This window comes from Gordionus sp. m RMFG-2023, chromosome 3 (assembly GCF_954871325.1).
Source record: "Gordionus sp. m RMFG-2023 chromosome 3, tfGorSpeb1-WG-v2, whole genome shotgun sequence".
NCBI lineage: Eukaryota > Metazoa > Nematomorpha > Gordioida > Chordodea > Parachordodidae > Gordionus > Gordionus sp. m RMFG-2023.
This window is the reverse complement of record NC_088777.1, coordinates 32751541-32806707: the sequence shown is the minus strand read 5'-3', so window position 1 is coordinate 32806707 and position 55167 is coordinate 32751541. Positions and strand designations below refer to the sequence as shown.

The following is a 55167-nucleotide window of genomic DNA, read 5'->3' as shown; positions in this document are numbered from 1 at the left end:
AAAATGAAAAAATTATGAGAGGTTTAGGTAGTTCGATTTAATTTTTAGTAATTTCTTTATAGATTTTTTGTTTTTATTTAGCCTTAAGAACTGCTTCAAATTTAAGTTTAGATCCATTATGTCCTTCAAGGCTCTGTAGAACCATAATGTCTTATATTTGCAATATGTTTTCCCATTAAAGGAGTATAACCAATTAATGGCATCGATAACGAGGCTATTGTTACTATGGTTTCTCAAAATATGGGCAAAGAAAGTAAGACGCTTCTTTTTTAAAGACACGTGAACTTGGGTATGGTTAGACATCTTCCAAAGGTTTTCATTTAGATAATATTAGGGTAGAAAATTCCATTTATTATTCTTAGGCATTTATTTACAAACGTTTGTAATTACCTAGTTTCGGTCTTCGTAATCTCCCATGTATCACCACCTTAAAAGAGAATCATGGTTGAGTTGAAAATACGGAGTCTTGTGAAAACGGATATCTCTCTAGCTTTCCACAGTTTAAAAAATTTATAAAAAGCCGCCCTAGCATTTTGTATACGAATTTTTAGTTCCTCTTTGCAACTACCTTTATTGTCAATGGTTACACCTAGATATTTAAAGGATTTCACCACCTTAACCAACTTTCCCCCAACCACCAAATTATTCAGAAGAGGCGCCTGAGACGAGGGCATTTTCACAATTTTATCAAAGTTAATAACCAAGCCAACCTTAAAACTAAAGGAGTTCAATATAAAGATCAAATTTTGGGTTTCTTCCAAACTTTTTGTTATCAATACTATGTCATCAGCCTAACATATCACCATATTTTCCAAGAAGAACGACTGACTGGACCTTAATTCTAAGAGATTCGCAGTAGCCAGCGTATCTACTATGATTTTATTCATAAGTATATTAAACAATAGCGGGGAAAGAACACACCCTTGTTTTACTCCTTTTTTTGTCCTAAAAGATGGAGAAACCTTATTATTGATTTTTAAGGAGGCAAAAAGACTACTATAATGTGTTTTAAGGATCCTTATAATATTAGAGTCAATGCCACATTCGGTTAAAATCTTCCAAAGCGCATCATGGTAACATTATAAAAACACGTTTTCGATAAAAATAAAGTAAAAAGGTAATTTATACTTCTCACATTTCTGCATTATAATCTTCAAAGCTAATATTGGTTCGTTTATATTTCTACGCGGACGATAAGCACAAATGTATTTAGAAAAAAGGTTTGGTGTAGAAGAAAGAATGCGGTTTTTTAAAATAACCATAAAAACTTTTGATGCAATAGACGTGAGAGCGATGGCTCTATAATCCTTGAATTTAGATAGATTTGGAATTTTCGGGAAGTTGCAAAAGATAGTCCTATTCCAATCCGCTGGCATCATCCCAATAAACCATATCTTGTTAAACAAAGGCAGTAAGAACCGAGAGATCGCTAAGGGAGCTGCTTTCAGATGTTCTCCTTAATGTTATCCGTACCCGGAGATTTATTATTCCTAAGCTTCTTAATAGCGGCCACAATTTCAGCCAATGAAAAGTTTGCGTCCAATTGTCCAACACTTTGACTAGTGGATGGGATTAAAGTAGGCCTCCTAGAATCAAAGACTCCCATATAGTGATCCAGCCATAACGCCATCTGTTCGTCGGGGTCAGTAATTAACTTATTATTATCCAGCCTTATATGGAAGTGTCTTGAACACTTTGGCTTTACAAAAGTAATTTAGTTTCTTGTAGGCGTCGAAAGTTCTATTCTCCCTCATATCCCTGTCTATCTCAAAAGCCTTTTTAGCAATAAAAATCCTTCTATCTCTCCTTAGGAGTCTATGAATTGAGGTCCATAAATGACCATCGCGCTCTCCTTGTAGCTTGAGTCTATTATGCGAATGGTGTCATCGGATAGCCATTCCTGTCTTGGTGGAGAATTGTTGATGTTAGGGAGATGATTGCAGGCATCAAACAAGTTGTTTTTGAAAGACGCCCAACATTCTTCAACAGACTGAGACTCCGATGAAGATAAGAAAGTTGCCTCCCTATCATTTAAGATTAGATCGAGCTGTAGTTTAACTGCAGGACGTTGCAGGTGTGTTGCATTCCTTTTCCAGGAAAGGTATCTAGGCTGGGGTTGAAGAGAAGGACGCCCGAGAGTTTCCCCATAAATTTCTCACAGTAATATTGGCTCTGATTAAGTTATGATCAGAAATATTAATATTAGGCATTGCTTTTACATCGATGAACCAGCTATGAATGTTTGAGATGATAAAATCGATCTGAGATTTAGTATTATTTCTTCTGAAGGTTAGGGTGTTAGATTCGCTGTGTGAAAAGAAAGTATTTTCAACCTTGAGGTTTATACTCCTTCACATCTCCAATTACTTCCTACTGTCATCACTGTTTAATTGAGAGAGAGCTGCATTCCCAATTACCCCATCTCTAATAAAGGAGTCATCTTTTCCGATCCTAGTATTTAAGTCCCCAAGGATTATCAAAATACGACTTCTTGGAAGAGAGTTAACAATGTTTTCGAGGTCATCAAGGAATGCGAGCCGTTCGTTTCTTCTATGCGGAGCATAGACATTAACTAAGATTGTTTGTCTGAAGCAGGTATTCAGGTATAGTAAACAGCATCTCTCCGAAATGGGCTCAAATTTATCCACGTATTTGCATAATCTTTTGCTGATAAAGAAAGCAACCCCCGACCAATGATTGGAAGTGGTGCCAGAACTATACATTTCAAAGTTATTAAAGGTAGCCATATTATTATCTTTTGAGTGGGTCTCCTGTATCGCTATCACATCCATTTTTTCGTCGACCATGAGTCTTAGAAAAATCGTTAATTTACTCATTAAACCATTAATATTAAGCGAGGATATGATAAAATTTCCTTTCAAACCACTCGGGCGCTCCAAAATTAACATTTGTCAGACGAATGTATGTATGATTTATCATGTATTAAATTTTTGATATTTATGTGCATGAACAGGGTTGCCAAGTCAAAATTTTCAAATTGCGGGAGAAATTTAGTATTATGCGGGAGAAATATGAAAATTGCGGTAGAAATATAAAAATTGCTAAAAAAAAATTTTTGCCGGCCAAAGGCCCGCAAAGTGCCCGCCTTCGGCCGAGATTTTGAATTTACTTAATTATCCACCTATTATCTTTTAAAATTAGTTTATATAAATACAAAGTCGGTAATTATTTTTCAAAATAAAATAACATCTTGATTTATTAAAATATATTAATTTATAAAAAAACCAACGATCTTTTTTAAATATAAAAGAATGTAAACAAGATAAAATTTTATAAAAAAAACGATTTTAATTTTACAATTAAAAATATATTTTATGCGAATGTCCCGCAAAACGACGGCAATTGGAAATCTACCGTGTGTGTGTATAACATTATAGGGATAGGCGCTTAATTATCACGTATCACGTTTAAATAGGTAGTACTCCATAAATAAGAAATAATACAGATACAACTACTGCGGCAATTATAATCACTTATCTTGTAGTACAATATTCACAGAGATACTTATCAACACAGTGTTGGTAGAATCTATTTCCCATAATATTTAACGACTCTAATATGAAAAAAATGAGCAAGGCTATAATCAATGTTTTAGGACCTAAATCCAGGAGGTCAATTGACGATTTGAAAGATGGGCATACATATGCAATTCTAACAGATGCATCTAATAAGAAAAATATTCTCCGCTATTTCAACAAAATTAAGGTCGTTTCAATAAAATTATTAAATTTTTTCCCCTCAAATAATGAAAAATCCCAAGACAATTGCAGATTCGAGATTATCAATAAATTGCATGTCAACTTTCTGATCTGATAATGCCTCAGTGAATTTGGTAAAAGCAGAGTGTATTTACAGAATTGAGTCAGCGCAATGTTTGTTGCGATATGTTCCTAATACCCGCCATAGATAGAATTTTAAAATTTTATAAACCTTTAAATAAATATTTCTTAAATAAAGATTATAAAAGCTGTCCTAACATTTGGAAAATTTTTTCCAATAATGTATGGCAGAGGTATATTTAGGAATGATTTCACATGTAGGAAATCTACTACATGCTGTTAATGTGTAGTTGCAATCAGAAGAACTTAACAAAGATTCACAAAATTATGCTGCAGATGTATTCATCTTTACAGTTAAAAATTGACAATAAATTTTATGGCGCCATTGCTAAAACTTTATTATATTTTATTTGAGATTTAAATAATAGAACTAAATGTTTAGCGTCGCTTATGAGATATTTATAAAATTCCTGGCATGACATATTATATATTTGTTTAACCATTAGCTCGGCCTCTAATGTTGTTAAAGCATTCCGATTTCTCTCCTTTTTCCAGACAGTCCTCATCAAGCTAAAAATGCGCTCGGATGAGGCATTAGAATTAAGTAAGGAGAAGACATACTCGCATATTTTTCCCAAGCATGGAGATTTATCGTTATTACGAAAAAATTCTACCCATTTCTCCTCTGCTTTTAGACCATCTAACTTTAAGTATTTTGGCGAATCATAAAAATAGAGACAATTACAATCTCCTCAAACACGACATCAATGTCTTTCAGTATTTTTAATATATTTATTAAATTATAAATACCATCAATTGATGGTTTCTGTTCCAAGGTCATAATATCTATACATTTGTAAATAGAGTTATGTAAATATTCTAAAATTGTCTTAATAAAAATATCTGCTACATTTAAAAATGTATTAATTATAGTATTATTTGAACATTTTAATATAATATTTTTAGCAATAGCGCCATAAAATTTATTATCAATTTTTAACTGTAGAGATGAATAGAGCTGTAGCATGATTTTGTGAATTTTTTTTAATAAAGAATATTCTGATTGCAACATTACCAAATATTGTAAGCTTGAACCTAGATTGGGATTTTTGATGTTAAATGTTAGTCTTATGTTAATATTTTTATAAATAAATATATTTTACCCGTAGACTAATTGGTAAATCAGAGATTTCTCCTTCATTAATTATAAATTTAATATCTCTGGGCTTGGTTAATATTGACCCATCTACTGGATTACATTATTTTCATGTTGGTTAATTTCAACAATAGTTTATTTATATTTTTGCCTGATTTCTTTATTTGTCTAGACTAACCCAACCTTAATCCCTCACATTGCTACAAAACATGATGAATCTATTAAAGATAAGCAAAGAAAATAATGACGAATTAACAAACGCCTTGCCCGTTCTAGAGTTACTGGTAGTTAAAATAATAAAGATCTACGCTTGAAATTAACTCCTCTGAAGGTTTATTGTTTTTTTTATCTTATGTTTTATATTTATATGTTTATTTTATTTTCACCCAGTTGCCTCCAAATGATATTTCTATCACCACTACCACAATCCCTATGCCACCTCTGCTTATTTTTTAACAAATATAAGCATTCAATTCCATACTATCATTCACTTTACTAGGAGTTATTATAAATATTACTTTATCCGATTCTCTGAGAAACTTTCATGAATATTTAGAGGAATGTTCAAACTGGAATGTGCAGTACGGCCATTTTCATCAACTTTATTAATGGAAAAATATGCAGTAGTTCTGTCGTGGCCTTTATAACAATTCTTACTACCTTTTTATGGTTGAGTTAACATTGTCGTTCATGATTCTATTTTAGAGGGGGCTACCAATGCTGACATTGACAGAAATATCATTTTGCATTCTTCTTTTACCAGTATCCCAACCCCAAGGCATAGGCATATGCCTCATCTTTATCAGGACGTAATGTGTTTTGTACACTGCTTTGGTAATCCGTCATTACTTTCATCTACAACCCTAAATGATATGAAATTGTACATTTATTATTTCCTCTCCAGACGACCGCCCAGATTTATTTTGTCGCTTTTTCCAACAAAAATAAAAATGTCAACAAGGCTTTGCTCTTAATTTTATAAAATACACAACATAATAATTATTCCTCATTATTTTTTAAAAAAATTACCCTAAATTTAAATGTCAATAAAAAATATATAAATAATTTGCATATAAGTTTCGTTAGTGTTTAATGGCATTTTTGTAATTTAAATAGATAGCATTTTTTTTTACTTAACATAAAAATATAGACAAATAATTTGGGAAATGCAAGACATACCTTAAATTTATCCGAAAAGCTACAAGAACCCTATATAATGAACAACAATTTTTTTATATATAATTTTATTTAATCATATTACCAAAAAGTATAAGAGTCGGTTATTTTTATTTTATTTGTCATGATTCTCTAATAAGTGGTTTGCCCAGGCCTTCCCAGTTTCCCTTAATAGGGAATTCACATGTTTTTTTACATCTTAAACTAATTGGTAAATCAGATATTTCCCCTTCATGTGATGATAAATCAATTAATAATTTAACTATCTCCGAGGTGGGAAAAAATTTTCAAAATTATATTGGATACGACTGGGCTTGGAACCTCAAAATTAATATTAGCTTGCACCTGACATGGGAATATCTTTTACAAATTATTAAGGGTTGAGCTGGGTTTGATAAACTTTTTTATAATTATATGCTTCCTAATATTGTAAGCTTGGACCTGGCATGACATCTATCGTAAAAATGAATAAAAATCTCATTCCCCATCATTTTTGACGGGCTTTCTACTAGTTTTTATATTAAAAACGTTAAAATACTATTGAAAAAATGCATGAAAAATTAAAAAATTGCGGGAGATTTTTGCGGAAGATTTCCAATTGCTGTAGTTTTGCGGGAGTCAAATGTCTGCGTGTAAGCTAAAAAATTGCCGGAGTCTCCCGCTGATGGAGGGAGACAGGGCAACCCTGTGCATGAATGTAGACAAATAAAACTATGGGAGGTTGTTAAAATGGTATCACCCCCTATAACATTATGTCATTGGCATCAAAACGGATATTTTTTATAAAATAAATAAATGTAAGTTTCTTCTAACATTACTTACCTTTAAAATCAAAGACTGCATTAGTTGCAGAGCATATATATGTCCTAAAAAACCATGCAATGAAAGATTATGTATGATTATCCTCTTCTAACATTATTTACCTTTAAAATTAAATACTACATTAGTTGAACAACATATATAGTCCTAACAGACCATGCAATGAAAGATAAGGTATGATATTTTTCTTCTAACATTATTTACCTTTAAAATCAAAGATTACACTAGTTGCAGAGTATATATATATATGTCCTAACAAATATGTATTTAGTGTTGTTAATTTGCTTTGTCTTAAAATTTACGACCCAATTTGGTGCTCAGGCCTGCTCTGAGCCCGAACCTGGAGCATAGACCCGGGGTTCAGACCTGTGATTTAGACCCGTGTTACAGACCCTTGGTTCAGACTCAGAGTTGAGGTGAATGTTATTCCAAATGGTTCAAATAAAAATTATTTACCAAAAATATTGAAACAGCAAAATGCAATAAAATTTTCTGGGGTTAGATAGTAAAGCCCTGCGAACAACTCAGTTTAGGGTTTAAAAAAATTTTAAACGGGACCACCTAGGGCTTATAAATACTAAAAATATAGAATTAAAATGAGTTATTATGTTGGTTAACCGACAGATTTTAGATACGAACTTTCTGACCGGATTTGTTTAATTTTATCGTTATTTTTCAAACACGTATTAATTTTTTTAGACAAGTATATTTGATAACATTAGTTCTTAAATTCGGCAAAATTGAGCTTGAATGGAATAATTAGACTACTTGTGAATCGTTTTATTTATGGGGGCAGTGGGGTTATAAACAAACGTCTTTTTGTTCTGCCTATTCTGAAGTCAAAATATATAAAATCTTTAATTTACACTTTTTATATAGTTTGTGTAAATGCTATAATTGGGTAATGGCTAAATAGATTAACTCGACTCAATCTTTAGGTGCTTTCCGAAGAAAATCCGTTAACATTAAGGCGTTTTAATTTATATTAATTTTTTCCATTGAGCCTCTATCTTTTTTGAAAAAAACCGAAAAGCCAGAGTGATAGTTTTCGTCTAAAAAACTTGGTCTAGTCGATTTTTTAGCCGGCTAAAATTTTATCTGGGTAGTTTAAAATTAAAATTGTCGTAAAATTAAAAAATAATTATTTTAAGTTTTAATTTAAGTTTAATTTTAATTTTTTTTTAAATAATAATGTTTTTCTCAACATTTTCTTTCAAGTTTTTAAAAGTAAATTTAATTATTTTTGTAAACAAATTTTTTTTATCTGAATGGGTTTTATTTTTAATTGAATCTTCAACATGTTTCATTAAATCATCTCAAAACTGAATAATAATAATTAATATACACATAACTTCAAAAATATTAAAAAAACGGAAATTTTATTTTTAAAAATTCATTTTTAAAATTATAGTGAAAGTTAAATTTTATAAAAAAAAAAGCATGCTGATTGTTGTGGTATGGCAAAGTTTAAAAACAATGTGTTCAATAGATATTTATCGATATTATAACTATGAAATTTTGTAAAGTTATAGTAGATATCCTATAAATCCCACAAAAGTTAGAGTAAACTATCTATAAACTAATAATTATATATGTGAATTTAACATAGTTTGGAAGAGAAAAAATGTCTAAATCAAATTGACTCCAATCAATTTAAACAAATATTTAAATGGTTAGAGAATGAGATTAATGTAGAATGAAATAATAAGCAAAGCTTTAGAAGGAAGGAAGGAAGGATATTAACTGATAAAAATAGATGGACAAGTTGTAGATAATGTTAATATGATTTTAAAAATAATTCTATTCAATTTAAGAAAACAAAATTTAGATATGCAACTCAATCAATAAGCAGTATGGAAGTTGAACAATAAGCCATGAATTCTATATAGTGAAATCAATTATGATATTTACAAGACAATTCTAAATGCAAGTAAGAAGAAAAGTTATTATAACCATTCTGAAATAAAGTCATAACTTTTAGCATAAATAAATTATAACTTAAATATTAATTAATCATCACATAAAATACCTTGAAAAATCTATTGAAGAGTACTATAATTATGAATCATCCTTATTTCAATTATATAATCATTATAAAAATCATAATGTTGACTTGTATTTCTACTAAATTATAAATCAATGTGTCTTATTATAAAATTTAATAAACATTATGTTATATATCAATAACGGGTGTTGTATGGACAAGAAAAAATGTTTTATTTATTATAAATTTATCTAAAACTAAAAATGATACAAAAAATAAATATAAAATAAGGTATATATATATATGTATTATAAAAAAACAATTTAACGAAATACATGGTTAAAGGCTAACATGTTTAAAATAAAAGCAATTTAAGTTAAACAAATTTAAAAAGTCAATCTCGATTAACACATTAATTAATTGTTTTATGGATTAAAACTTAAAAGCAATGTCAATTATGACTTTTATAGGAATTGTAATAAATATGTCACATACGAATTACCATATTGATATATATATATTAAAGAAAAGGGAAATTTTAGTTATTAAAATAATAATAATTATAACAATTTTAAGTACAGAGATAATAGTAACAATAATGATATGGGTAAAAACAATGACTGCTCACGATGTGGAAGAACTCACCCCTCTTTTCAATGTTTTGCAACAGGGGTAAAATGTTACAATTGCCAAAAGGTAGGGCACTATGCAAAATACTGTAAGGGACGTAAGCTACATGCTATGCATCAAGATGACAATAAATTAGTAGAAACAGTGCTAAGATAACTGTAAGGATAAATGGAGTACCTATTGAATTTGATTATCATACGGGCGTACAGGTATCGGTAATTGGGAAACAATATTGGGATGAAATTGGCAGACCCAAGCTTGAACCAAAAAAACCTTTGTGAGTTTACGGTAACCAACCGCTGGACTTACTTGGTGAGAATATGGTAAGGGTGCGACTTGAAAAGATAAACAGATCCTTACCGATTGTGGTTACCCGTTTAAATGACATACCATTATTTGGACTACCATGGATACTGGCATTTAATATGTTTATCCCACGAAAAGTTACCATACGAAGTATCACAAGTAAAGATGTTATAACAATCGATAAACAAATTGCTGGTATGACGGCAGAATTTCAGTGTTTTTGATGACAAGCCAGGACGAGTGAAGGATATGGAAGTTAGCATATATTTCAATGAGGCAGCAAGGCCGAAATCATGGCCAGCGCGTAGAGTACCTTTTCCATTACGAAAACCAATTGAAATGGAACTCGATAGATTGGTTAAATCAGGAATATTGAAGGAGATTGAACCAACAAAAACGCGTATGATGTGGGCTACTCCAACAATAAACGTACGCAAAACAAATGGAGAAATCAGGATTTGTGCGGATTTTAAGGTGACATTAAACCCATTTATTTTATACGACTATCATATAATACCAACGGCTGATAATCTTTTGACCAAATTACAAGATGGTTTGAAATTTACGGTAATAGATTTGAAAGATGCTTATTTGCAATTACCAATAAAAGAGAGTTCAAAAGAATACTTAACCATATCAACCCATATTAGTTACTTCTAATATCAATGTATGCGTTTCGGGCTTTTTAGTGCGCCGACCATTTTTCAACGATATATGGACAATTTATTACAGGACTGCCGAATGACTGGAGTATACCTTGACGATATTATCAAAACGGAAAATGATGTAATTTGAATAACGTAAAAAAAGTATTAATGAAATTAAAACAGGTTAGTATGAAGGCAAAATGAGCCAAAATACGTTTTTAAAAAGAATCAGTTTCTTTTCTAGGTTTTGTAATAGATAAAAATGGCATACACCCAGCGAAAAAAAAAATAGATGCTATTCGAAGGATACCAACTCCTAAGAATATACACCAATTACGTTTTAGAACTTGTGAATTATCACGAGTGATTTTTGCCACATCTGCATGGTATCGCCTCTCCACTGCATAAATTAACAAGCATTAAAAGTTCCTGGGGTTGGTCTGACAGGGAATAAGAGGTATTTGATAAAATAAAACAGTTTTCGTCAACAAATAAAACGCTAATTCCGTATTCGCCAAACTTGCCAATTATATTGGAATGTGACGCTTCCAATACTGGTTTTGGAGCTGTGCTGTGTCATTTAGTAAAAAAAGGTGTTAGCAGACCTATCGCTTTTGCTTCGCGAACATTATTGGAGTCAGAGAAAAATTATCCACCAATAGAAAAAGAGGCACGAGCATTTCGGTTTGGAATGGAAAAATTTCATACTTTCATTTTTGAACGAAAATTTATATTGCGAACAGATCAAAAACCCTTGGAAAAATATTTGGTGATAAACGGGAATTACCTAAAATATCCAATAGTCGATTAACGCGCTGGGCATGATAAATGTCCGCATATGATTTTGATATTAAATATCGTCCAGGAAAAGAAAATATAGTAGTTGATACATTATCTAGACTGCCAGTAGAAGGTATAGAGTCAAATAACGATCAAAAACATGCATTAAAAATCAGAGCTATAAATTTGCACGATATAAATATTGGTCAAGTTGAACTTCAGAAAGAAACAAGGAATGATAGATTGCTTAATAAAGTAATTAAAAACATTGAGCGAGGATGAATTACCATATTAATATATATATATATATATATGTAATAAATGAAATAAATGAAATTTATAACTTTCAGTAAAAATTTCCTATATTATAAGGGAACATCAAGGACATATACATTGACATATTGACCCAATTTTTCTTTAAAACAATATTGTCGGATTCGGTTAAGATAAATATACTCCTGAGCAATTTACCAGGCGATTTGTATGAGAGATCTATATGCTCCGACATTGAAATTTTGGACTGTAACTTAATAATGAAAAGACTTAGATATTTGATACCTAGGCAAGATATAAATAATTTAATTAATAATTTAAATCATCCAGGTTTATTATAAGGATGATTAATATAAAAATTATATATAATTATTACAACAATAAAGATCATAATCATAATTATGGCATTAGTAAAATTCATAATCAGAAGAAATTCTATAATAATCATAATTATAATGATGAAAATTTTAGTAATAAAAATTATAATTAGTTTATTATTACAATAATAAAAATCATAATCATAAAAATTGCCATAATAAAAATAAAACTTGTAATAAAATTATTGAAATAAAAGATATTGATTTAGAAAATATTCCTGATTTATTTATCGATGATCATTTTGATCTTTATCAAAAATTTAAAAATGCTAATTTTATAAATATGCAAATTTTTAATGAACTTAAAATACCAAAGGCTATGAATATAAACCGTACTAAACTGATTAAAAATTTATAAATTTTTACTAAAAATTTTAAAATAATTTCAAGACAATTTTTATATCAAAATGTAATAGAAACTTATAAATTAAAAGATATAAATCATGTGATGAAATTTAAAGAAATACTAGTAATTGTAGAAATTAAGGATACAAATAATATTAAAAGTGATAAAATATTTAGGATACATAACACTTTGAATATAATATAACTTAAATCGTACTTAAAGGATGATACTTTTAAGAATAAAAGTATTATGAGAGGTAATGTCAAAACTAAACATCTTAATTTCAGAAAAATTTTTAAGGTGCTATAAGGAGATCATTTTCTAAAAATTTGAGGCTTAAGAAATTATATTTTACAAAAAGCAATCTGAAGAAGAATTATTAACATGGGTGTGAAATTCAACTTTTTTTTGAGGGAAATGTGCATAATAATATTTTATTTGCATATATTAACCTCATGGATTCAAATTATTATTAACATAAACATAAATAAAAATCGATGTATAAAAAAAATGTTTTAACACTAAAACGCGAAAAATAAATTAAACATTAAAAATAATATATAAATATCTTATGATTTATCGTTCCAATATTTATTCAATTTATTCAAATTAATTCTATTCTATATATTATTCCAAATTCCATATATTATTCCAATAATTCAATTATTCTAATATCCAATTTGATCAATTATTATTCCTAATTATTCACGACTTATTGATGATGATAATAATTATGAAAATTGATAATAATAATAACGGATAAACAAGAACGATTTGGACAAACCAACGTACAAACTTAACGATTTAGACAACCATAAAAACTTAAAACATGATTTAGACAAACCAACGTGTGAAATCAAAGGCGATGCAGACAAGCCAACAATAACAATGACTTATGCAACAACGTGAACAGCCAAAACGATAAATTATTTGGACGACAAGCTCTCGATGACAACTTACATTAGACTATGGAGAAAGCTTATAGAAGAGGGAGAATGTTATATAACAGGAATATTAATAAATTAAAATATAGATTAATTATATATTTGGTCATTAAATATTAATAAGTTGAAAATTTATATCACGCACTCATTAAATTATCTTTACTCATTAATATTATTTGTGTATTCTAAAACTATTTTTATATTTTATTCAGGGGTGTCGCTAGCCTTTACAATATCAGGGGGATCAACTAAAAAACCCCTCTAATTTGCGGTCCTTTGGCATGGTTTTATATTAATATATAATACATTTTTAAGATTTACTAACTTGGAACAATTATTCTGAATTTCATATTTTGTCATTTATCATATTTTATTATTTATCATATTATAAATACAAAATAAACTAGCATATAAGTAATTAAAACAATTCAAGACATTTCTAAATTCTATATTTTTTAATATAAAATCTATTTATTACAGTATAAAATAATATTTTCGCTGATAAAGAATTACAAGTGATAAAAAGGTTAATTAATTCATACATATGCCTAAATTGTTATTGGTTTTTTAAAATCGCATAAGGCAATATAATTCTTAGTTACATTGACAAAAGGGCATGAAACTAATATAACTCTCTATTACCATTTTATACAATGTTTATAGAATGGATCAATAAGGAAAAATTTATAGACCTAACCAAATTAACAATTATTAAGAGAATATAAACGACCCACCCAAATCATAGTTAAAGCTTCCTCTTCGATGACACGATGGAAGCTAGATAAGTAATCGAGGAAATTACTGTGAGATATCATATTTCTAAAAGATTATCTTCCATTTTTAATGATATATAAACGACTACACAGTTGATCATTATTGCTTATCAAAAATATGCTCACAACAGCTAGAGTGATAATCTTAAATTACATAGCCACACAAATAATAAATGATGGTTAATTTGCAGTCATAGTCATGACACCCATGATGTTAACATTTATTATGTTAGATAAATTGATAAAACAAAAACACTAAAAATAATTAGAAGAAATTATGCAAATATATTGAAGCCTTGAGTTATTTACATGGCAAGGATGCAATATTAAAAATGAAACATTTTTTAACTATAAAATAAGAACCAGAGATATAATGAAAGCAATTAAGATTTTATATATTATTGTCACACCACCTCTAGTTGGTATATTATATCTTAAAATAATAGTAGTTTGTAATAATATCAAAAATATACTCGTATTAAAAATTTAACTCAACACTGTTTTTCAAAGAAGAAAAAAATAGCTTTCCTAAAAACAAGAAAAAAAAGAAAAGAAAAGATATCGAATTTATTACATCCATTGTGGGATGAATAATAAAATGTTTAATTTTTAATAATATTTTTATATAAATAAATGGCGTTAAAGAATTGAATGTAAATTGTTACTTATATTTATTATCAAAAGCATTTATTAGTAAAATTTATTAAAATATTAACTGTAATATGTTATATAACTGTCAAATATATCTTGGCATTTTACCTAATATTTTAATTAAATATAATATAGAAGATTATAAACTATATGTCTACTTACTTTTTATAAAGAAATCTCTTATACTTATTTGGACCTTGAAAATATTTTAGGAAGAGGCATGATAATTAAATTTAAAAATGAATAATATAGTTGATTAGTAATTTTGAACTCGGCTAATTACTGTTGTAATTGTTGAAAAAGAAGAAATAAATTTAATATAATGCATAAAATGTCAGTTATTTTCTGACAGGGGAATTAAGTTTTTCCTTGGGGGGAAGAAGAGGAGATGATGAGGACATGATGGGTTGAAGGGGAAGGATTCTTTTGTTATCCATTTTGGGATGAAGAGTTTGGATTAATTCGAGAAGATGTCAGCGAGGAACTAATAATGGACCTTTGGGAAATGAAGAATTAGATAATTAGATATTTATGATTTGTAATTTTTTTGATAATGTATAGAGATTGTTGTTGGTGTTTTTTAATAAAGAAAGTTGAGTCGTATTCTTATTCTTATTATTATGAAAGGATGGCTTGTAATAATTACAATATTAAATTTGTTAATTTTCAATTAATAAATGATTATATTGATTTAATTAAGGTTATATAATAATTTAAATATTAAAAGTAGCTTCAACTGTTAATGCTAAATTAATATTTAGTGAGTGATATTAATATTCTATTTTTAACACATAATTTGCTTGCAAGCTGACATAGTGAAAATATAATTTAAATGTATTAATCTAATATAATAATTAAAATAATATTCATTTAATAAAAAATTAGATAGTCTTATTAATTTTTAAATAATACAATTAAATCTATATTACTTAATAGAATTATAAAAGAAATCGTTCAGGGAGCAATCAAAAAAATTTATTTTTAGTTTAAGGTGATATTAAGGAGCCATTAAAAAAAAATTGCTTCAAGGGGCTATTCAAATTTTTCAGGAGGCTCTAGCCCATGTGCCCCCTACTAGTGACGCCATTGATTTTATTACCTTTTTGTTAACTTATTCATTCAAATTATACATGATATATATAGATGCAAAACACTTTTAACTTTTAGACTTATAATTTTTAATTATTTAAAAATAAACAGTTTTACACTTTGTACACTATTTTACAAAATGAGAATTATTTTTCTTAGTTTTCGTAAATCTGAACCCGAGGTCTAAACCACGGGTTTGAACACCGGGTCTGTGTTCTGGGTACGTGCTCAGAGCTAGTTTAGCCGATTTTTAGACCCAAACCCCGGGTCTGCGTTTTCCACAACCAACCAATTAACAACAATACTATTTTTATTTCTTATTTTACAAAGCTATCTTTCAAGATTATGTAATTACTCAGGTTAATGTTTACTACTAATTAAAATAATATTAACACAATCAGTGGTGGCCCCTACACTTTCTGAGGGATGGAAGCAGAATACCCCCTTGAAAAGTACCCCCCCCCCTCGAAAAAATGGCTACTTATCTTTTGACACCCATAAGTTTTAATAATAATTTTTATTGCATCAATCTTTAATATATAATATAAATAATGTAAAAAAATATTATTTTTAAATTAATTATTTAGATAAATTGGGGGGAGGAAAGAATTTATAATTTCATCAATATTTAATTGTTTAAATATTTTTTTCATTGATAAAATTAGATTCCTCTCCTTCATAAAATCTTTTGCCTTTGAAAAAACATCCAAAAATATAGTGTTATTATCTATTAGGATTAAAAAAAATAATTAAAGACAATAAATTAAATTATATTTCTCAAATTAATCAGGCTATCTTTTTCCAAATGAATTTGATTTATTGCGAACCCTATACCCTTCGAAATGGTCTGCAATTTTATATAAGTCAACTTGTTATCAACAATATTTTATACAAAGCACAAAGTGATAAAATAAAATTTTTCTATTCTAAAGACTATATCACTACTCATATTGGAAGTGGCAGGATCTTCAGAATTATTTAAATTTGTTAAAGCTGGCCTCAAGGCATCATATAGTAGAAAAAACTTACAATAGCTTTATATGATGATAGACAGCTTCTATCTAAACAAATAAGATAATATTACCCAGTGGTATTCTTGATCCGTGGAAATCGTTGCGATTTTGTCAGTGCATTACTCTAGCATGCTTTGAACACCTCATATCTTTTAACACCATTAAAATACATATAAATCTCGTTTAATATTCCTAAAACATTTCTCAGTTCTTTTATTGATTGACATAATTGAACAATGATTAAATTTAATCGATGACAATACCATCAAATAAAAGCTGCCTTTGGCGCCTCCTCTCTTATCAAAGCCTGTACTCCATTAATTCTTCCACTCATGTTTGAGACGCTATCATAGCTTTCATTTAGGAATTCAAGGGGTAAATTCATGGAGCCAAGTTTGTAAAATATATGTCTATCAGTCTTTCAACGGGCTTAGGCGTCTCACTATTTTCAACATATATTACTATCAAAGCTATTGCTTCTGATTTCGAAACATCATATGTGCCATCAACTATGATTGAAAAGCACCTGTTAAATTCAATCTCATTTTGAATTTTTTTATAACAATATTTTTCATGGTTTTAATGAGAATATCTATGTTATTATATGATAATAGATTTGAATATAATTTCGTTTTAAATCCATTATTTTTTTTCTCCCTTCTTCTTTCTTTATTTTGTTGTATATACATTTTGAGTACAGGAGAATCTGCGATAAGTTTAATAAGGCCCATCATATTGTCTTCTTGTTGCCTGTTCGCCCATAAGGCATGGTTACGAGATATAATAACCTAAACATCTATTCTTATGATAGAACGGTTATTATTCACACATTCTTTCTGGGATATTATAAATTGTAATATGGAATTTTTATTGTGTGAAAGCCTTTCATAATCGGTCATAATATGTGCCTGTGAAGATTCATCTATATTATAATTTTCCGATGTCCTCACTCGTCATCGCTACGTCATGTCATCATTACGTCATGTCATTGGTACGTATTTTTATTTTTTTTATTTTTTTTATTTGTTGATTTTATTTATTTATTTTATACAAACAGATGATCCAATAACTTAAGTTTTCTATGCTACTGTAGGAGCATATTAAAACCAATTGTCAAATTAATACATTATTTATTAAATATTACAAATTATTAATATTTTAAATAGAAATTCAACTAGGAGTTAACTCATAGATTAATTGGTAAATCAGAGATTTCTCATTCATAAATTATAAATTTAATATTTTCAAACGGTATTTATATATTATTTAAATTATTCTATACTTATTCACAAGGATCCTATTTTTTTTAAAGTTTGCCAATTGATCTCTCCGAACGGTATTTTATTTTATTCCTACCTTATAAAATTAACTTGAGAATTATTTTTTTTTTACTTTAATTGTTCAAATATTGATATATCAGCCATTAATAATGAACAAATGCAAAATACCTTTAGAATATCGTAATAAACTTGATAAGTCCCCCCCCCCATACCAAAAAAAAATTTTTTTTTGATGATATCCCTCTAACTACTAGATATATGCATCTAATATTGACCCATCTACTGGTTTACAGTATTTTAATGTTTGTTTTATTTCAATAATAATGTTTATTTATCTTTATTTGTCTAGGCTAACCCAACCTTAATCCCTCACATTGCTACAAAACATGATGAATCTATTAAAGATAAGCAAATAAAATAATGACGAATAAACAAACGCCTTGCCCGTTCTAGAATGACTGGTAGCCAAAATAATAAAGAACTACGCTTGAAATTAACTCCTCTGGAGGTTTATTTCGTTTTTTTATCTTATGTTTTATATTTATATGTTTATTTTATTTTCACCCAGTTGCCTCCAAATGATATTTCTATCACCACTACCACAATCCCTATGCCACCTCTGCTTATTTTTTAACAAATATAAGCATTCAATTCCATACTATCATTCACTTTACTAGGAGTTATTATAAATATTACTTTATCCGATTCTCTGAGAAACTTTCATGAATATTTAGAGGAATGTTCAAACTGGAATGTGCAGTACGGCCATTTTCATCAACTTTATTAATGGAAAAATATGCAGTAGTTCTGTCGTGGCCTTTATAACAATTCTTACTACCTTTTTATGGTTGAGTTAACATTGTCGTTCATGATTATATTTTAGAGGGGGCTACACAGAAATATCATTTTCCGTTCTTCTTTTACCAGTATCCCAAGGCATAGGCATATGCCTCATCGTTATCAGGACGTAATGTGTTTTGTACACTGCTTTGGTAATCCGTCATTACTTTCATCTACAACCCTAAATGATATGAAATTGTACATTAATTATTTCCTCTCCAGACGACCTTCCAGATTTATTTTGTCGCTTTTTCCATCAAAAATAAAAATGTCAACAAGGATTTGCTCCTAATTTTATCAAATACACAACATAATAATCATTCCTCGTTATTTTTTTAAAAAATTAGCCTAAATTTATATGTCAATAAATAATATTTTCTTAAAAAATATATATATATAATTTGCATGTAAGTTTCATTAGTGTTTAATGGTATTTTTGTAATTTAAATAGATAGAATTTTTTTTACTTAACATAAAAATATAGACAAATAATTTCGGAAATGCAAAACATAATACATTAAATTTATCTGAAAAGCAACAATAACCCTATAGAATAAACAACAATAATTCTGATGGTAAGCGTCCCGATGGCTCTACCATGATCCCTTGGAAGAGGGGGGAATTCCTAACCTGGGATTTCTCATGCACCGATCCCCTTGCCTTTTCCAATATAAATAGAGATGCTCTAGTAGACGCCGAGACGAATAAACTCGCTAAGTATTCGCCATCGCTTCCGGCCAATTACACATTCCTACCACTAATCGCCACGACTCTAACGTCGTTCGGCTCTCATGCCCTGGCCTTCTTTAAAGAGGTGGGGAAACGGATCTCTACTAGGACCGAAGATCCCAACGAGGGTTACTACCTACGCCAAAGATTAGCCCTCAATATAATAAAATCCAATTATCTCAGCTTCATATTCTCAATGACTGATACCCCTTAATCACAGAATCGGCGATGAGAAGAGCAATTAAGAACAAGAGAGGGATATTCAGATGGAAGTCAACAAAAGAACCAAACCCTAATCACAGAATCGGCGATGAGAAAAACAATTAAGAACAAGAGAGGAATATTCAGATGGAAGAAGAAAAACTGAAGGGCAAACTATGAAAACTCATAATTCTTTTAAATCATATGCTCAATTTATTATATTAATTTACTATATATTTATTTATATTATTTAAATAATTTATTATATTAATTTACTATATATTTATTTATATTATTTAAATATATTATTATTTATCCTTAAAAGATATACTAACAAATGTGATTATTTTTTAAATTGACATATTAATGAAATTTACTATTATATTAATCGTTATTATATCATACATTTTAATAATAAATTTATAAAGATATGATTTTTAGTTAATATAATTTCTTAATATATATATATTCTTTAAATTTTGTGATTATTTGAAAAAAAATAATAAAGTTAACAAAATAAAAAATTTATTTTTTAGATATAATTTTAATTGATCATATTACCAAAAAGTATAAGAGTCGGTTATTTTTATTTTATTTATCATGATTCTCTAATAAGTGGTTTGCCCAGGCTTTCTCAGTTTCCCTTAATACGGGATTCACATGTTTTTTTTACATCTTAAACTAATTGGTAAATCAGATATTTTCTCTTGATAAATCAATTAAAAATTTAACTATTTCCGAGGTGGGAAAAAATTTTCAAAATTATATTGGATACGACTGGGCTTGGAACCTCAAAATTAATATTAGCTTGCAACTGACTTGGGAATATCTTTTACAAATTATTAAGGGTTGAGCTGGGCTTGATAAACTTTTTTATAATTATAAGATTTTGGATGCTTCCTAATATTGTGAGCTTGGACCTGGCATGACATCTATCGTAAAAAAAAGAATAAAAATCTCATTCCCTGTCATTTTTGACAGGCTTTCTCCTAGACGATTAAATTTCATGATCATTATCAGAGTCGGATATTATATTTTAACACATTTTCATTATACACTTTTAAAAAATAATTATATTAATAAAAATATTTATTATACCAACAGCATTGAATTTCCACTTTTTATTTCTTTTTCTTAAATTGCGATGTAATCAATGACATATATAAAACCTAGACTGACGATTCATTCATTAAAATGCATTTTTAAGGGTCGAAAGAAAATCAGCTGGACCCGCCATTTTGCTAACACATATAGTATAAAAACTACTATTAAATTGATAACTTGCTTTTTATCTCGATAAACCGGTAATTCTTTAATAAAGTTTGCATCAGATATAGGAATGAATTAGGCTTTCGTTTAAAATTTTAATAATGATTAGTGTAACAAAGATGGCGTCTCCAGCTGATTTGCATTGATGTACACTTTTAATGAATGAATCGTCAGTCTAGGTATTATATATGTCATTGGATGTAATACCTTTTATAAGATAAGTATAAACAATTAAATATTTCATAAAAAAATTACTTTGCTATTTGTCCAATTTTTTTTTTAAAAAGTACCGTTGCCTCGGATCCCCCCCCTCCCTGTTGTAGGGCTACTGATCACAATTCAATAAAAGAAATAATAATACTACATGTAATGACATATTGAAATTATTTTTATATCTATATTATAATTTTCCGATGTCCTCACTACGTCATCGTGACGTCATGTCATCGGTACGTATTTATTTTTATATTTTTTATTTGTTGATTTTATTTATTTATTTTATACAAACAGATGATCCTACCAACAGTGTTAATTTATTTTTAAATAGATAATATTTTTTATTATTTTTAGCGATTATTACTTTTAGCGATTTATCACATTTGATTTTGCAAAAATGGGTAGATATTTATAAACAATACTGCTTGGACGATGGTTCAACAAGTTAATCATTTTCATTGAATTCCTGAAATCGGAGTGCCAGTAATTTAAAAAAAATTCTCTAAATAAGAGGCACTCTAGGATTTTCATGTGAAACAGGCTGAAGGCTATGGATCATACAAGTATATTGTAAATCTTCAGGCAACTAATCCTTATAATTGCTTTATTCACTTATATCTGTTTGTTTTCTGAAGTTTAAATATTTAAATAAGAATATTAAATTAAGTTAATTATACTAAATGTTTTATCTACTTTATAAATTTAGAATAAGAATCTTTAATTAGGTTAAAGCGTTGTGTAAATTTAATCAAGAAAGTGTTAATTAAAAAATAGAAAATTTAAATGCAGGTTGATCTTATGTGGTTCAAAAACATTATGACCAATGTAAACTTGGTTACTCTTTAACACTTACTTTCACTAAGTATCACTAAATATCACAAAATTTCAAGCAACTACTTGATATAAATTGCCTTATTCAATCACATTTCTCTGTTTTGAAAATTTTAAATATTTGAATAAGTCTATTAAATTGTGTTAAATCAAACTGAATTTCTCATCACATTTTCCTGGTTTGAAAATTTTAAATATTTGAATAAGTTTATTAAATTGTGTTAAACTAGACTGAATGTCTCATCTATCTCACAAATTAGATTATGATTTATTAAAATTAAGCCAAACTGTTGTGTAACTAAAATTAATAAATTGATGACTAATAATGATACAATTTAGGATGCTGTATGGTTTTAATTAACACAATGGATTCATTTTAATATAACGGCTACATAGACTTTTATACTACTGAGGAATTTAAGTAATAAATGTTGCTTTTGCTCAACCTTATCTTCTAATATAATCTCCGGAGGAAATCGGAGGAAATGAATAACGAGTGCACTCTTATCTTAAAATAGTAAATTATAAACTTAATAAGGAAATACTTATCGTTAAAATATTATATCTGAAAACAGATAAATTTAAACGTAACGTAGGAATGTAAATAGTTTTATTCTTCCTTTTCCTCCAATTTAAGTCATTTATTTTTGGGTCTATTTCTATAAATGTTCACAAAATAAATCACCCTTATCTTATTTTGTTTCATTCGCATGACTTTTGCGCACAAATAAATATAAAATAATATTTAAGAATATATCTATAAACAAACATAAAATAATTCTGGAAAATGTAAATGAATAGTGAATAATACAAAAGTATCACTTTTTATCTCCTGATAAGACTTAATAATTTAGGCAAGTAATTTTTTAACTTTTTAATTAAATTTATATTATTTTAATCATCCTACCTATTTTTAAGGCTATCCATTTTGTCAGGCTGCACAATATGTCCTTTTAACTCTTATGAATATTTTACCTAACTAACTGAAAAATATATAAAGTACATTTTTAATAAACTAAATTAATATAACAATTTTTAAGGATCCTACTTTTTTAAAAGCTTACCATTTTATAGGATCCAGAGATTTACCTATCTCCAGGTTTGGGAAAAAATTTTGAAAATTACTATGGGTTGGCCAGGCTTGAGAAAAATTTTTATAAAATTATTATGAGTTGGGCTGGGCTTGGGGAAAATTATGAGCTTGGACGTTTGATAATTTTTTTATTATTAACTATGGGTCAGACATTGGCCTAAAACAAGTTATTTTGCAGGCCTGGGCTTGACCTGATCAAAAAACCAAGGCTCATGAAAATCTGATTTTTATTGTATTTTTAAATTCATTATGATTATTTAAATGTTTTATTTCAGTTCTCAACTACCAAAATTATTATGATCTTTCATTCAGCTTGGATGAATTTTTCAAAATTATTATGACTTTGTACTTTACCTGGGATTTTTTTTTAATATTAAATATTATGTATAAATGATCAGTAAATTTGACATATTGGTATTATCAAGTAAAAGCTTTAAATTTATAATTTATTCTTACTCAAACTATAGTATTTAGTCTTAATTTTAATGGATTGAACGTGGCCTGAAGAGGGGAGGGGGTAAAAAGAATAAAATTGGATATAATTTTCAAATAACAGGTAACATCTAGCATAAATATAAGAAGAAAATTCTTATTCCCCGTCATTTTAGACTGGCTATCTACTAGTTTATAATAAATAATACACATAATCATTTACAAAATTTTGACATAAATAATTTTTTTGTGAAATAAATATTGTGGTAATTTAGTAAGATACAGAAATATATACATCCTTAATACCTAAAAATGTGTCTTTTACAGTCCCAAAAATGACAATAATCTATTAATTTGGACCTTCTCTTTTTACTCTCTTATATATCATGCTTATCAACCTAAATTTTTTGTTCCAAGTATCAAGTTATAGCCATGATTTCAATCATGTAAAGCTAACTTCATTCGGTTTAGTTAAATATTTATTGTTAAGTCAGTATAAATAATTCAATATTTAACTTATTTTTCATGTAGGTTTTATATTTTATTTTAATATTAAATTCTCTCGCTTCAAACTTATTTAGAGCTATATTGGACGCCATTTTAGCTCATTTATCTTTTTGGTATTTTTTAATATTCGAAATTGAAAGGGTGGACACAATGACATATAATAATACCTAGACTGACGATTCATTCATTAAAATGCATTTTTAAGCATCGTTAAAAGCAAATCAGCTGGACCCGCCATTTTGGTAATCTTTATAATAATTATTTTCATGTTAAAAACTAATATTAAATTGATAACTTACTTTCTTATTATCTCGATGATCAGGCAATTCTTTAATAAAGTTTGCATCAGATATAATATAAAATTAGGCTCTCGTTTAAAATTTTAATATTTATTACAGTAACCAAGATGGCGTCTCTAGCTGATTTGTATTGATGTACACTTTTAATGAATGAATCGTCAGTCTAGGTATTATTATATGTCATTGGGTGGACACATATTGTTAAAAAGTAATCCCACCCACTTATATTGTAAAGACATTAAATAGTTAGTAAAGGATGTTTTTTATGAAAAAGATAAACTTTTAGAAATATATTCTCTTAACAGCAAATGCAAAATATATTAATTAAATTCTATATAACTAATAGTTTATTATAAAAATATTTTACTGAGATATTATTATTATATTTAAAATTGAAATAAAAATTTAATATACAATTATAAAAAAATATATAAATGAGGAGGCAATATTTTATTTATTCGCTATCCTAATATTTAAGGAAAATAAATTTCAACATAATTTTAAAAGTAGCTTCTTAAATAGCTATTCTACATTTAAAGTTTAGATATAGCGCGCTATTTCTTTAGTAAAATAGTAGCTAAAATAATTGGAAAGTTACCTAAGTTATAGTGAGCTACATTTTAAAAGTAGTTCTAACAGCATTGCTAAAAATCAAATATTCAGCATTTTAAATTTTGACACATGAGAATAATGATCGAAATTAAATTTCGGTATTATATGATAAAAAAAATTAAAACTCGGGGTATAGCAATATAGAGTTATTAAATTGATGGGTTAAGCGGTTTTGCCCAAACCGAGCAAGTTTTGAGCCCAAAAATAGACCCTAGCCCTCCAATCCATTGACACATAAATAAAACCCGATTCGACTAAATTGGCCTATTGAACCTATTTATAATGTCAATTCGTTGGGTTAACAATGGGTAAAAATATATAGATATTTTAACTAATTTGTTTTTAGACGAGTTAAAGATTTTTGATATTAGAAAAATGTTTTGAGACTTTTAGGTACAAATAGAAAATTGGCCCTTCATTTATTTTTTATTTTCCTAACATTAAAAATATAAATTTATTGTGCTAAAGTTTTTGGTATTATAAAGAAGTTCTAAGTCCTTTGGTTCTAGTAATAGATTGGCACTGTCATTATTTTTTACTCCACGAAATAATAAAAAATAAAAAAATTCTAAAAACTTTATGTGATCAGATAAATGTTTTTGATATTAGAAAAAATAATAAGACCTTTGTGTCTAATAAGAAATTGGCACAATTATTTTCTCATTCTCCAAAGAAAATAAAAAAATATATATAAAAAATCAAATATCTGTTTTGAGCTCGGTTAAGAAAAATTGGTATAAGAGAAAATCTCTTAGGTCTTTTGATCTTAAAACAAATTCTCTTATATAATTTCCTACACAAAACAAAATATCAAAAGATTTTAAATAACTATATAAGCCATGTTAAATGTTTTTGATATAGTTATAAGATCGTTGGGATTCGTAAGAAATTGGCACTGTTATTATTATTTTTAGTCTACAAGGGAAATAAAAATATGAATAAAATATTCTGTTTTGAGCTGAGTTAAGCATTAGTAATAGAAACGAGTTTGAATATCCTGAGTATAATAAGGAATTCGACGAACTTATATTCATTTTTAAGATAAAAAATAATGAAAAATTTTTAATTATGTTTTCAATTGGATTATTTTTATATTATAAAGGAGTTCCAAGCAATGATATTATTTTTAATAACTTATTTTTCAAACAAATTATAGGTTTTTATATTGTAAAAGAGTTATAAGACTCCAGGGTATAATAAGAAGTTGTTCCTATTTTTTCCTACTCCTCAGGAAAATATTTCACCCGATTTAAAGGTTTTTAGTATTAGAAAGAAGTGATATTTTTATTTAATGGCATGCAGTTTGTATTTATTTTATAATAAGATAACCAAAGGCGTAGCCAGTGGGTTTGGAGGAATACCCTTCCCCCCCTTCCCCAAAAATATGTCACTTTCTTTTTGTGAATATTATTCTAAGATAATAAAAAATATCTTCCTAAGCTCCCTCCCCACCACCCTCCCCCAAAAATGTATGCATATATTTTAAACAATAATTAGATAGAAAGAATGTAAAAGTCCATAATGTCTTAAACTAAAACTAATGACTATAGTTCATATTTCTTTGGAACATGTATATATAAAAAAAGTGATAAACTATAGATATTATTTAAGATATGAAATATAAGCCAAAGACAAGTCTAAAGAGAAATGACCAATTTTATATATTTACTATTAATGCATTAAAATTATTAAATAATATATAATTTAGTACATTTTAAATCATAATAATAAGTTGTTTTTATAAAAATTAACATACTAGTCTATAAAATTTTCTACCGAGCATCAAATCAAAAATTTTTAACGGGCTGATTAGAGCCAGGCCGAGCTTTGCAGATTTCTAGTTTTTATGCTATTAAATAGTTAATAAACTATATTATAACTAGTTGATAACCCGTCAAAAATGACGGGGGTGAGAATTTTATTCGTTCTTTTACGATAATTCTTTTTACCCCTCCCCCTCCTCCTTCAGGCCAATTCCAACCCATTAAGACTAAGAGTGATGAATTGTCTTTTTTATTCAATGATTGATGAATAATATATTTTACCTTTATTTGATGATGGATGAATCAGAAATTTTCCTATTTTATGAGATGTGATTTCGAAATTTATATTTTAAATTACAAAAATGAATAAAAATGAAAAAATATCTCATATTAGCATCACACTGATCACTAGTGTTGTTAAAACGCCGCGAGTCGCGACCCCGACCCAAAGCTCGGGTCGTTTTATTCGACTCCGACTCTATGCTTGGGTCGTTTTTTTCGACTTCGACCCGAGTTCAAGCCGAAAAAAACGACTTCGACCCAAAATATGGGTCGTTTTTTTCGACTCCGACCCAAGTCCAAGCCGAAAAAAACGACCTCGACCCAAAATATGGGTCGTTTTTTACGACTCCGACTCAAAATTTGGGTTGTATTTTTCGACTCAAACTTGAAATTTGGGTCGTATTTTTCGACTCAAAATTTTGATTTAACATGTCTACAATATATATTTTTATCTATTTCATTTGAAAAAGTTCAAAAATAACCATCATGACAAATGGCACTTTTCTATGGTAAATCTTCACTTAAAAATTTTAAAATATAACTATGATGAATAGTTAATCAGAGCATTATAATTTAAAGAAGTTTTAAGTAACTTTCCTGCCTAAAATATTAATATATACTAAATGTTATTTGACTTTTGGTCGAAAAAAATGATCTAGATATTGGGTTAGGGGTGAAAAAAAGCAACCCTAACTTTAAGTCGTCTTTAAAAAAAAAGATCCATATTTTGGGTCGGATTGAATGAAACGACCCGATGTTTGAGTCTGAGTCAGAAAAACGACCCAAACTTTGAGTTGGAGTCGAAAAATACGACCCAAACTTCAAGTTTGAGTCGAAAAATATGACCCAAACTTCAAGTTTGAGTCGAAAAATACGACCCAAATTTCAAGTTTGAGTCGAAAAATACAACCCAAATTTTGAGTCGGAGTCGTAAAAAACGACCCATATTTTGGGTCGAGGTCGTTTTTTTCGGCTTGGACTTGGGTCGGAGTCGAAAAAAACGACCCATATTTTGGGTCTAAGTCGTTTTTTTCGGCTTGAACTCGGGTCGAAGTCGTAAAAAAACGACCAATACTTTGAGTTGGAGTCAAAAAAAACGACCCAAAATTTGGGTGAGCTCTGTTCGAGCCGACTCGGCTAAGCTGATTAACAACACTACTGATCACCCGTCAAGAATGACGGGGAATTATAATTTGAGATGTGATTTAGAAATTTATATTTAAAATTACAAAAATGAAACAATATCTCTTATTAGCACCCTAAATACTAACATTATTTACCAGAGCTCCTGTTAGTCAGAATTGCTGTTCACTCCCCACCGCGTGAAGGTAGGAGATGGATTTTAGGGGAGCAAAGAAATGAAAAAAAGAAGGAAGAAATAGAAAAAAAGAGACAAAGATATGAATTATAAGAAAATATAATAAATATTTATACTTCAAGAGTTGATGATTATCGGGTTACAACACATATGAATTTGTAGCCATATAAAAAATATAATATAATAAATTTTATAATATATAAAATTTTACCCAAAAAAGGAGATTTAAAATATTTTCAAAATTGAGAGGGATGTAAGAATTTTAAGCATTAGTCGGGTATATCACCGTATCTTGACTTTTATTTGTTAATGTTTTGCCATGGCTCGTAGTTTGCCGTAAATATCCTGAAATACGTGTAAATTGAAATTATAAAGTAGAATTTATCGTTGTTGGTGAGGAAGATGGTTTAGCGATGGTGAAGAAGTTCTCTTTTCTTTGCTCAATGTGGTTTCGTTTTTGAAGATGATGTTATAATTTCCTTGCTCGTAGTTTGCCGTAAATAACCTGAAAAAAAACGTGTAAATTGAAATTATAAAATAGAATTTACTGTTGTTGGTGAGGAAGATGGTTTAGCGATGGTGAAGAACTTCTCTTTTCTTTGCTCAATGTGGTTTCGTTTTTGAAGATGATGTAAAGTTGGTGATTTGATGGTGAATAACAAAGTTGGTGACTTTTTAAATTTCTTACAAATTATGAATTTAAGATTTCATTATATACGATATTTTGTGTGAATGTTTTATCATTTTTTAAAATTTTTCCTTGTTATTCTGATGGCAAAATCATAATTTTCATATTATTTTGAGATTTACATCTAGTAAGAGCCACATATAGTTGTCCATGGGCAAAGACGGGCTCAGGGAGGAATAAGCCTACATGATTAAAAGTTTGTCCTTGACTTTTATTTATTGTAATCACAAAAGCGGGAATTATAGGAAACTGTCGTCTTTTTAAAGTAAATGGTAACTGAGAGTCATTTGGAGCTAGATCTATTCGTGGGAGAAAAACTCGATAACCCTTATTAGTGCCTGTCAATACCTCAGCGTCGATAAAATTAATATGTAAATGTCGTATGATTAAACGGGTACCATTACAAAGTCCTTTCTTTGGGCTCAAGTTGCGTAATAGCATAACAATTGTACCAACCTTAAGTGTTAGCTTGTGAGGTGGCATACCGGATGGAGTTTGTGAATGCAAAAATTCTATTGGAAAATTTATTATATCATCCTTATTATCGCTTTCAATGGAATCTGCACTATAATAATGTTTGATAGGGCCTGAATTTTATTAATGATATCGTTGTTGAGGGTAAGTGCAATTTTATTTTTGGTGGTTAATATTATTTTAGTTGAAAGACTATCTATATCAGCAATTTCTATAGAATTACCATACACACATTTTATTAATGAATCATTTTCAAGCAAATAAGGTGGGATTTCAACACTATTTGTAGGAAGATCAGAATTGCTGCTTGATAGCCTGCCCATCTCCAATTTTAAGTAACCAAGCATTGTAATCAACTTGCTCTGATGGAATACGCATATTATCAATCAAATGTATTATTTTAAAAAGGCTCCATAAATCTGAACTTTTTATACAGGACTCTATAATATACACTTTGGAGCCTTTAGGCACTACTGATAAAGTCTGTCTAAAATCACCACCTAATAAAATAACTTTTCCGCCAAATGGGTGGGAATTTTTCATAATGTCTTTAAGTAATCGGTCAATGCATCGCAAAGCGTGTTTTGTTTAGTCATCATTGTGGCCTCATCAATAATAATCAATTTGCTATTTTTAATATCTAGAGCTAGCGAACTATGTAAATTCATATGGGATGTAGAAGTTTCAAAGATAGGCACAGGTAATTTAAATCCGCTATGGATGGTTCTTCCCCCCTTTAAAAGAATAGAGAATATGCCGGCGGTTGCTAAAGGAAATACAATTTGATTTTTTGCTCTCATATAACACATTAAGGTATTGTAAAGATACGTTTTACCTGAACCTCCAGGGCCATCCACGAAGAAATATCTTTCTGGAATATTTTCTAATTCAATCGCTTGTATAATTAAATCAAAAGCATATTTTTGTAATATGTTTAATTTAGATATACGCTCGATTGATATCGGCAGCTTCAACATGGGCATCATAATGTTGTTTTGGGGGAATTTTGTAGGTGAAGGAAGATCAAACTTTGACAGCATAAACCATGATCAAGAAAAACGCTTTCAATGTCGATTAAAGCCATGTTTATTGCAATTACTTCTGAATATTGACGCAAATAATCTTCAATCATCATAAATCTGAACCTATTCCATAGATATGCAGGATTTTCAGGCTGACAAAAAATGCAGATAAAGGCGAAGTTGTGCGGCATTTTATATATTGATCTCTCTTCTAAGCATGATTCCCACTCTTTATCATCTGATAACAAATTTCTTTTAATAGCTGCCTCTTTAAAAGTACTCATTAAAATTCCATTAATAGTTTTTAAATAATCAAAACTTGTAGCCCCGCAAACATGAAGAAATAATAATCGAAGGAAGAATCATTCACCAGAATTAGGATGAACGGAATACATTCTCGAAATTACATTTAATCGTTTTTTTCTTAGTTTCCAATGGTAATTTGTAAACACATAATGATAAGGTATTTCCCCATAAAGATATTGTCTAGCATCTAGATCTGTCTTATTTAACTCAAACCTTGCCGTTAAAGTAGTATGTTTATTTTCTGATCTCAATAAAGCATCTCTTTCATGTCCAGCAGTGAAATATACTGGCTGTTGTAAAGGTAAATGAATTCCTAAGCGAATAACAGCGTGCGAGCGGTCATGCATATTATTTTCTAATAATCTACACATTGATTCACATGCACTCACATATCGCGCATTTAAATGTGATTTAATTTCGTCATAAATATTTATATTTGAAGCAACATTAATGTCAACATTAGTACAGTCATAGCCCTTATAAATATACTTAAAGATATATTTTACCGATTTAATAGATGTACAAATTTCCACGTTAATATGAGCATTGAATTTTAACATTAGATATCGATTATATGGAATAACATAATGATTATCCGTAGGTTTACCGGAAAGAATTGTAATACCATTATCTCGCCTTTTATAATATGGATACCCATCAATATTTGGTCTTGTTTCCATTTGAAAATCCTTAGGAAATTTTTTGGTACATATGCCATTTTCCATGCAAGGCGATTTGGGGTTAAATATCCCGCAAGGACCATGTATCATAAAATGGGTAACAATCTGAAAAAGTTTAGGTTCGAGAATTTCATCTGGCATTTCGGCACAAACAAATTTATCTATAGCTTGAGATGTTTCAATTTTGCTATCATCGTTTAAAATAATAAGTATATGGGCATGAGGCAAACCTCTTTTTTGGAACTCGATTGTATATATAAAAGCCATAGATTTACCAAATATATTTTTTTTATTTATATCGAACAATAATTCATTTAATTTCAATTTAAAAACACGGGCTATTAAATCTGGCTATCTGCAAGACTTTGCCCGGGAAATAGATTTTCCTTAATTTCACGCCAATTAGGATTGCATGTAAAAGTAATAGACAAATCAGGTTTGCCAAATTTGAGCACAATGGCCATTGCATCGTGATAGCGTTCTCGCATATTTCTTTGAGAACCTTGAAAGGATGATGGTAATATTACTGCTTTACCGGGAATTATATTGTTTGACTTTGTTTCCAAATAGTCCATTAATCCAGAATATTTATCTACTCGTAATTTTGGCTGATTTTGTCTAATAAAATTTAAATTATTCGCCTCGACCTGTAAATAGGAATCAACAATATATTGTTGTGATAATTTCCCAACAAAAAGGATTGGGTTTATTTCATTTTCACGAATTGTTAATCTAAATATTTTAAACTGTAGTAGTGAGATATTTGCCCTTGTACGCCCTGCATCTTCACCCTTTAAATCTGGTTTCCAACCAGGGTCACCAAAAGGAAATAATAGAGGATATACCATTGGATCAAGATTAGGGCTTAATATATTTATATTTATCAGATCACTACCATCAACTCGAGGATAGACCTTGATATCCCGTTCAAATGGGGGTTCACCATCATCATTTGTAAAAATCATAGCTACTTCATCTTATGAGTAAATTTATACCCTAATTTTGCGTAACATATTAATTTACTATGTTATTTATATATTTTTTAAATTATCTATATTATTTTATATAGATAAGCAATATACCTAGGAATCCAATCTTATTTTCTATTTATTTTAGGATAAGTCCATTTCAATTAAATCTAACAGAGAGAGAGAAAGGATCAAATTTAAAAATATAATTTACATCTATACAAACAAAATGATTATATTATTCATTTGCCTCCAACTATTCTCATTTCTAAAAAGGTTTTATATTTTGTTTAATTATTATTTATTGCTATTTAAAATATTAATTTTTTTAAATTTAACTTTTTTGTTTAATTATTATTTATTGCTATTTAAAATATTAATTTTTTTAAATTTAACTTTTTACAAAAGAATAGTTGAAAGCCAATTAGTAATTAAATTATTTTGTTTGAATAGAATAATAGATGTAAATTTTATATTATTGAATTTGATTCTCTGTTGTGAGATATAATTTAAATTGACTTATCTTAAAATAAGTGTATAAAAAAGAATATCATATTTTTTTGAAAAGATAAGATTCCTATGTATAAGAGAATTTATTGTTATTCTTATCTATATAAAATAATATAGATAACTTAATATATAAATAACATAGTAAATTATTATGTCACAAAAAAATAGGGTATAAATTTACTTATAAAAATCTAAAGTCTGATAAAATGAAAAATATATAACTGAGTCATGAAAATTTTTGTATTGGTTAAGGGTTCAATGATAGGTTTGTTAGTGCTTAATAGAACAAATTATTACATATCCTTTATTGGTTGAATTTTAAAAAAAATGAATATTAAATTAAAAAGAATATGGAAAATAAGGTTACCTCTTTTATTGAAAGGATAGGTTATTAGGTGAAAGAGAATTTGTATTTTTTATTGTTATTCATCTATATAGTTAAAATTTACCTATAAAAATTAAAAATTTAAATAGACAGATAAAAGGAAGAATCCATACTTATGACTCATAGATTCTTGAACTTGGTTAAGAGTCAATAGTAGGTTAGGCAGTGCTAATTATATTTAGCCCATCATTGGTAATTTTAATTTATGTGCACAATAAAAAATCATTTGAACTAAATTTAGATTCATTTATTTGCAATTTTAGAAAAATTTTAAAATAACCCCTGATCTTAATAAATATAAATTTCTGAATAAGATCCCATTAAATAAGAAAATTTCTAATTATCCATCATTGAATAAAGGAGAAAATTATTCCCCATTAATCTTGATGGGCTATCAGCTAGTTTAATATATAATGATATCAAATGTTAAATTTATACATAAATTCAAGAATTAAAATAATCTTTAAATAAATATATTATTCCTCTTGTATTTTTCATAATCAATAATATATTTTACAGGCATTTTCAACTGAGCACTTTATAGATTTATAATTAATGGCAAATTTATCAGTAGTTATGCCAAATGTGCATTCAATCACTACTTAACTTATAATGTTTTGCTTCTGGACTGGTATTTTTCATAGGATAAGGTTTCATAGTTTTTTAAGGTGTTTGATATTGGTTTTTCTAACTCTAAAATAATTAAAAATTATTTATTAATATTAAAAATTTACTTTGATATAAAGTGCTTACCATCTAATGAGCCAGGTCAAAATATTTTTGTGCAATCTAAAAATATATTAATATATCTAAATTTATAATACCTTCTCCCAATGTTCTCTAGTTGGAACTGGCATATGAATATCTTTTAAAGTTTTCCATATAGCATCACATACCTCTGGAATGATGGTAACAATGCATTTTGCTTATTCTGATTTTTAACTTGGTTTGTTTTTTCTTATATTGGTAGTTGGGTTTTGTTGAAAAATCCAATAAAAATAATATAATTATATATAAGAACTGAAAAAATTATAGTTGGTTGCTGGATACCATTGCTTTGATATGTGAAGTGAATGAAATGGTAAGTGTATGAATGCTGAGCTTGGTAAGGTGATTACTATTGGACCGATTAAGCTATAATCATTTTTATTGGACAAATATGTTTTAATACAAAACTATTGGCTAAATTTGATTGACGTTTTTTGAGGATTATATATATAGATCTCATACTTATTTGGATTTGGACCTTGAAAATAATTTTAGGAAGAGACATGATAATTAAATTTAAAAATCAATAATATAGTTGATTAGTGATTTTGAACTCGGCTAAAAAATTAAATTATTATTTGTTAACATATATTAAAATTTTTAACTTTGTTTGTTTCTATTGATTTGGGTAGATTAAGATTCTGTTGAATGGTACATTTCGGTAATATGATTCGTAGAATCTAATTTAAATAAATTTATTTGTTAACATAAATTAAAATTTTTAACTTTGTTTGTTTTTATTGATTTAGGTAGATTAAGATTCTGTTGAATGGTACATTTCGATAATATGATTCGTGAAATCTAATTTAAATAAATTTATTTTTTAACATAAATTAAAATTTTTAACTTCGTTTGTTTTTAGTGATTTGGGTAGATTAAGATTCTGTTGAATGGTACATTTCGGTAATATATATCGTGGAATCTAAGTTTAAAAAAATATATTTGATAACATAAATTAAATTTTTTAACTTCGTTTGTTTCTATTGATTTGGGTAGATTAAGAGTCTGTTGAATGGCACATTTCGGCAATATGATTCGTGGAATCTAATTTAAATAAATTTATTTGTTGATATAAATTAAAATTTTTAACTTGATTTGTTTTTATTGATATAGGATCACTGAAAAAATTATACTTAGATATTGTACCAAACCATGTAAAAAATTTTAATTTATATACATTACAAATCATACCTCATTAAATATGAAAATTCTGATTCATTTTGATTTTAGAGAAAATTTCCTATCTTATAAGGTAATTAAAAATTTTAACCTGGTTTGTTTTTATTGATATAATAATTACAAAAAAAAATTATACTTGGTTGTTGGACATTGATGTAGATAGCGTATTCTGATTTATAAAAAATAATATAATTATAAAGAAACTGAAAAAATAATACTTGGTGTTGGACCAAACCAATTTTAAATTTTATACATTACAAATCATACCTCATAAAATAGGAAAATTCTGATCCATTTTGATTTTAGCTAAATTATTTTGTAAAAATAAAACAACCTAAAAAAAGTGGATCCACATTTATTAATTAAGGCCCCTGACCTGATTACTGGTTTCAGATGATAAAGCTAGGTAATTATATATCTTTTAAATTTTAATTTTTTTCTAGATTTATGTTAATTGAGGTTGGCTTTCTTAACTAAATTATTTTGTAAACAAAATAAATCAAAATTGTAAAAAAATTTTTACCTTGTTTTGTTTTCTTTCCATTATTTTGTAACCTATGAAAAAACTTTTCATATATGTGTATTAAATTATATATTATATATATTATCTTTAATCAAAATTGTAAAAAAATTTTTGTTTTCTTTCCATTATTTTGTAACCTATAAAAAAACTTTTTATATATGTGTATTAAATTATATATTATATATATTAATAAGAAATATCTGTAAGATGTAATAGTAGATGAAATTATGGTTTTTTTTGTAATGATATGGTTATAGAGTGATGTGGTATAGTTTTTATGGAAGTGATTTGTGAATGAAAGATTTAGTTTTCACGTTGATTACCATTGATCAAATTTGCTATAATCATTTTGATTGGACAAATAATATTTAAAAGAAAACTATTGGCTAAATTTGATTGACATTTTTTGAGGATTATATATATAGATATTAGAGAGGTATAATTTAAATATATTATCAAATACCAAAAATGATTATTTAAAAGCTATTAAATAAATATTAAAAGATTTTTAGAAATTATTAATATATATTAGATTATAATTAATTTAGTAAAATTTTAAAATAAAATTCCATTTAAAAATATAAAAATGAAATATTTAAATGAATAAAATATATATTATTTGTAAATATTATGCTTTTTAAACAATAATATTCCTTTTATATTATTTTCTGAAGAGGGAAAAGTAGTATTGAATCAATATTCCTATATTTAAAAAATTTTATTTTGCGATATTCGAATTGAAATAGGATATATTATTTAGTGTTTGAAAATATAAGATAGTTGACCCGAGTTTTAACAGTTGATACCGGAATTTAAAATCCTCACTTTTACATATTGAGTCGAGATGGGTAGAAGACCAGCTAGATGGTAAATGTATAAATTTATATATTCTTATATTTTCAAAAAAGTTATCGTTATTGTAAAAATAAACCTTATCCAAAATCAAGGTTTTGCAGAGGTGTGCCAGGTATGATACAAAAGTTTTCAATTAATTTTGTTTTATTTCAGACTCTAAAATAAGGATATACGATATGGGCAAAAAAAGAGCATCAGTTATGGAGTTTCCATTATGTATTCACATGGTTTCAGATGAATATGAACAGTTATCATCTGAAGCCTTAGAAGCAGCTCGTATATCTGCAAATAAATATCTGGTAAATTTTTTTTTCTATTTGAAAATTTTAATTATTATTTAGGTAAAACATTGTGGGAAAGATGCCTTCCATTTAAGAGTGCGTGTTCATCCATATCATGTAATTCGTATCAATAAAATGTTGTCATGTGCAGGAGCTGATAGGTTTTTATTTTTTAATATGATTTGATTTACAATTTCTCTTGCTAAATGATTCTATTACTTTTAAATTCAAAAATATCATATACTTTCATATTAGGCTGCAAACTGGAATGAGGGGAGCTTTTGGTAAACCACTAGGCACAGTTGCAAGAGTGAATATTGGTCAAATTATTATGTCTGTTAGAATAAAAGATCAACATAAAACCCAATCTATTGAGGCTTTGAGGAGAGCTAAATTTAAGTTCCCTGGCAGGCAGAAGGTATAATATTTATTGTAATATTAGAATAATTAAAAACTATTATATATTTTAAAGTTATTTATACATTAAGAATATTTTTTATTTTTAAACAGACTTTAAATACTTATTTTCTTAAATGATCTTTTAGCTTGATTTTATAATCTTCTCATTATTTTAGGGCCTTGAAGGAAAAAAATTTAAGCCATATATTATTTTATACATTAACCAAAATAATGAAAAACTCAAATTTAAATAAAAATGAATTGAAATTCTGATTATTTAAATTCTTATTCTTTATAAGATATTTATGTTACATATATCAGAGGTTTGCACAGGTCAAAATTAGAAGTCATCAAGATCTTTTGGCATTTTCCAGAATTTTGCAAATTGATTCAAAGGAAATAAAAATATGAGTAGCACATAAATATTAAACTCAATTATATGATTTTTGAACTGTTTAATTGATATGATTTAAATATTGAATCATAAAACTTTTCGTTATTTGGATCTTAGGATGGTTTAACATAGGAGAATCCATATAAATAATTTTAGACAGCTTTTTAAAAAAGTACAAAGATATTAATATTTATAATTTATTTTTAAATAATAAATCAAAATATTAGCTTAAAATTCAAAAAAAAATTTAATACACTGGCTGTATTAAAATTTTGTGAAATATCAGATTGCAATACTGCCTTATTTTTTTATCCTTTGTCAGGGTTGGTTAAATTTTTCTTATATATGGGTCAATTTTTTTATTTCTTGGCCCTCAGATGAAGCATTGCAGATCTCTAATGTGCATTATAATTTTACAATAAACTTTTACCTAAATTAACTTTTCAAAAAGTTGGGAAAAACTCCCATAACTACAAAGGTGGGATCTATTTTAACTCAAATTTTAAGACAATCATAGCATCTTTCCTTTTTATTTGATGGAATATGTTTTTCATCATTTATATTGAGAACCTCCCCAATGTTGTTACGTAATAATCTACATATACTAGGGTTCTCAGATCTGCTAATCATATATGGAGTTATCAGTTCCATTGCTAGTAATTTTATAAAATTTTATATTTGATAAGTTATTATCTTTATAAAATATCAGTACATTTATTATTGATATATTTACTATAGTATAAAAAATGGTCAATGGCCATCTATTTGATTTTCTGGATGTAGAATATATGGAGCAGACTTGATCAACTTCAGTTTTTGTTAAATTATAAAACGTTATAATTTCTGGTTTTTTCAACTCACCAATTGATGCATTAATTTTGTTATCATAAAACTACAATCTTAAACTTTTTGGTATGTATGAAATACAGTTGTATTTTCTCTATATGCAAATCTCTATTTTTTATGATTCTCCAAAATATAATGTAGTGTCAGCATTGGAGGAATGGGTATACCACACTTAAAATATGCGAACATGTATTCTCTTTGAAAAATATTACAAAACTTTAATGACTTTGTTATTATATATAAAGTATTTAAGAATTAATGTGGGGGGGGGGAAGGGGATTAACTAAGCCATTTATCACAAACTCAATTTTCAAAATTCTCCAGCAAAATAAAAATTTTCGCCAAATTTTTCTTGCAATTGATCATACATACCCCGTTTAAAAGTCAAAACAAATCTTTTCCTCTTCAGGAATTCTTAGTATTTTATATGCATTAGAAATTAATATTCTTTTAAATTATCACAATTTGTTATCTTGTGATTTATTATAAGTTGTTTTGTTTATCCCATTCAAATTAGTATTTCTGAAATTTACAGTTTTAATTTAAAATAACATATTTAAGTATTTTATTTTCCAAATTTTAACAACTTATTTCTAAATAATAAATCATTTATTTTTATTATAATTATATAACAGACATGTCAAATCCAAATAATCTAATTAGCAGGAAAATAAATAGGTTTTTGTGCTGGGTTTGTGCTTTTTTTGTGCTCATGGTTCATGCTCAGAGCAGGACAGAGCACAAAATTGGGTTGTAAATTTTATGACCAAGCAAATTAACAACTAAGATCATATGCATACATTTTGTCATGAATGTTATTACAAAAATTTACATAATATTTGATGATTATTATTTTTTTATAAAATTATCATTATTCAACATTGATATAAAATATATAATAAAGTTTGCATTTTTTAAATTTTTTTGGTGATAATACTATAATTAAAAGATGGTCCCTAAAATTTTTTATTTTAGGATTAAGATTATGTATTTATAATCAATATTTTTTAAATGTATATTCAAATTTTAATGTTCTGAGATATAACTAATCAATATTTGGGGTAAAAGCCCACCTTTGTTACGGGAGTTTTAAATACTTCTAGAACTTGATGATATTAAATTTTCTATATACTTGCATTATAGTTTTTTTCTCCACAAGAAAAAAAAATTATAAAATTGCAAAATTTTGCGTCACAATATTAACATTAAAAATTTATAAATAAAATATTTTTTTTCAATTTTATATATTAATTTGTAATATACAATAATATTAATTAATAATAAAAAAATTTCTTAATTACAAAGGGACATATTACTACCCTAAACTCAACAAATTGCAAATTTTAAAAAATATCAAATCAATTATCTTGAAATTTGATAGATATTCCTTATAACAAAATATTAAACTACTATAAATCTTCAGGTTTTTTTATTGCCAAGATTATAAATGCTGATAAGTATTATATACCCCACCTTTGTAGTGAAGGATTAAGAAGTATTTATTTTTATATATTAAAGTGTAATTAGAAACAGATGATTTTGACATTGCCAGAAAAGGAATCATTAGAAACAATTTTTTTTAAATAATAGCTGATAATTTTTAAATATTATTTGTAAGGTAATGGTGTCAAATAAGTGGGGTTTCACTCGTTTTACAAAAGAACAATTTCAGTCCCTTATGAAGCAAGGTAGACTCAGGAATGATGGAATTACTGCTCTCTATATGCCAGAACATGGACCTCTTAAAAATTGGAAAGATTTTTCAACCACTTTTATATCAACTGCATGATTTAAAAAATTTCAGGCATTAATTATTGATTATTAACGATGTTTAATATTTTAATTATATGAAAAATAAAATTATCATATAATATGATTGTATTTGATCAGAGTTTGGCATTACTGTGAATATCTATATCTAACATACCTTATCTTCATTTTATTTTTATTTCTTTGGACAAAGATATAGAGGTCATTCCATGTCAAATGAGCAAAAAAATCAAGATTTTCGGCCGACCTCTTTCAATTTCGATAAAAAGTTGTAGACTGGTTATATATGTTCCCATTAGATTATGAACAAAATTTTAGCTCATTAGCAACTATATTAGCAGAGATAATCGGGGTTAAAGGTCCAAAAAACGTCTTTTTTTGCTTTTTACTGATGTTAAATAATTATTTATTAATTTAAAACTAAATATGATCAAATTATGAATCTAATATCAATAGCTAAGTTAATTGATAATTATGGCGAAAATATCAAAGTTAATTTATTTTAAAATATGGGTCATCTTATGGTCAGTTGAAAATTTGAAATTAATATTTCGAAATGTATATGATCTTCTATTTTTTAATTTTTTTAAGAAATATTATCCGTTTACTATTTTTTTAAATAATTTCTTCAACAATTAGCATGGCTGGATATTTATTTAAAAAAATATTGCGGTTTTTATACATAAAAAAATAGATGGCGCTATATATAATAGTTTTAATATGTTAAAATTCATTTTTTTTATTGATTAAAAATATTTTAATGTATTATATATCATAAAATTCGATTATATAACTTTGTAAACCTTATTCCCCTGAGATATTTGCAGGATAAAAATTTTTAATAATTTTTTTAAAATAATTAAAAAATCCGACTAGTACACGAACAAAAAACAAAGGTAGAAAGTCCAGGGTGTAAATTTGGCAAGGATGAAATTAAGAGAGCAGTGAAAAAATGGAAGGTAGCGGGTCAGGGTGGTATCAGATGTTTATAGGTTCTGATTTGGTGATTGAATGGGTAATTAATTAGGCCAATCAACTTGTAACAAGGAACTATTCCCGATGATTGGTGAAGGATTATAGTCATTCATCTATACAAGGGGAAAGGTGATATTTTAGATTACGAGTCTTACAGAACTATTAAACTCTTGGAACATGTAATGAAAGTATTTGAGAAGGTGTTGGAGAAGTGGATAAGGGAAAAATTAAAATTGATGAAATGCAGTTTGTTTTTACAAAAGGGAAAACACGACAATGCAATTTTTGTGATGAGACAAATACAGGAGTATCTTGCGAAGGAAAAGAAACTATTATGCTTTGTTGATTGGAAAAAGCATTTGACATGGTGCCATGTGAAGATGGGCCTTGAAAAAATCAGGTGTGGAAGAATGTTTGGTTATGGCAATGTATATGGGAGCACAAACTGCGGTACAAACGGATGATGGAGATAGTCAGCGTCTACATGACAGAAAATTTGATGGAAGCACAAACCTCCCTACATAATCTACCCTTTCCCCCTAAAAAAATTCAGCAGCCTTCGGATGCGATATTCACCAAACCCCAATGCTATATACCATTTATAATCTCACAACAAAATTTTATTTACATCCTTTCAGGCATATTTAGGCTAGAAAATCAGTCATCAATAAACAAAACCTATGCCAATATTTAGAGTCTTTATTGATCTTCAAACCAGACATCAGCGGAATCAAAAGTTAATGAGTTTTAAGCAAAATAAGGAAAGTGTGAAATTTTTAAGCTGGCGAAACGACTTGAGGATCAATTTCCGAAACTTATACCATTTTATAACCCGTTAATTGATCTTCTATCCCGACAGCAGCGGAATGAACCGTTACTGAGTTATGAGCAAAATAAGAAAGTGTTGGCACTTTGCCAAAACCGAAAGTATAAAAGATCTTGTGAAACTTGGCAATTTTATAGTATCCAATTTGTGCGTTAAAATTCTCCAAACCGGATATCTGTATCACTAACCGTAACCGCGTTATAACCGTTTTAAAACGTGAAGCTGGCCGAATTATTTTTAGAAAGTGAGGATCAATTAAAATTATGCGAAAGTGTAGCCCGTTAATCCTCCAGAATCTTTAAACCATATACCTGCGGAATTAACTGTTAGTGAGTTATGAGCAAAATAAAAAATGTTAGCGCTTTGCCAAAATAAAAAAGATTATATTTTGAAACTTAGCAATTATTTAGTGTTCAATATGTGCATTAATAATCTCCAAATCGGTATCAATAACTGCAACTGTGTTATAACTGTTTTAAAAGCGTGAAGTTATCTTAATTATTTATAAAAAGAGTGAGGTTCAATTACGAAAATTATGCCAACTCTAGTGCGTTTATTGATCCTCCAGAATCTTTAAACCGCACATCAGCGAAATGAACCGTTCGTGAGTTATAGGAAAAATAGAAAAGTATTGTCATTTTGCCAAAATTTAAAATTCGAGCAATCATTTTTTTAGTTAAAGGCAATATTTAGTGCCTTAAATGATCCTCCATATTCTTCAAACGGAATGTCAAAAAAAATAAAAGGAAAGTGAGTTATCAATAATAAATGTTACAAGGTCAAATTTTGGCCTTACAAATTATGGATCAATTAAAGATGAAACTTGTATCATTTTTTGGTGCTCCGTTGATAACAAGTGCTTTAAAAAGTTTAATAGCCGGAATTAAAATGCAAAAGTTAATAACAAAATAAATGGCGATACATCAAATCAAAATTCAGAGCAGCGACAAACATCCTATTTTTGCCATTATTTGTGATTTATAAACTTTTTTATGTGCTTAGTAAATGTTTCAAGGTCAAATTTTTATACAGAAATTGTGGAAGTAAGCCCTATTAATTGTTTACGATTTTGCGAGGCCAATAATAAAGCTTGAAAGGCTATTATGTTTCTCTTATAAAAGTCTATCCCTTTGTTATTGATAGATCTTGACATTTAAAAAAATATATATTCGAAGAATGTAATATTCATTTTGAGTTATACTACAAGTAGCTATCTAGATAAATTATATATTGTTTTATTTAGCCAATATCGGCCTTTATGGCTTTTGTACAATAGTGAAGGAATCGTGAATAATATTATGTGCGAATAGTAATATATTAATCAGTATACGAAACGACAATGATGGTAATTTGTTATAATCGTGGTATAAATATTTATTATGAGCGCGGGGATGTTGTGTTCTAATTAGTATTCGTTAGAATTTTTCGGCTTGAGTATCCTTGGGTATTTCATAGGAGATCTGTTCTTGCAAAAAAAAGTAGATATTATTTCACAAAATTGTAGGGGAGAGCAGGCCTAGTCGGCGTAAGGCACTTGTCAGTTCAGCGGATTATATTTAAAAACCAGACATGTTTACAAATTTAAATTTAATTATATAATAGCATTGAGGCTAAAAAAAATTTATGATAAATGTGTTTTTTAGTTAAAAATCAAAATGTTTTATCACGATAATATTAGGTTAAAATATGAATAGTTTAAAAAAAAATAAAATTGACATTAAATGAAATCAAAAACCATCTTTTCGAAATTTATATATTTTATCCTTTTTTTTTAAGATTGATTCTAGCAGAAGTATTTTTTGCGCCAACAAGCTTTAAACCCGGAGCTTGTAGATTCAATTATGTTATCTCTCATAAGATAATTAATATTTATATTCCATTATTTTCATAGACAATGTATTGATCGAAATATACCATTTATATAAATAATTACAAAATGATAAAATATTTTTTTTAAATTCTAATTCTATTACATTAGCATATAGAATTGCTTTAAATATATAAGAGAAGCCAATTAATACTTATTTAATATTATTACATAAATATTTTATAATATATCATATTTTTAGATATAATTTGATTGATCCCACTAGCCATGAGTCTACCTAATATAATTAATATCTTGTTATATTTAAACTCGATATATAAATATGAAACCTTAAAGACGAATAGCAGAGTTGTTAAAGTAGTCGCTACAAGTAGCGCGCTACTTTTTTTCCAATTATTTATTTTATTAGCGCGCTGCTACTTAACTACTTTTTAAAAATATAATGAATGTAACTATAAACATGAAAAGTTAAATATAATAATTTGCCTAATATTGTGGTGTAAAAACCAATTGATTTTTACCTAAAATACACATATTATCTTAAAAAAATTAAATATTTCACCTCAAATAACGTATACAATGTTATTATATAATTAAATTTGAATTTCTAAACATGTCTGATTTTTAAATAAATCCTCTGAACAGACATGCCCTTAACACCGACTAGCCCTGATCTCTATATATCATGTTTTAATATATTTTTAGAAGGTATTCATTATATCAACAACTAGGGACAGTGGAATCAGAGATAGTCGGATCAATCCTTACAAATATGATTTATTTTATAATATTTATATAATAATATAAAAAAGTATTTATTACCATATATTTATATCAATTCTATATGATAATACAATAGAATTACATTAATGATGATTTTGAAAAAAATTTCACTCTGGTCTCCCCTACATCTATGTCAAAATATTAAAAAATGAGCCCGCCAAACTTATTGGTTCCGGCTAGATAGCCGGTCTACTTTTGCAATTATCTATATACTATATTTGTTACTAGGATTTACATTATCTGTGGAGGAGGGAGGGGGGTGTTATTCTTTACGTAGCAAGAAAATATTCTACTTTTTTAAATTTACATAAATAAGACAAATTATTAAATATTATGATTTATAAGCTAAAATGAAAGTTTCATTAAATTAATGTTTTAAATTAAAATCATATTGATTAAATACAGTGTGAGCAGTTAAAATCATTAGATAAATTTAAATAAAATAAGTGAAATCAAAAAATTCACCTCATTTAACTTTCACCAGGAGATATAAATATAAATAATGATATATTTACTTTTTTCTATATTTCCAAAATATCTAAACAATTGTTTCTGTTTTGAGATGCGTAATTGTAGAGTAGTTTTGGGCTAAAAAAAATTTCTTAGATTTTTCCATATTTGGGCGGCAATTTCTAATTTATTCTTAGAAAAAAGAGATTCAAAATTGGAAGGGGCTCTGCTGGCTGTCTCCCCGGTGCCGCCATTATAACCTTGAATATATATTGTTAAATATAAAATAACATCGCTATTAAAAATATACTATAATAAACAGTGACCTTCAGATATACCATTTGCACGGCCCGGCCCGGCTTTTTTTTAAAAAAAAAATTTCAGGCCCGGCCCGGGTATATTTTAAAAAATTACAATACGGGGCAGGGTCCGGCCTGCATGTCGATAATAAGGTAAATAGACCACATTGTATCAAAAACTGGGACAATTAGAAAAGGTTATACCAAAAAATATTATTAAAATTATAATATAATATCTTATATAATATTTATAATATCTTACTTTATTCAATATAATTTATAATATCTTATATTCGATATAATTTTTATTTTAGCGATATTTTAAAAAAAATTTAATAATGATAATTATAATTATTTAAGAAAAAAAATAATAAAGAATATTCAACCATATTATTGATGATAAATAAATTTCTGTTTATATTAATGGGGGGGAGGGAGGTTTATTTTTATTATAAGTCTTTATGAATAATTTAATATATAAAAAAGTATATAAAAATCATAACTCATTTGTAAATATATTATTTTCATATTTGTTCGTTGTGGCGATAACACAATAGCCCCGAAAAAGCCCTTTTAACATAAAATTGTGTTGCTGGAACCGTAATATAAGATAAAGTTTATATAATTTTGGATATTCAAATTTGTTTGATTCTCTATCTATAAAAACTGATGATTTTTTAGATTAATTAAATACAACATTATTTTCTGTGGAATTATTTTCCCGTGTATTTTTTTTCTGGGGAATAAATTTCCCGGGATTTATTTTCCGGCTATTTTTTCCGGGAAATTATTTTCCTGATATTTTGATCTTTTATATAGACTCATTAAAAATTATTGAAATATATTTATAATTAATTCTATAATCATTTTCTTTTTAATCTCGATAAAAAAAATTAACATAGGGTATAAATTTATTGTATGCCGGAAGGTTTTATTATCAAACAAGACTGGTAGCATAAATGAGGAATGAAAATAATATCAAACAAATTTAATATCAATTTGAATAGCCCAATCTTTAATTTTTTAAAATAAAATTTGAATCAAGCTGTATCTATAATAGTTTTTGAGCAAGATGAGTATTTAAAAATATTTTAAGAATCCTTTCAGATTTTAAACAATTTTAGTGAAATAGAAAATAGTTAAAGATGTTGACCTGGCCAGTCGGCAAGCATGGCCATTTATGCCACTTATCCCCTGCATAATTTTATTTTAACTATTACTAATATAATTTTAGACACAACACCTATTATCGATGATTTTTTGGAATAAATAATATTATTAAAAATCTTTTAGACGCATTTTTTTAAATCCATAAATAAATGAAAATTTTTGTTTCTCTTATATAAAAAAATATATATTAAATTTAATATTGCATTGCCCTCATAAGGTTGAACGATTATTTGATTATAGATTATATTTTCTGATCGACACGCTCTAGATGAGATGACAGTATGGAAATATTATTTTTGGGATGCAGTAAAAAATAAATAAATTTTAAATTTTAGTCATATTTTTTATTTGTTGAAAGAGAGATGCGTAAAAAATATTTTAAAAAATTCAAGGAAGAGCTGCTTGGGTCTCTCCATTGGGATTGATCATTGAATGAGAAGAAAATATAATCTGGGAGTCGTCAATAACTTTGGATGTTTGCTAATTATTAAATAAAGAATATAGTTAAAATTTATATATTTAAAATCTTATTTTTAATAATAATATTTAAAGTATTTTGCTAAAATTTTAACTGATATATAGGAACTGAAATTTATTATTAAAATATATTATATATTATTAACCTCTATACTTTTAGAAAATTATCAAATAAGTAAAATATTAATATTTTAGGTGCAAAATTGCAAAATATTATGGTAAATAAATAAATAAAAAGGCTTAAAATTCAAAAAGAAAATTTTTTTTTTATTATTTGTTTATAGACAGATCTTCTTTTAATTCATTTGTCAGAATAAAATCAACGATAAACATCATAACCTTATTGGATTCGAAAAGAATATAATTCAAGTGATAAAATACCGCTCAAAAATAAAACCCCCTCCCCCTAAAATTAATGTCTACCCCCAAAAAATTAATAACTACCCACCAAAATGGCAATATATTTTGGGGGTATTTGTCTCCTACCCATCCCGGCCATGTAGACACTGGAGATAGTGAAAGCTTTGAAGTGAAGGACTTCATCAAGGATCCGTGCTGAACCCATTATTATTTATCTTACTTTAGGACGTGGTGACTAGAGAAATGCCTGAAGGAATACCTTGAAAGCTGTTGTATTCAGATGATCTTGTATTAATGGCAAACAGTGAGGAAGAATTGAGGGATAAAATTAGTGGTTGGAAGATGGCTATGGAAGCAAAGGGCTTGAAAATGAATTCATCAAAGACAAAGGTAATGATTGGTGGGAACAATCTGAAGAAGGAGGAATCCGGCCACTGGCCTTGTGGTGTATGTGGGAAAGGAGTTGCGAGAAACTCAATCCAGTTCACCAGATGCCAGAAATGAGTGCATACTAGATTATAGGGAAAAAAAGAAATCTGATGTTAGAAAGAATGACATTTATTTGTAGAACCTGCATATGATACATAATACTGATAACGTAGAATGGTGGTTTTGGATATTGGCAATGGGTTAACCCTCAGAAAAGTGGACAAATTTTGTTATGTCGGTGATATTCTAAACGTAGATAGTGGGGTAGTTTCTGCTGTTTTTACAAGGGACAGACAAGCATGAAAGAAGTTCAGAGAGATGTCTATTCTAACAAATAAAAAAGCTCTGATGTTAAAGGGGAAAGTTTACATAAGCTATGTGAGGAATTGTTTAGTTTATGGCTGCGAAACATGGGCAATGAAAGCGACCTACGAAGCCAAATCAGAAAGAACAGAGATAAGGATGATTAGGTGGATGTATGGAGTATCTCTGAGTGAGAAAAACTACCAAGGAATTGCGAGCAAGATTGGGTATAGAAATGATTGAACTGATAATGCGAAGAAATAGGCTAATGGTTTGGACATGTGGAACGTAAGACAAAAGATGACTGGGTAAAGAGATACCTAATTGGAAGTAGGAGTATCAAGACCTGGAGGAAGGCCCAAGATGACCTGGATAAATGTGATAGCGGCGGATTTGGAAAAAGGAATTTTATAAGTATTGATTCTCAAGGCCATCAAAAGTGGAAAAAGAAAGTCAGAGGGAAAACTGGACAACCTAGGTAAACCTGGAAATCGCTTTTAAACGGAGAAGAAGATATATAATAGATATATTGTCCATATTTATATTAATAGTTTGTGATAAAATATCGGAAACTTACAGTGGTATCACTTGTACACCCTAACCCAGATGTGTAAAAAAAACATTTCGGCCTAGCCTGAATTTTAGACAATAAAATTTTCGACAAGGCTTGGATATAAAAGATTTTTTTATGGATTTAAAATTATAGGAAATTGAGATGTAAATGATTATTATATTGGTGCATCTCAGCCGGCCCCTATAATTTCTTTAATTTTTAGATAGGTAAAAAAAAATGAGAAACCGTTTATTTTATCTCGCTAGTTTCCCAATATACAGGGCATCAAAAGCACGAAAAATGGTGAAGTTACGAATCTGTAAATTTTAATTATAGTAAAAATAAATATAATATATCAAATTGTAGAAAAAAAATCTCAAAGGCCTATCACGAGAAATAAAAATTTGAGTCATTAACCTAGCGTTTAATTATTTGCTTTACCCCTGTCTTTAAGCAATAAAGTGAGTTTTTCGAAAAATTTTTTTGCCTTTAGACACTAAATATATTTTCGATGTAAAAACCTTGGTGACGCTATCGGCTCTTACAAAATATGTATTTTTACCAAAAATTGAAAATTTCATTTCCATATAATAGATGGCGCTATACAAAACTACAAATTATATTTATGATTTTATTATTGAATTACCAATAATAAGATATTTTATTTCTTATACTAAAATATTTTTAATTTCTGAGCTATCCATAATCGATCAAATAGACTATTTTTGGCCACACTTTTTAAAATTTCTGGGATTATTTAGATCAGTAAAAAATTAAAGCCGTTCTAACTCGCTAGCACACCTGGTTCCCTAAAGCAGAGCAACAAAGGTGTGGAATTTTTTTTAGCACCTGTAGTGGGTCCGTGAAGTTGGCGGAACAACTTGAGGATCAATTAACAAAACTTATGTCAATATTTAGATTCTTAATTGATCTTCAAACCAGACACCGACGGAATAACTTAGTGAGTTATAAGGAAAGTGTGTAATTTTGAAGCTGGCGGAATGACTTGAGGATCAATTACTGAATCCTATGATATTGTGTAGCCCGTTAATTGATCTTCAATCCGGACAGCAACAGAATGAAACGTTACTGAGTTATAAGCAAAATAAAATTTTTGGCTCTTTGCCAAAATCGAAAATAAAAATGATCATATTTTGAAAGCTCTGTGAAGTTGGTCAAACAATTGAAAGTACTGACGATGAATAATATGCCATTTTTTTGTGCTTCAGTCCATATAGTAGGCGAAGTTAAGGAAAAAAAATTATAAGCAAAAATAAAAACTTTGGTAACTTCATGATTATATGTCGATTGGAAGCACCAATGATGAAACTAATATCATTCTTTAGTGATTCTTTAGTAGAGGTTAGTGCTTCAATCACTTATAACCGAAATTAAGCAAAAGAAGTTATTAACGAAATAAACAAAAAAATGACGGAACACCAAAACAATACCTAGCTCAGCTATAAACATCTATTTTTGCCATTATTTAGTGATTACTTAGTTAGATTAAATTTCCCAATTAGTTAACCGTCTTATATAATCTTTTTTATAAGCTATATAAAGGTTTCAAGGTCAAATTTTGATATGAGAAATTATGGATGCAATAACGATGAAATATATATCATTCTCTAATGCTCCGTTGATAGAGGTAAGTGCTTTAAACAGTTTAGTAGCCGAAATTAAAATAAAAAAGTTTTTAACGAAATAAGCAAAAAAATGGCGACACACCAAAACAAAAACTACAGCAACGACAAACAACCTATCCATTATTTAGTGATCAATTTAGTTAATTTAAATTTCGTATGATTTGGTTAATCGCCTTATAAATTTTCTTTTATAAGCTATATAAATGTTTCAAAATCATAATTGCTCCCGGGCTGGTCTAATAAAATTTTACGAATAATCATGAATTTGAGGCCAATAATAAAGCTTGAAAGGTTATTATGTTTATGTTATAAAAGTGACAAAAATATTGTTGTCTATACGTTTGTTATTAATAGATCTTAACGTTTTTTAATAAATATATGTAAAGAATATAATATTAATTTTGAATTACGTGTTCCTTTTTTATTATATGATCACAATATTTTTTAGTATTTATTTAGAATGTAAAATGATACTAAAATAATCATGTTCATACTATTCATTTTACAATATATTCAAATAATTATTTTAATAGAAATTATTCTTTTTACAATAATTATAATTTCATTTTTTATAAAATATGGAAAATTTGAAAAGCTGGAAACATGTTTATACATGATTTAAATTGACCACCATTTTATCATTAATATAAATGAAAAATGAAAGTGATATAAAATTGGGGGATATAAACATGGTAAAAGTTTAATATAAAACAAATAATAAACAAAATATAAATGCTTTTTAGAAAAAACTCATTTTGATATCTTTCCAATCTCTCAGCCCAACTTGCTTCTCTGTCTATCCGTCTCTTCTATTGCGATGCATCTTTCATTATATATTATTTTAACTTTTTAATAGTTTAATAGTTTAATCTTAGCTTTCTACAAAGATTATATATTATTTTAACTTTAAAATACTTGGGCCGCAAATATCCTATTCAATGTATACTTTATTTTTAAATGATATCAATATTCTCAAATATCATCCATAAAGCTTTCTATAAAGATTATATATAATTTTAACGTTTTAATACTTGGGCCGTAAATATCCAATTCAATGTATACTTTACTGTTAAGATATCAATATTCTCAAATATCATCCAGAAAACTTTCTACAAAGATTATAAAATATTTTAACTTTAAAATACATGGGCTGTAAATATCCCATTCAAAATATCCATGATCTAATATCTTCCAACTAGCTATCTAGAAGGATTATATATTATTTTAACTTTTTTAATACTTGGGTCGGAAATATCCCATTCAATGTATACATTAGTGTTTAAATGATATCAATATTCTCATCATCTAGAAAGCTTTCTACAATGATTATATATTACAGGGTTTCCCATCCAAAAAAGGAAAAGTCCCAATCAAAAAAGGAAAAGGTTCAATCAAAAAAGGAAAAGTGTCAAACAAAAAAGGAAAAAGTTCAATCAAAAAATGAAAAGGTCCGGTCAAAAAAGGAAAATTGTCAATCAAAAAAGGAAAAGTCCCAAAGGTTAAGGAAAAAGTCCAATCAAAAAAGGAAAAGTGTCAAACAAAAAAGGAAAAGGTTCAATCAAAAAAGGAAAAGGATCAAACAAAAAAGGAAAAGGTCCAATCAAAAAAGGAAAAGTGTCAATCGAAAAAGGAAAATTCCCAAAAGAAAAGGAAAAGGGTCAATCAAAAAAGGAAAATTCCCATTCAAAAAAGGAAAATCGTAATTTTTTTAAAAAATATATAAACTTTTCAATTTTTCTTAAATTTTTTATTTTTGTCATTCCTTCTTATTTTATTTCTAACTTTTTGTGATATCTTTATTTTATTTGTATCTTTTCTCAATTTTTTTTCTTCTCATTTTTGATAATTCTTTTAAGTATATTTAATTTTCACTAAATTTTTGGCAGACAACTTTTTTATTATAATTTTTTACATATGAAATTATTTAATTACAATTACGATATATATTTAATATAGTACGAAACAAAAATTTATATTAATCATTAATAATTTCTCCCCTTCTACATTTTGGGATATATGTCTCCATATTTCTAAAATAATTTTTTGCATTTTCTTCAGATATTCCTCTTTCTCCATATTCTATATAACGAATTAATTCTTCCTCGTTACTAGGATTTTTATTTCTGACAAAATCCTTCCATTGAAAAAACACATTCTCAATAGGATTAAGATACGGACTGTAGGGTGGTAAATATTTCAATGTATGTCCTTTTCTTTCGATCGATTCCCTAATTGAATGATTGTGATGAAATGGAACATTATCCATCACAAAAATAATATTAATCATGTTAGATTCTTCAAAATGATATAATATTTCATTTATAAAGTTGCTAAAATATATAGCATTGCAAGGGCCATCAAGAACTTCGAATCGAAATATTCCTGCAATTGTGAGAGCCGCAATATAGTGTAATTTATTGTCTTTATTCCTTGAACATTTTTAATTGCCTTTTTATTTATTTGGGAATATCCATATAATCGCCTCATTGATATTGAAAACCCGCTCTCATCGATAAATATAAATTTTTCCTTCATATATGCTACATCTACAAACCAATTCGCGTATTCTTTGCGAATCTCTATATTTGATTCGTTATTTTCTCTAACTGAACGTAATGATACTCTTTTAAAGCTGTACCTAAATCCTGAGAGTAACCTTGATACCGTATTTTTTGATATTTCCACATCATATCTTACTTTAATGATTTCACATAACCTTTTTAATGATAAAGTGCAATCCAAATTTATACAATTTAATATATATTCTTCCTGCTCTTTATTTAATTTCTTGCGTGCGCGTGAACTTCCTTTGGGTAAGCTATATTTTATTCCATTTTTGAGATGAGAGTATTTAATATTTGTCACTGTCTTATAGTTTACTTTAAAACATTATGCTATATTTTTGATACTATCTTTTTTTAACGCGTCAATTATTAGAGCTTTTGTTTCACTGTTAATATTTTTTTCCCTTTTTACCATATCTTCATAATTTTATTATTTAAAACAAAATAATTTATTTTTAAAGTATATACTCAACAAATGGAAGTGAAAAAGATTATAAAATTTACCTCATTTGCGTTTAATTTTTCATTAATCAAAATAGTTTAAAAGATAATTAAATTACAAAATAATTATTTACTTGCTAAAAAGAATAAATGCGTTTTGAATATATTAAAATTTTAAAAATATAAGAATTTTAAAATGATTATATTTTATTAATTTATATATCGTTTGGAATTACAGTTCAAACTTATTTATTATAACCAAACGATTAATTTAATATTGTAATTATAAATATGTATGTAAAAAATAGTCTGCCAAAAAAAATAATATAATTATAAAAAAGAATTATCAAAAATGAGAAGAAAAGAAATAGAGAAAAGATATAGTAAGAAAAATAAATTGAGAAAAGATACAAATAAAGTAAAGATATAGCAAAAAGTTAGGAATAAAATAAGAAGGAATGACAAAAAATAAATAAATTTAAGAAAAATTGAAAAGTTTATATATTTTTTTAAAAAAATTACTATTTTCCTTTTTTGAATGGGAATTTTCCTTTTTGATTGACCCTTTTCCTTTTCTTTTGGAAATTTTCCTTTTTCGATTGACACTTTTCCTTTTTTGATTGGACCTTTTCCTTTTTTGTTTGACACTTTTCCTTTTTTGATTGAACCTTTTCCTTTTTTGTTTGACACTTTTCCTTTTTTGTTTGACACTTTTCCTTTTTTGATTGACAATTTTCCTTTTTTGATTGAACCTTTTCCTTTTTTGATGGGGACTTTTCCTTTTTTGGATGGGAAACCCTGTATTTTAACCTTAAAATACTTGCTTGGACCATTAATATCCCGAAGTTATCTAGTTTTTTTAATACTTTAGTTGTAAATATCCCATTCAATGTGATGTTTTCTGGGCATCATATAATGTTTTCTGAGAATCATAAGAATCAGGTTTATTTTATCAAAGAATCAAATTTATTTTTACTGAAAATACGAATAAAAAATTGTTTATATAATAAAATATTTAATTTAAATTATCACCGAAGGTAACAAAATGACCTTTCGAAATAAATTGTAACTTGTATAATGTCATTAACAATTAGAATTTGTATAGTTCAATGTCATTAACAAAAAAAGAAAAACAATTTAAAATTTAAAAGTCATTATGAAAACAAAAAAAAACTAATAGTTTAAAGGTGAGTAAAAAAACAATTTACACGACTTCTTAAACCAATGTATACATTCTGTGTCATCATTCAGGAAGATATCTTTTCAATTTTATAGTATTTTTTCTTTTTTCCATTTTTTTTGACTTTTTATCATTTTTTTTTCCATATTTTTTATTTTTTTATGATTTTTCCATTATTTGTCTTTTTTTATTTGTAAACAGTGTTGAGCTCAGAGGTGTTAAGGATTAAAGGAATATATACTATATTTATATAATTATGTGTTAATTATTTATTTTAAAATATAATTGCATGATAATAGTTATAAAAGACCTCCTATTGGGATAAAAATGGAAGAAATAATTCTGCTTGAAAAATACTGAAAATCAGATAAAGCACTAAATATTAACCTGAACTAGAAT

The 55167-nt window shown here is 27.4% G+C and overlaps 3 protein-coding genes and 1 long non-coding RNA gene across 5 annotated transcripts; 1 reads left to right on the top strand and 3 right to left on the bottom strand.

Annotated features, from left to right (window-relative positions):
- Nucleotides 1-29199: 29199 nt before the first annotated feature.
- Nucleotides 29200-29945, bottom strand: LOC135926904 (ATP-dependent DNA helicase PIF1-like). Its single transcript, XM_065462838.1, has 2 exons — nucleotides 29822-29945; nucleotides 29200-29711 (listed from the first exon to the last, which is right to left on the bottom strand). The coding sequence occupies exons 1-2, from the start codon at nucleotides 29943-29945 to the stop codon at nucleotides 29200-29202; spliced, it is 636 nt and encodes a 211-aa protein (XP_065318910.1).
- A 1037-nt stretch (nucleotides 29946-30982) lies between these two features.
- On the bottom strand, nucleotides 30983-31873 carry LOC135926903 (uncharacterized). Its single transcript, XM_065462837.1, has one exon. It carries the CDS (start codon nucleotides 31871-31873, stop codon nucleotides 30983-30985), a length of 891 nt encoding a protein of 296 aa, XP_065318909.1.
- Nucleotides 31874-34070: 2197 nt separating this feature from the next.
- On the bottom strand, nucleotides 34071-34423 carry LOC135927519 (uncharacterized). The gene is made up of 3 exons (XR_010572109.1): nucleotides 34294-34423; nucleotides 34204-34258; nucleotides 34071-34162 (listed from the first exon to the last, which is right to left on the bottom strand). It is a non-coding gene; the product is annotated as an uncharacterized LOC135927519 (long non-coding RNA).
- Nucleotides 34424-36705: 2282 nt separating this feature from the next.
- LOC135925819 (large ribosomal subunit protein uL16-like) lies at nucleotides 36706-40590 on the top strand. Of its 2 annotated transcripts, none has more exons than XM_065461315.1 (6): nucleotides 36706-36806; nucleotides 36848-36906; nucleotides 36948-37093; nucleotides 37136-37236; nucleotides 37331-37493; nucleotides 40333-40590. In XM_065461315.1, exons 1-6 carry the CDS (start codon nucleotides 36784-36786, stop codon nucleotides 40501-40503), a joined length of 663 nt encoding a protein of 220 aa, XP_065317387.1. In that variant the 5' UTR covers nucleotides 36706-36783; the 3' UTR covers nucleotides 40504-40590. The 2 variants fall into 2 exon arrangements, with proteins under 2 accessions (XP_065317387.1, XP_065317388.1); XM_065461316.1 differs by having other exon boundaries at nucleotides 36738-36806; nucleotides 36887-36906.
- The last annotated feature ends 14577 nt before the right edge of the window (nucleotides 40591-55167 follow it).

Excerpts from the sequence above, each read along its gene's own strand:
- LOC135926904 (XM_065462838.1), bottom strand. The coding sequence starts at position 29,945 with ATGCTTGGTTACTTAAAATTGGAGATGGGCAGGCTATCAAGCAGCAAT. Across the intron at positions 29,712-29,821 it reads ATTAATAAAATGTGTGTATG|GCCCTATCAAACATTATTAT; the intron begins GTAATTCTATAG and ends AATAAAATTCAG.
- LOC135926903 (XM_065462837.1), bottom strand. The coding sequence starts at position 31,873 with ATGGCTTTTATATATACAATCGAGTTCCAAAAAAGAGGTTTGCCTCAT.
- LOC135925819 (XM_065461315.1), top strand. The coding sequence starts at position 36,784 with ATGGGTAGAAGACCAGCTAGATG. Across the intron at positions 37,094-37,135 it reads TATCTGCAAATAAATATCTG|GTAAAACATTGTGGGAAAGA; the intron begins GTAAATTTTTTT and ends ATTATTATTTAG. Across the intron at positions 37,494-40,332 it reads AGTTCCCTGGCAGGCAGAAG|GTAATGGTGTCAAATAAGTG; the intron begins GTATAATATTTA and ends ATTATTTGTAAG.